The 72089-nt window shown below is 33.4% G+C and overlaps 3 protein-coding genes across 3 annotated transcripts; all 3 read right to left on the bottom strand.

Moving 5' to 3' along the window:
* Positions 1-23860: 23860 nt before the first annotated feature.
* Positions 23861-28300, bottom strand: LOC113711378 (cytochrome P450 81Q32). Its single transcript, XM_027234564.2, has 2 exons — positions 27143-28300; positions 23861-24670 (listed from the first exon to the last, which is right to left on the bottom strand). The coding sequence occupies exons 1-2, from the start codon at positions 28013-28015 to the stop codon at positions 24047-24049; spliced, it is 1497 nt and encodes a 498-aa protein (XP_027090365.1). The 5' UTR covers positions 28016-28300; the 3' UTR covers positions 23861-24046.
* A 7639-nt stretch (positions 28301-35939) lies between these two features.
* LOC113711312 (cytochrome P450 81Q32-like) lies at positions 35940-42096 on the bottom strand. Its single transcript, XM_027234503.2, has 2 exons — positions 41090-42096; positions 35940-36659 (listed from the first exon to the last, which is right to left on the bottom strand). The coding sequence occupies exons 1-2, from the start codon at positions 41960-41962 to the stop codon at positions 36036-36038; spliced, it is 1497 nt and encodes a 498-aa protein (XP_027090304.1). The 5' UTR covers positions 41963-42096; the 3' UTR covers positions 35940-36035.
* A 19629-nt stretch (positions 42097-61725) lies between these two features.
* LOC113711234 (cytochrome P450 81Q32-like) lies at positions 61726-65437 on the bottom strand. The gene is made up of 2 exons (XM_027234428.2): positions 64300-65437; positions 61726-62459 (listed from the first exon to the last, which is right to left on the bottom strand). Exons 1-2 carry the CDS (start codon positions 65167-65169, stop codon positions 61845-61847), a joined length of 1485 nt encoding a protein of 494 aa, XP_027090229.1. The 5' UTR covers positions 65170-65437; the 3' UTR covers positions 61726-61844.
* Between the last annotated feature and the right edge of the window lie 6652 nt (positions 65438-72089).

Here is a 72089-nt window from a genome sequence, read left to right as displayed (position 1 = left end):
TGGCGGGAAATGAAATGAATGAATGGAAATGTTAAAATTATAAGGGAAGAAATGAATGATTGAGTGAAGGAGAATGACTGGCTGAATGAATGATTGATTGAACGAATGGCTCCACGTGAGCATGTATCATTTTAATGAGTGTGTTCTCATTGTTTTTATATTGTGAATGTTATCTCGAATGATTGTTGTTAGCTGAGTAATGTCCTTGTTTCAATTGCTTGATTATGTGCATGGGAACCTCACTGAGTTTTACCTCATTCCTTTAGTTTTTATTTTCCTTACAGGATTCTTGAGCGTGAACGGGTGATTAGAGAAAGACTAAACTTTTGACTATAACTTTTGTTGTGTAATAGTGATAGTATTAGTAGTTGGTTGGATCTTGAGCTTTTGTACTTAACCTTGAGGATTGTATATCTGTGTTAATGATTGTATATATGTTAAGTTTGATTGGCACATCTTTACTTGCTCTTGAAGCGATAAGTGAGTGAACGAGTCCTGGCGAGAGTTAGGCAGGCGGTCTGCTGAACCCCTTAATTTGCCTTAGAGGGAGGTGGGGTTGTCACAGTTGGTATCAGAGTTTAGGTTTTAGATCTCTGTAATGTATTCTAGATTTAAAATTTAGGATGCCGAACTGTGGGTATTGTGAAGTTTAAGTGCAATATTAAGCAGCTATGTTTCTGATGGATAGTAAGATTTGATGTTTGAGGGTTTTTATATTGGATTAGCGAGAAGAAAAGAGAATTGTGTGAGATTGATTTGAAGAGTAATGAGTCAATTTCTTGAACAATGATACTAGTTGAACAACTATGGGACTGACTTTGACTTTGGAAGATCATTAAGGTATCCTTTAGAGTTTTGACATTCATTTGCATTTGTAAGAAACTAGATATAATTCTTGGAGTGATTGCTTAAGTAGGGATTTTTTGAACTTTTTTTGACGGATGAACTTGGGGTTTAGAATCTACCCTTGGAGAAATTGAAAAATCGTTGTCTCTTGTTTTGTTCTGCATGTATGTATGTATATGTTTGCCGTATTGCGGACTGATATGTATAGTGTATTAGACATGTTTTGTGAACTTGATTTTGCTAGGATGATATGTACAATATTTTTGTGATTTATCTTGTGAATTTGTTGTGTTATATATTCTAAGAGTGTTTCTCATTTTTGGCCTATGTTGTTTTCTTCTTATTCTATATATATAGCCGATCTATTTTTGCTCATACACATATATAATTTATAAAAAAAAGGTATGGAGGGACGAAGAAGCCGAGGACGAGGGATTAATCGTGGACGTGGAGTTAGACAAACTCAAGAACCAAGAGACGAAAGAGAAGCGGCAGCTAAACAACAACATAAACCACAGGTCGAAGTAGGGGATCAGGTAACGACAGCCATACAACGAATGACCGATATTTTGGCATGTTTAGTAGAACAACAAGAGCAAGCACGTGTTAACCAAACAGGGAGCCTGAGGGAGGAGAGGATAGGGCCCTAGAGTGTTTTCAGAAGTTTTCTCCTCCTAAATTCTCGGAGGATCTAATCCGGAGGCAGCCAAGCGGTGGTTAGAACAAATGATTAATATTTTTGCAGCGTTAAATTATTCAGAGGAGAGACAGGTGACTTTTGCAGTATTTCAATTTGAAGGGTCGGCTCGTTCTTGATGGAACGTGATTAGAGATCAGTGGGAGAAGGAACAGATAGCGCGGACTTGAGTAAATTTCTTACGAAAATTTAATGAGAAATACCTTCCGCCCTCAGTCCAAGAGAAAAGGAGAGTGATTTCATTAGATTACATCAAGGAGCCTTGAGTATGTCAGAATATGAAAATCAATTCACTAAATTATCTAAATTTGCCCCTAAATTAGTAACTACGGAACAAAGAAGAGTAAGGCGGTTTGTATAGGGATTAAATGTGAAAATCCAGAAAACTCTTGTGGTGGCTCAAATCACTACATTAACAGAAGTTCTTGAGAAAGTCCAAAGGGTTGAAATTGTAAGGGTGCAAGTAAAAGCATTCCAAGTATGAAAAAGAAATGCGCCAAGTAATAAGTCTGAAGAACTTAAGGACACTGTACTGTCTTCCAAAACTAGAAGAGTAAACCTTCCACCTTACCCACCATGGATGCAAGAACAATATGAGGGAAGTTCGACAAGAAAAAGTCAAGCAGGAAGAGGACGGCAAGAGGAAGTCTCTCTAAAGAATCCAATAGAAACTCCTCGATTAGCTTGTGGTTACTGTGGAAAAACAAATCATACTTATGATGCATGCTGGGTAAAGGGAAAGAAATGCTTGATATGTGGAAGTATTGATCATCAACTTCACAATTATCCGAAAAAGCAACAAAGAGGGTTGAATATGCAACAAAGGGATCCGATTACTTCTAGACCGAACCAAGAAAAAGGAAACAGATCCAGGGCATTAGCTAGGGTATACTCTTTGGATCAACAACCCATTCCAAAATCTTATGAAGGTTAGAATTTCGAGGACGAAATTCTTTTAAGGGGAGAGATTGTGAAATTTTGAAAAAAAAAATTTAACGAAATTCTTTTAAGGGGAGAGATTGTGAAATTTTGAAAAAAAAAATTTAAATTATTTTCTCGTTTTGCATGCATTCAATAATATTTTGACCTACTCTAGTTTAAATCCTTTAATTTATAAGATATTTTTATAGTCGAGTTAAATTTTAATTGTTTGCTTTATATTGTGGTGCGTGTTTAGTTATATTACATTTTGGTAGTGTGACTCACTAGTAAGTGTATATTAAATTTAGTGGACATGAACGGATGTTATATGCCAAGGAATATATGCCTAGAAGTGTTAAGAGTGAGTTAGAGGAACACTACATAGATGAGTGATTTAAAACTAAGAAGAAAGATCACGAGATAAGTAATAGTCAAAGTAGTGCCACGTGTCGCATTTTTATTTAGTCTTGCAACACTTAAGTCTTCATCTTTATCACTTCATTTGGAGCACAAAAACTTTTCATTCTTTCTTCTCCAAGTTGGCCGAACCTCAAGAGGAGTAAAACCAAGTAAGTTAAGTCCATTTTTCCTTTGATTTCCTTCACCAAATCTTGAGAGATTTCTTCCAATTGTCAAAATCTATTCCAATTGACTTTGCATCTAAGGTGATAGCAAGCTAAGGGTGAAGTGTTTTGAGAAGCAAAGGGTTTGTTTTGCTTGTTTTCAAGGTGTTGGAAGGTATAATCATTAAAAACTCCTTTTGTTCTTTAATCTTGTGATTAAGTTGTTGGACAACTTGATTTTGATTGATTTTTTAGAGATTCTTGCGATTTTACGGTTAGGATGATAAATTTCAGTTTTATTGATATTTTACAGATTTTATATAAGTTATTTCATCTTTGATTTGGCATGTATATGATTAGTAGAAACAGGTTTAGTGTTAATGTGGAATTTCTAGTTTTTAATCGCAATTAGTGATGATTATATGCAAAGTTTACCTTAAGAAGTGAAATTTCAGCTTTTGTTAAGTTTGTAATTTTGATATAGGTTATTCAATCATATTAGAAGGTAGTTGAGTTTTGATATGCATGTTTACAACTTCAATAAGTGATTTTCTTACTTGAATTGGGAAATTTCAGCTTTGATGGCTTTCGGTTAATCTCCATTTGTGTGAATTTTGATGGGTTTTGATAGACTAGAATAAGGCTTGTAATATCCTATGACTTGTGGCTTTGATGGTATTGGAATTGCTGTGGTTTACACCTTGATTTTCAAGGAGAAAAGGACCGAAAATAGGAGAGGTGCTGCAGAAACTTTTGTATCTAGGGTTAAGTTAGCAAGAGGTACCGTAATGATGTACTCTTGATTGGATTTGAGTTGGGAGTTGAAACTTGGAAGAAAACTAGATAATTTGGTGAATGTCAGTTCTGCCTTATTTTTTGAATCAATTTGGGTTGCGAATTTCTCCATGTTTTATATTGAATCAGCTTTTGGACAAAACATGAAAATTATAGGAATTTGAGTTAACTTTTTACCTGCAAAATTTCAGATCAATTGGATTATTTTAGCTTATGATTTGGCCATAGTACTCCTGACTGCGCAAAAACTCTAATTTTCCTGACCTGTTTTTCATATGCTTCTGACCGTCCATTTTTTACCCTGAAAATGAGAGAACTGAGTGTCGATATCTTCATAGAAAGTGTAGGTCTAGGTCTTAGTTTCGAAACATCATAAAATTTGCTTCGATCCGATAAGTGTAGCTTCAGTTGTGATAAAAAAAATCAAAGGATGGCAAAGCTGTCATCTTCATTGTTTCTCGTTGCCTTTCTCTTGCATTTCGTTTTCTTGGTCCGTCTTAACATGTACTTCTCAAGTGTTCTAAACCTGATTTCTAACATTCTAAACAAGTATTCAAAATATGGCTTTTAGTTGCACATATTGGTTTTGAATTTAACCGTTTTTTATCATTTTCTTTTACAAATTATGCGTGCACCTTACCTATATGACTCATTATACTTTTCACGCCTTTTTCTTTTGATATAGAAATATAAGTTATGCAGTTTGCACTGGTGTATGATTTGCTCTTTGTGGACAATATTTGACTGTAAATTTCTAGAGTGGCCAAAGTGCTGGCCCTGAACTGAATTTTGATAAAACGCGACTTGTTTAGGGTGAGTGTTTCTTGCATGTTTGTGTGTTAAATGACCATGTACTTGTTGCGAATCTTCGATTGAGTGTTAAATACCTTCCAATGACTATTAAATGGATTTTTAATGGTCGAATGTGTACTTTATCGCACTTGACCTAAGCGAAAGTGAATTTTCAAATGATTAACTGATTGAACATTACTTGTGCATGAATGTAAGTTATGCGGGTTGTATGGTACCGCATTGGCAAAATTGGACCCTTGCCCTTCATTGCCAGTGACTCGAGCCAGAAATGGATTCGGTCGGGTGAGTGGTGACCCTGGGATAATGTTTGGTATACTCGAGTATGACCACGAAATTTGATGGAGAACTGGCCAGTGAATTGGCTAGTGGCGGGAAATGAAATGGATGAATGGAAATGTTGATGTTATAAGAGAAGAAATGAACGATTGAATGAAAGAGAATGACTGGCTGAATGAATGAATGATTGAACGAATGGCTCCTCGTGAGCATGTATCCTTTTAATGAGTGTGTTCTCATTGTTTTTATATTGTAAATATTTTCTCGATTGATTGTTATTAACTGAATAATGTCCTTGTTTTCATATGTGCATGGGAACCGAACTTTAGCTCATTCCTTTAGTTTTTGTTTTCCTTACAGGGTTCTTGAGCAAGGACGGGTGATTAGAGAAAGACTACACTTTTGACTAAAACTTTTGTTGTGTAATAGTGATAGTATTAGTAGTTAGTTGGATCCTGAGCTTTTGTACTTAACCTTGATCATTGTATATCTATGTTAATTGTTGTATATATGTTAAGTTTGATTGGCACATCTTTACTTGCTCTTGAAGCGAAAAGTGAGTGAACGAGTTATGGCGAGAGTTGGGCAGGCATTCCGCTGAACCCCTTGGTTCGCCTTAGGGGGAGATGAGGTCGTCACAGTTGGTATCAGAGTTTAGATTTTAGATCTCTGTAGTGTATCATAAGGTTAAAGTTTAAAATGCTGGACTGTGGGGTATTGTAAAGTTTAAGTGCAATATTAAGCAGTTATGTTCCTGATGGATAACAAGATTTTATATTTGAGGGTTTTTATATTGGATTAGCGAGAAGAGAAGAGAATTGTGTGAGATTGATTTGAAGAGTAATGGATCAGTTTCTTGAACAACGATACTATTTGAACAACTATGGGACTGACTTTGACTTTAAAGATCATTAAGGTATCCTTTAGAGTTTTGACATTCATTTGCATTTATAAGAAATTAGATATAATTTTTGGGGCGATTGCTTTAGTAGAGATCTTTTGAACTTTCTTTGACGGATGAACTTGGGGTTTAGAATTTACCCTTGGAGAAATTGAAAAATCGTTGTCTCTTGTTTTGTTCTGCATGTATGTATGTATGTGTTTGCCGTATTGCGGACTGCTATGTATAGTGTGCTAGACATGTTTTGTGAACTTGATTTTGGTAGGATGATATGTACAATATTTTTGTGATTTAGCTTGTGAATTTGTTGTGTTATATATTCTAAGGGTATTTCTCATTTTTACCTATGTTATTTTATTCTTATTCTATATACATAGCTGATCTATTTTTGCTCATACACGTATATAGTTTATAAAAAAAAAAAAGGTATGGATGGACGAAAAAACCGGGGACGAGGGGTTAATCGTGGACGTAGGGTTAGGCAAGCTCAAGAACCAAGAGAAGAAAGAGAAACGGCAGCTAAACAACAACATGAACCACAGGCCGAAACAGGGGATCAGGTAACAACAGCCATACAACGAATGACCGATATTTCGGCTCGTTTAATGGAACAACAAGGGCAAGCACCTGTTAACCAACCCAGGGAACCTGAGTGGGGAGGGGATAGGGCCTTAGAGTATTTTCAGAAGTTTTCTCCTCCTAAATTTCTTGGAGGATCTAATCCGGAGACAGCCGAGAGTTGGTTAGAACAAATGATTAATATTTTTGCCGCGATAAATTATTCAGAGGAGTGACAGACAACTTTTGCGGTATTTCAATTTGAAGTGTCAACTCGTGCTTTGTGGAACGTGATTAGAGATAAGTGAGAGAGGGAACAAATAGCGTGGACTTGGGTAAATTTCGTATGGAAATTTAATGAGAAATACCTTCTGCCCTTAGTCCAAGAAAAAAGGGAGGACGATTTCATTAGATTACGTCAAGGAGCCTTGAGTGTGTCAGAATATGAAACTCAATTCACTAAATTATCTAAATTTACCACTGAATTAGTAACTACGGGGCAAAGAAGAGTAAGGCTTGTACAGGGATTAAATGTGAAAATCCCGAAAACTCTTGCGGCAGCTCAAATCACTACATTCATAGAAGTTCTTGAGAAAGCTCAAAGGGTTGAAATTGCAAGGACGCAAGTAAAAGCATTTCAAACACGAAAAAGAAGTGCGCCGAGTAGTGAGTCTGAGGAACTTAAGGACATCCTACCATCTTCCAAAGCTAGAAGAGTAATCCGTCCATCTTACCCACCATGGATGCAAGGACAATATGAGAGAAGTTCAACAAGGGAAAGTGAGGTAGGAAGAGGACGACAAGAGGAAGTCTCTCTAAAGAATCCAATAGAAGCTCCTCGATTATCTTGTGTTTACTGTGAAAAAATAAATCATACTTAAGATGCATGTTGGGTAAAGTGAAAAAAATGTTTGATATGTGGAAGTGCTGATAAGTAATAGTCAAAATACTGCCACGTGGCGCATTTTTATTTAGTTTTAGAACACTTAAGTCTTCATCTTTATCACTTCATTTGGAGCACAAAAACTCTTCAATCTTTTTTCTCCAAGCTGGCAGAACCTCAAGTGGAGTAAAACTAAGCAAGTTAAGTTCATTTTTCCTTTGATTTCCTTCACCAAATCTTGAGAGATTTCTTCCAATTGTCAAAATCTACTCCGATTAACTTTGCATCTAAGGTGATAGCAAACTAAAGGTGGAGTGTTTTGAGAGGAAAAGGGTTTGTTTTGCTTGTTTTCAAGGTGTTGGAAGGTATAATCATTAGAAGCTCCTTTTGTTCTTTAATCTTGTGATTAAGTTGTTGGATAACTTGATTTTGATTGATTTTTTAGAGATTCTTCCGATTTTAGGGTTGGGATGATAAATTTCAGTTTTATTGATATTTTTCAGATTTTATATAAGTTATTTCATCTTTGATTTGGCATGTATATGATTGAAAAAATGCCTATTTTTATCCTCAAACTTTAGGGTAAGGACACATTTCGTCCCTCAATATTTGGGCACGACACATTTGATGTCTAAATTAAGAATTTTTTACCAATGTCATTCTCAAAAGGCAATTTAGCCAATTTTTAACGAAATTGGTCACGTGAAAATCACATGACCGTTAAGTAAACTTAAATCACATTTTTAACAAAACCTGCCAGTTTCCTGCATGCAATCAGTCAACTTTTGGCAATTTTAACTAAGCATCCATCAATAAACACTTGCGTCCCGTACGTAAGGGGGGAAAAAGTTAAAAATAAGGATAAAATGAAAAATTGGCAAGAAAAGAAATAATTAGTATGAAAAATGAAAAGGGATAATTTCACAAACATCCCTTGAGATTTTAATAGTTACAAAAAGCTCCTCTCAAAATTTAAAAATTACATATACTTTGCATACTTTTACTATTTATATAAGAGCAAATTATTTGAACAGCCATTGAACTATTTGAATAGTAAAAATTTGGCCCTTCAATTATTCATAACATATTTTTACCCATTGAACTATTAAAAGTATAAACTTTGAGTGATTCATAACATATTTTTACCCATTGAACTAGTATGTTTTGTATTTAATATAAATTAAATATGTGAAAGTTAGAAAGAATAATAAATTGCCCATAACATACCAGTTCTTTATGGAAAACTGGCAAATTTTGTAGTATATTTTGTACCAGTTCTTTATGAGAAACATACTAACTCTTTATAGGAAAAATTGATTAAATAGCGTCCAAAAGAAAACTAGTATGTTTTGTATTTAACATAAATTAAATATGTGAAAATTTAAAAAAATTAATTGCCATAACATACCAGCTCTTTATGGGAAACTGGCAGGTTTTGTAGTATGTTTTGTACCAAATCTTTATGAGAAACATACCAGATCATTATAGGAAAAATTGGTTAAATAGCGCTCAAAGGAAAACTAGTATGTTTTGTATTTAACATAAATTAAATATGTGAAAGTTAAAAAAATAATAATAAATTGCTCATAACATACCAGTTCTTTATGGGAAACTGGCAGGTTTTGTAGTATGTTTTGTACCAGCTCTTTATGGAAAACATACCAACTTTTTATAGGAAAAATTGGTTAAATAGCGCTCAAAAGAAAACTAGTATGTTTTGTATTTAACATAAATTAAATATGTGAAATTTAAAAAAAATAATAAATTGCCCATAACATACTAGCTCTTTATGAAAAACTGGTAGGTTTTGTTAAAAATGTGATTTAAGTTTACTTAACGGTCATGTGATTTTCACGTGACCAGTTCCGTTAAAAATTGGCTAAATTGCCGTTTGAGGATGACATTGGTAAAAAATTATTAATTCAGACATCAAATGTGTCGTGTCCAAAAGTTGAGGGACGAAATGTGTACTTACCCCAAAGTTTGGGGATGAAAACCAGCACTTTCCCGTATATGATTAGTAGAAGTTAGTTTAGTGTTAAGGTGGAATTTCAAGCTTTTAATCACAATTAGTGATGGTTATATGCAAAATTTACCTTAAGAAGTGAAATTTCAATTTTTTTCAAGTTTGTAATTTTGATATAGGTTGTCCAATCGTATTAGAAGGTGATTGAACTTTGATATGCATGTTTACAACTTCAATAAGTGATTTTTTTACTTGAATTGGGAAATTTCAGCTTTGATGTCTTTCGATTAATCTCTATTTGTGTGAATTTTGAAGGGTTTTGATAGACTAGAATAAGGCTTGTAACATCTTGTGGCTTTGATTGTGTTGGGATTGCTGTGGTTTACATCTTGATTTTCAAGGGGAAAAGGATCGAAAATAGGAGAGGTGCTGCCGAAACTTTTGTATCCAGGGTTAAGTTAACAAGAGGTAGCGTAGTGATGTAATCTTGATTGGGTTTGAGTTGGGAGTTGAAACTTGGAAGAAAACTAAACAATTTGGTGAATTTCAGTTCTACCCTGTTTTTGGAATCAATTTGGGCTACGAATTTCTCCATGTTTTAGATTGGATCAACTTTTGGACAAAACATGAAAATTATAGGGATTTGAGTTAAATTTTTACCTGCAAAATTTCAGATCAATTGGATTATTTTAGCTTATAATTTGGCCATAGCACTCCTGACTGCGCACAAACTCTAATTTTTCTGACCTATTTTTCATGTACTTCTGACTGTCCATTTTTTACCCTAAAAATGTGAGAATTGAGTGTCGATATCTTCATAGAAAATGTAGGTCTAGGTCTTAGTTTCGAAACGTCATAAAATTTGTCTCGATCCGATAAGTGTAGCTTCAGTGGTGTTCAAAAAACCAAAGGATGGCAAAGCTGTCATCTTCATTGTTTCTCGTTGCCTTTCTCTTGTTTTCCGTTTCCTTCGTCCGTCTTAACATGTACTTCTCAAGTGTTCTAAACCTGATTTCTAACATTCTAAACAAGTATTCAAAATATTGCTTTTAGTTGCTCATATTGGTTTTGAAATTAACCGTTTTTTTTTATTTTCTTTTACAAATTATGCGTGCACCTTGCCTATATGACTCATTATACTTTTCATGCCTTTTTCTTTTGATATAGAAATATAAGTTATGCAGTTTGCACTGGTGTATGATTTGCTCTTTGTGGACAATATTTGACTGTAAATTTCTAGAGTGGCCAAAGTGCTGGCCCTGAACTGAATTTTGATAAAACGCGACTTGTTTAGGGTGAGTGTTTCTTGCATGTTTGTGTGTTAAATGACCATGTACTTGTTGCGAATCTTCGATTGAGTGTTAAATACCTTCCAATGACTATTAAATGGATTTTTAATGGTCGAATGTGTACTTTATCGCACTTGACCTAAGCGAAAGTGAATTTTCAAATGATTAACTGATTGAACATTACTTGTGCATGAATGTAAGTTATGCGGGTTGTATGGTACCGCATTGGCAAAATTGGACCCTTGCCCTTCATTGCCAGTGACTCGAGCCAGAAATGGATTCGGTCGGGTGAGTGGTGACCCTGGGATAATGTTTGGTATACTCGAGTATGACCACGAAATTTGATGGAGAACTGGCCAGTGAATTGGCTAGTGGCGGGAAATGAAATGGATGAATGGAAATGTTGATGTTATAAGAGAAGAAATGAACGATTGAATGAAAGAGAATGACTGGCTGAATGAATGAATGATTGAACGAATGGCTCCTCGTGAGCATGTATCCTTTTAATGAGTGTGTTCTCATTGTTTTTATATTGTAAATATTTTCTCGATTGATTGTTATTAACTGAATAATGTCCTTGTTTTCATATGTGCATGGGAACCGAACTTTAGCTCATTCCTTTAGTTTTTGTTTTCCTTACAGGGTTCTTGAGCAAGGACGGGTGATTAGAGAAAGACTACACTTTTGACTAAAACTTTTGTTGTGTAATAGTGATAGTAATAGTAGTTAGTTGGATCCTGAGCTTTTGTACTTAACCTTGATCATTGTATATCTATGTTAATTGTTGTATATATGTTAAGTTTGATTGGCACATCTTTACTTGCTCTTGAAGCGAAAAGTGAGTGAACGAGTTATGGCGAGAGTTGGGCAGGTGTGAGAACCTTGAATTTTGCAGAAATACCAATGCATACTTCAATTTCACTTTTATTTAGCATTCGTATTCTTTATTCTAGTATTACTTTCACTCGCTTTTATATACTAGTGCATATTTCATTCGTAGTTCTTATTCCAATCTACCACACTATTTCATTTGTTTTAAACAAGTAAATAAAAATAATTTTCGTGAGCAAAATAATATAACGGTGCTAACTATTAAAGCACTTAGCTTTGCTACACTAAGTTAATAATTCTTGAGTTATATTAAGTTTACTCCTTGAAAATAATTCCTTAATTTTGTTATATAGCTAATTCTAATTTCGAATAAGGTTAAGTGTAGCTAGATATCTCTATATGTTTATGCAACCGGTAAATTCTAGATAAAATCAATACAAGTACTCTAACCATATTTAGGACATAAAATTTCGATAACCAAAGCTTTGCAAGATTAGCGAATCATTAGGCGTTCAAATCACACTTGGGGATAATTTTTGGAGCTAAGTTAGAACTAAGGACTTAAGTGAATAATAGGAGGAGAAGTGAAAAGACTAAACTACCCTCCACTACACCACAACCATTCCATGCACAGCCAAACAACTCCTCGGACAGCATGATCAGCCACCACCCCAGCCGGCCAACCCCATCCTTCACCACTTCAACATACCACCACCTTAGCTGACCAACCGGCATCTTCACCACTACAGTACACAATCTTTGCTAACACTCAACCTCTTCTCCTAAACCGGCACCATACACCTTTCTCTCCCTTTCATATCTCAAGCCACAATCTCATTTCCTCTCCACAAACACATTCCCTCTCCGTCTCGCTATCATCGACAAAGAAGAACGCGAACTGCAATCTTCTTTCTGTTTGGTTCTGGCCGTAAGCTGGAGTGAAGGCAGAGAGAAACCGTGAGCAAGCTCCACACATTCTGCACCTCCATTGCACCCAACTTCACGGCTGCGACACCACCAGCTCCACCGACAACCACAACCACAATCACTGCCGCGTGCGTGAGAGCCGAGAGGAAGAAAAATTTTCCAGATTTTCGTGTGAAAGATTAGCTTGCGGTGAGGTAAAATTCTGGATCATTTTAGGACTAATCAGAGGTAGTTTGAGCTATCTTGAAGCATGCATGTATTGTGGTACAATCGGTTGATGAAATCAAGTTATTAGAAAAATTTCTGTTTTGGTTAAATGTCCCTGCCGAATAGCTGAGTTGGAATTGCAGCTCTAATGTGTTTTCCGGAAATGATTTGAGCATGCTTTGGTGATTAACTAATCAAATCTTGGATGATTATTATGATTAGGGTCATGCATGAATTTAATTAGCCTGGATTACCTTGGAAATAAAAATGAAACAGGACTTTTCACATGCAAACTCATCCGAGTGTAGTCTCACCAAATTCTGGAATTATGAATGTGTTTTGCTGCTGCCGAGCTGATTTTCTGGTCTGGATGTTAGCTAATTAACTCAGCAATTGTGCATGTGAGAATTAAGGGCAAAATAAAAGGCTTTAACTGAAGAAAATATTGGATGATGAACTAAGGAGCTTAGAAAATTCTGTTTTGTTGAGAATGATTCTGCCGAGAGAATGGTTTGGAAGTGCAACTGAAATTATGTTTTCTTGTGATAACCTGAGCACTCAAGTGTAATTAGCCGAGTGGAACTTAATGTTTATGATGTCTAGGACCCTGCATGTTAATTCTATGAAGTTGATTGATGAATTAAGGAACCTAAGAAATTATGGTTTGATGAATTGGAAATTCTTATGAGCTGAAAATTTCCGAGACCTTAAATTTGATATTTAATTATCAATCTGTCTTATGGTGATGATATGAGTTGATTTATACGATTAACTAGTTAACAACATGTTAATTAAAGCTTGCATAGGGTCAAGTAGTTCGGCTAATCAAGAAAATAAAATGAAAGCAGAAAAATTGGTTCATGAATGATCATTCGAGACTAGCTGATATAATTTCTGGATTTGTGTTAGATGTGTGTAATTGTAGTTTGAATTTGGAAACCTTTACTAGCTAACTACGTGTTTGCATGTCCTAATAGAGTACCCAAAAAAAAATTCTGTTTTAACCAAAGAAAATTCTGTTTAGAACCATTGTTATTGCTGGAATTTCTTTGTGAAACGCAGTGAACTTGAACTTGGAATTTTTTTAAGTGGTTCCTGGAATTTTTTTCCTTGGGATGTTAGGATCTCGAAATGCATGACAAAATGTACATGTAATCTGTGAAAGCTATTTGGCAATGAGTCATTTGATATTTTGAAAGATTTAACCAAAAACATGGATATACAACTGTTGGAAATTTTCCTTGTGATCGCCAAAGTTTGAGTTAAAAATTCCAGCTTGATTGTGAAACTTTCTTTGAATTTATAATGGTTGAAATTGTCTAGAAAATGTGGTGCTAAAATTCTACTAGAGTCGTATGGATGGTTAGACTAAAAGCCTTGTGGTTTTAAAAAGAGAAAAAGGAGCTTTTCCACATGTGATCAAGAGCTTCCAGATTTTCGGAACTTCTGACCAGTCTAGGCAAAATGCATATATCTTGGTGTAGGAAAATCCGATTGAGGTGCCGTCAGTGGCATATGAAAATAGACTCATGGGCCTTTGTTCTGTAAAAATTTTATATTTTTCCGCCATGTATACTGCTATTCGTGACTCCTCAAAGTAGATTGCCTGGTATGAATGTCTGATTTCCTTGTGAAACTAAAGTTGGATTTGGACTGAGATTTTAGCTTACTTGTGGTTTAAATTCTTGGCTAAATTGTGGTTGGGAGTGATTGATGTTGTCCAGGGCTAATGATTGATGAAGCCCTTGGCCATTGGAATGAATTTATAAAGTACTACTGAATGATGGAAGTTAATTGCTGGAATGTCTTGGGGCTTTACTTTTATTTTTACTTGCTTATGATGGGTTTGCTGAAACCAAGTGCTAATGATTGATGAAGCCTTGGTTGATCATTTTATTTTATTCAGAATTTCAATTGCCTAAAGCTAGGGCTAATGATTGACGAAGCCCTAGTAATTTGCTATGTGATTTTTGCCATATTTTGGTCCATAATATGTCTTCGAAAAGGAATCGGAGCTGTGGAAGTTATATCGACCTTGCGAACTCGAGTAGTTGTGATCAAAATTAATCAAAAATATTTTCCAGCTAGCATTATACTATAAAACTCCATATTTAGTGTTTTGCCTAAAACTTTCCAACTCGATAAATTCCTTTAGCTCAAATTAGCCTTGATCGCTATAGTAAATAAGTTAAATAGTTTTTGGAAACTCTAAGTCTTATTTTAATTCTTTTTCTTTCTTTAAGCTTTGCACTTGGAATAGTTAACTATAGGAAAAGTTCCAAAATACGAGCTTTACCAATTTTAGTGAAAAGCTTGGGAGACTTGCTCAGCAAGAAACCCTATTTTAAGAAAAATAGTTTTTAAGGATAATTTTTACAAAAGCCGTAACTTTAGGGAATGTTCAAAGTAACTTTCTAACATTATTGTTTAAAGATTTGTCAACTTATTTTAAGAAAAGGATACTAGTTACCCACCTCTAAGGATAAAAATAAGGAACACTTTTACTACTTTTGTCAAGTTTCAATCTAAATAGATTTTTGAAAATCTCTTGAGGAAGTAAACTAATATTATATTAAATAAATTCTTATACGAATAAGTTTAAAAACTGAATAGAAACTTATAGTTTCAAAATCTGGTTTTTAGGATATCGCGAGGACGCGGAATTCGATTCCCAACCTGATATCTGAACTCCACTCTTGGTGAGTGTCCCTACCTGTTCTTTTCCTACCTGAATTAAGTGCTTTCTTGACTCGATATATGATAAATTGCAAAACGAGTTTTTGATCCATCGAAGTGAGCAGTGGGTACTTTATCGCACTAGCCGTTCGAGTGGTGACTTGAGTGAATCATTTTTCTCGTGAATCCCTGAATCTAAAAGTAGTTACGTCGTTGGGTGAATCCCTCGGCACTTGAATCGAACTACAAAAAAAAAAAAAAAAGTCGTTGGGTGAATCCCTCGACCAATTATCTACGGGTATATCTCGAGTATACTGCGTCCTTAGTCGACGTTCGGGCCCAAGACCGGGGTATGAATGGTGACGGGTTAGGATTAAAATGAGTGGATCTACATGGACTATAAGTAGTGAGAGTTGACGGAGGGTCAACTACGATGAATGGCGATCAAGCGAGGAAAATGGCTCCTGAGAGCCCTTGTATCCTACCTTGTGTTGTTATACGCTTTCCTAACTGTTCAATTTGTTTAAGTTATTTCTCGCTGTTTGATTTATGTGAATGCATGTTTTGGGGCACCACTGAGCTTTAGCTCACCCCACGATTATTTGTTTTCCTTACAGGTCTGGAAGTTGAAAGAATTTGAGCTGCTTATATTTCCTATGAATGTATTTGAATAGCTTGAATTTAGATTTCGGTTTGTAATGAATTCTACGTTAAGTACTGTACCTTTTATTTTGGTTGCCACTTGAAGCTGGAAAAATGTAATCCCAAATTCTAATATTCGGTTTGTATGTTTTTATTAGTATAGTATGTCTTTAACCTTGCGAGTAACGTGTGAAGTGGTTAAGAGCCGTCGTTTGGCTAAGTTGTATGCCGTTATCTCTGAAGCTAATGAGGTGATAGAAATTGATTTATTTCGGAAGAATTATTTTTGTAGTAGTTTAGGTTAATCCCTGGAGGATTTTAAGCTAGAATGCTTGCGTGAGTCCTGGCGAGAGCTGGGCAGACGGCCCGCCAACCCTTTGGTTCGCCTTAGGGGGAAGTGGGGTCTCCACAGCAGGCATTCCGCTGAACCCCTTGGTTCGCCTTAGGAGGAGATGAGGTCGTCACAGTTGGTATCAGAGTTTAGATTTTAGATCTCTGTAGTGTATCATAAGATTAAAGTTTAAAATGCTGGACTGTGGGGTATTGTAAAGTTTAAGTGCAATATTAAGCAGTTATGTTCCTGATGGATAACAAGATTTGATGTTTGAGGGTTTTTATATTGGATTAGCGAGAAGAGAAGAGAATTGTGTGAGATTGATTTGAAGAGTAATGGATCAGTTTCTTGAACAACGATACTATTTGAACAACTATGGGACTGACTTTGACTTTAAAGATCATTAAGGTATCCTTTAGAGTTTTGATATTCATTTGCATTTATAAGAAATTAGATATAATTTTTGGGGCGATTGCTTTAGTAGAGATCTTTTGAACTTTCTTTGACGGATGAACTTGGGGTTTAGAATTTACCCTTGGAGAAATTGAAAAATCGTTGTCTCTTGTTTTGTTCTGCATGTATGTATGTATGTGTTTGCCATATTGCGGACTGATATGTATAGTATACTAGACATGTTTTGTGAACTTGATTTTGGTAGGATGATATGTACAATATTTTTGTGATTTAGCTTGTGAATTTTTTGTGTTATGCATTCTAAGGGTATTTCTCATTTTTGGCCTATGTTATTTTATTCTTATTCTATATATATAGCTGATCTTTTTTTGCTCATACATGTATATAGTTTATAAAAAAAAAGGTATGGATGGACGAAGAAACCGAGGACGAGGGGTTAATCATGGACGTAGGGTTAGGCAAGCTCAAGAACCAAGAGAAGAAAGAAAAGTGGCAGCTAAACAACAACATGAACCACAGGCTGAAACAGGGGATCAGGTAGCAACAGCCATACAACGAATGACCGATATTTTGGCGCGTTTAGTGGAACAACAAGGGCAAGCACCTGTTAACCAACCCAGAGAATCTGAGGGGGGAGGGGATAGGGCCCTAGAGTCTTTTCAGAAGTTTTCTCCTCCTAAATTTCTTGGAGGATCTAATCCGGAGGCAACCAAGAATTGGTTAGAACAAATGATTAATATTTTTGCCGCGCTAAATTATTCAGAGGGGAGACAGGCGACTTTTGCGGTATTTCAATTTGAAGGGTCAACTCGTGCTTTGTGGAATGTGATTAGAGCTAAGTGGGAGAGGGAACAAATAGCGCGAACTTGGGTACATTTAATATGGGAATTTAATGAGAAATACCTTCCGCCCTTAGTCCAAGAAAAAAGGGAGGACGATTTCATTAGATTACGTCAAGGAGCCTTGAGTGTGTCAGAATATGAAACTCAATTCACTAAATTATCTAAATTTATCCCTGAATTAGTAACTCCGGAGCAAAGAAGAGTAAGGCAGTTTGTACAGGGATTAAATGTGAAAATCCAGAAAGCTGTTGCGGCGGCTCAAATCACTACGTTCACAAAAGTTCTTGAGAAAGTTCAAAGGGTTGAAATTGCAAGGGCGCAAGTAAAAGTATTTCAAACACGAAAAAGAAGTGCACCGAATAGTGAGTCTGAAGAACTTAAGGACACCCTACCACCTTCCAAAGCTAGAAGAGTAATCCTTCTATCTTACCCACCATGGATGCAAGGATAATATGAGAGAAGTTCAACAATGGAAAGTCAGGTAGGAAGAGGACGACAAGAGGAAGTCTCTTTAAAAAATCCAATAGAAGTTCCTCGATTAGCTTGTGGTTACTGTGAAAAAATAAATCATACTTAGGATGCATGCTGGATAAAGGGAAAGAAATGCTTGATATGTGAAAGTGTTGATCATCAAGTACTTCACAATTGTCCGAAAAAGCAACAAAGAAGGTTGAATGAACAATAAAGAGATCTGATTACTTCTAAGCCAAACCAAGAAAGAGGAAATAGATCCAGGGCATCAACTAGAGTATACTCTTTGGATCAACAACCCGTTCCAAAATCTTATGAAGGTTAGAATTTCGAGAACGAAATTTTTTTAAGGGGAGAGATTATGAAATTTTGAAAAAAAAAATTTTAAATTCTTTTCTCGTTTTGCATGCGTTCAATAATATTTTGACATACTCTAGTTTAAATCCTTTAATTTATAAGGTATTTTTATGGTTGTGTTAAATTTTAATTGTTTACTTTATATTGTGGTGCGTGTTTAGTTATATTACATTTTGGTAGTGTGACTCACTAGTAAGTGTATATTAAATTTAGTGGACATGAACGGATGTTATATACCAAGAAATATATGCCTAGAAGTGTTAAGAGTGAGTTAGAGGAGCACCACATAAATGATTGATAAAAAACTAAGAAAAAAGATCACGAGATAAGTAATAATCAAAATAGTGCCACGTGTCGCATTTTTATTTAGTCTTGGAACACTTAAGTCTTTATATTTATCACTTCATTTGGAACACAAAAACTCTTCATTCTTTCTTCTCCGAGCTGGCCGAACCTCAAGAGGAGTAAAACCAAGCAAGTTAAGTCCATTTTTCCTTTGATTTCCTTTACCAAATCTTGAGAGATTTCTTCCAATTGCCAAAAACTACTCCGATTAACTTTGCATCTAAGGTGATAGCAAACTAAGGGTGGAGTATTTTGAGAAGAAAAGGATTTGTTTTGCTTGTTTTCAGGGTGTTGGAAGGTGTAATCATTAGAAGCTCCTTTTGTTCTTTAATCTTGTGATTAAGTTGTTGGATAACTTGATTTTTATTGATTTTTTGGAGATTCTTGTGATTTTAGGGTTGGGATGATAAATTTCAGTTTTATTGATATTTTTCAGATTTTATATAAGTTATTTCATCTTTGATTTGGCATGTATATGATTAGTAGAAGCTAGTTTAGTGTTAAGGTGGAATTTCTAACTTTTAATCGCAATTAGTGATAGTTCTATGCAAAGTTTACCTTAAGAAGTGAAATTTTAATTTTTGTTAAGTTTGTAATTTTGATATAGGTTGTCCAATCGTATTAGAAGGTGATTGAGCTTTGATATGCATGTTTACAACTTCAATAAGTGATTTTTTTACTTGAATTGGGAAATTTCAGCTTTGATGTCTTTCGGTTAATTTCTATTTGTGTGAATTTTGAAGGGTTTTGATAGACTAGAATAAGCCTTGTAATATCTTGTGGCTTTGATTGTGTTGGGATTACTGTGGTTTACACCTTGATTTTCAAGGAGAAAAGGATTGAAAATAGGAGAGGTGCTGCCAAAACTTTTGTATCCAGGGTTAAGTTAACAGGAGGTAGCGTAGTGATGTAATCTTGATTGGGTTTGAGTTGGGAGTTGAAACTTTAAAGAAAACTAGACAATTTGGTGAATTTCAGCTCTGCCCTATTTTTGGAATCAATTTGTGCTGCGAATTTCTCCATGTTTTAGACTGAATCAGCTTTTAGACAAAACATGAAAGTTATTGGGATTTGAGTTAACTTTCTACCTGCAAAATTTTAGATCAATTGAATCATTTTAGCTTATAATTTGGCCAGAGCACTCCTGACTGCGCAAAAACTCTAATTTTTCTGACCTGTTTTTCATGTGCTTTTGACTGTCCATTTTTTACCCTGAAAATGTGAGAATTGGGTGTCGATGTCTTCATAGAAAATGTAAGTCTAGGTCTTATTTTGAAACATCATAAAATTTTTCTCGAGCCGATAAGTGTAGCTTCAGTTGTGATCAAAACACCAAAGGATGGTAAAGCTGCTATCTTCATTGTTTCTCGTTGCATTTCTCTTGTTTTTCGTTTCCTTGATCTGACTTAACATTTACTTCTCAAGTGTTCTAAACCTGATTTCCAACATTCTAAACAAGTATTCGAAACATGATTTTTAGTTGCACATATTGGTTTTGAACTTAACCGCTTTTGATCATTTTCTTTTACAAATTATGCGTGCACCTTGCCTATATGACTTACTATCCTTTTCTGGCCTTTTTACTTTCATATAGAAATATAAGTTATGTAGCTTGCACTCGTATATGATTGGCTCTTTGTAGATAATATTTGACTGCAGATTTCGGGAGTGGCCAAGATGCCGGCCCTGAACTAAATTTTGATAAAACGTGACTTGTTTAAGGTGAGTGTTTCTTGCATGTTTGTGTATTAAATGACTGTGTACTTGTTGTGAATCTTCGATTGAGTGTTAAATGGCTTCCAATGACTGTTAAATGGATTTTCAATGGTCGAGTGTGTACTTTATTGCACTTGATCTAAGCGAAAGTGAATTTCTAATGATTAACTGATTGGGCATTACCTGTGCATGAATGTAAACTATGTGGGTTGTATGGTACCGCATTGGCTGAATTGGACCCTTGCCCTTTGTTGCCAGTCGACTTGAGTCAGAAATGGACTCGATCGGGCGACTGGTGACCTTGAGATAATTTTTGGTATACTCGAGTATGACCACGAAATTTGGTGGAGAATTGGCCAGTGAATTGGCTAGTGGCGAGAAATGAAATGAATGAATGGAAATGTTGAATTTATAAGGGAAGAAATGAATGATTAAATGAAGGAGAATGACTAGCTGAATGAATGAATAATTGAACGAATAGCTCCACGCGAGCATGTATCCTTTTAATGAGTGTATTCTCATTGTTTTTATATTGTGAATGTTTTCTCGATTGATTGTTATTAACTGAATAATATCCTTGTTTCAATTGCTTGATTATGTGCATGGGAACCTCACTGAGTTTTAACTCATTCCTTTAGTTTTTGTTTTTCTTACAGGGTTCTTGAGCAAGGACGGGTGATTAGAGAAAGACTAAACTTTTGACTAGAACTTTTGTTGTGTAATAGTGATAGTATTAGTAGTTGGTTGGATCCTGAGCTTTTGTACTTAACCTTGAGGATTGTATATCTGTGTTAATGATTGTATATATGTTAAGTTTGATTGGCACATCTTACTTGCTCTTGAAGCTATAAGTGAGTGAACGAGTCCTGACGAGAGTTGGGTAGGCGGTCCGCCGAACCCCTTGGTTCGCCTTAGGAGGAGGTAGGGTCGTCAAAGGCCATAAGCAAAAGGCAGAAGAGGTATATGTTGTGCAGCCTGTTGGTTATGTTAGAAATGGTCAATAAAACAAAGTGTATAGATGGGAAAAGGCATTGTATGGGTTGAAACAAGCTCCTAGAGCTTAGGATACTTGCATTGATTCTTATTTTATTAAGCATGGTTTTCTGAGATGTCCATATGATCATACTCTGTACATCAAATTCAACCTTGGAAGAGATGTCCTTATTGTATGCTTGTATGTGGATGACTTGATATTTACAGGCAATAATCCCAAACTAATTTCTAAATTCAGGGAGGCCATGATTAGTCAATTTGAGATGACAGATTTGGGATTGATGTCTTATTTTCTTGGTATTGTGGTTCATTAGTTGGATGGTGGAATTTTTATCTCACAAAGGAAGTATGCAAGTGATATTCTAAAGAAGTTTAAGATGGATGTGGCTAAACCAATGATGACCCTGGTTGAAGAAATATTGAAATTAACCAAAGATGGTACTGGTGATTTTGTTGATGCTACTTACTTTAGGACGTTGGTAGGAAGTCTCAAGTATTTAACTTTCACGAGACCTGAATCACTTATGGAGTTGGTTTGATTAGCAGATTCATGGAATCTCTGCGCCAGTCTCACTTGCAAGCTTTGATTGGACTGGTGACATAATACAAAGGAGGAGCACTTCTGGTTATGCATTTTACTTGGGATCTGGTGTATTTTCTTGGTCCTCAAAGAAACAATAGGTGGTTGCTTTGTCCACAGCAGAAGAGGAGTACATGGCGGCCACAAGTAGTGCTACTCAAGCACTTTGGTTGCGGAGAATGCTTGGATTCTTACAACACAAGCAAGATGGTCCTACCAAAATATTTTGTGATAGTTTGTCTGCGATTGAGTTGACAAAAAATTCAATTTTTCATGGGCGCAGCAAACATATTGACATCAAGTATCATTTTATTTGTGAGTTCGTTCAACAGCAAGAAATTGTCATTGATTATTGCAGAAGTGAAGATCAAGTAGCTGATATTTTGACAAAACTACTCAAATTGGAGAGGTTCATGAAATTGAAGAAAATGCTCAGCATGGTGAAATTTGAAGAGCTTAGTTTAAGGGAGGCAATGTAGGAAAATAAACCAAGTTATTTTAGTTTCCTAATTCGTTTTGGTATCTTATTTGTTTAGTTTTCATATTAGATTAGGAAATCTCAAATTAGTTTTCAAATAAGTTTTGGTTTACAACCGTATTTGTTTTAGGAAATTTTGGAGTCTATAAATACTAATAGTCTAGTAGGTTATTGTGTGGAGAGTTGAGTTGAGTCTAGAGATTAGACCTGAGAGAAAATTTCATAGTTGAGATTTGTAAGTTGTTGTGACCGAAAGGCTACGACTTAGTATTTATTTTGAGTTAAATAAATTATTGAGTGTTTGTTCTCTTCCTCTTCACATATATTTTTTATGTGTTAGAATTGCTTCCGCTGTGTGCACGGGGATTCTTCATCCCAACATTTACCAAAAATATGTGGGCCTGCCCCGACATTGTAGTGGCATCAACAAAGGCTGTCAATTGTCACAATGAGCTCAATTCAATTTGCATACGAAAAGGCATCTTTTATTTCTTTGTTTTGTTGCCCTGTCATAGCATGTTTTTGTCAAATTGGAATGTCTGAATGCTAGGAATATTCAATATGTGACCACTGATAAGAGATGCCATGAAACTGCCAATATGGGAAGGGATTCCATGACCTTGTTGTATCTACTGATTGAAAAGCCTGAACTGCAGAGCATAGGATGTTCGCTTTCAAGCATTTAATTCTTCATGCCATATTCCTCTTTGTTCCTAGACATTCTTACCCCACTTGCAGTTTTATGTTCTGGAACGAAATATTTCAATCTTTTTATTTCAGTGAAGAGAAGAACAGATTATACTACATCGATCTCTAACTTAACTAAAGCTGAGAGATCAAGTTGATCATACACTCGCATGGCTTGTATAATGACTCCAAAGGCTGGCCTCGGCCCCCATTTGAGCCTATATTTTCTTCCAAATCCTTCATTGCAGGCCCTATTCATTCCCATTCAAAGCATTGAATCAAAGTGCCCAATGACAATGCAACTAACTTCATAGCCAAAGCGGCTCCTGGACAAGCTCTCTTCTCATTTCCAAATGGAAGAAAATTGAACCCTTCATCATAAATCCCTTCAAATCTTTCCGGCTTAAACTTGTTTGCTTCTTCCCAAACATTAGGGTCTCCATGGATGCCAGTTTTCTCCAGTCATTGTCACTTTCAACTCTTATTCTTTGAATTCTTCAATGAGGGCAAACTAAGATACTCAATTTGAAAGTAGTGCAATTACCATTGTATTGGTATAATGATTGTTTCCTTTTGGTTCTTCACACCGTTTTGTTTGCTTCTTCCCAAACATTAGGGTCTCCATGGATGCCAGTTTTCTCCAGTCATTGTCACTTTCAACTCTTATTCTTTGAATTCTTCAATGAGGGCAAACTAAGATACTCAATTTGAAAGTAGTGCAATTACCATTGTATTGGTATAATGATTGTTTCCTTTTGGTTCTTCACACCGTTTTCATTATTTTGGCTTGTGGGATTGTGCTTTGCATCTCCTTCTCCGCAACGTAGAATTGGAATCATTTAATGTTCCACATTTCCATGTAAAATACTTAAGTTTGTATAATTGTAGCGTCAACTTGTACTGAAAGAAAGTTACAACTACAAATCTGAAATTGTAAGAGGAGCTCAAAACCAAAAATCAGACACTCATATCTTGATATTTAAATTCAAAAAAAAAAAAAGAAATCCCAATTTATCTCAATAGAACAACATATCTAACTTAAAGCTGAGAAATTGTTTTGATCATCGGTGGGCGTGGCCTGTAAGATGCCTCCAAAGGCTTGGCCTTGCCCAAAGTTGCTCCTTGATTTTCTTCCAAATCCACCATTTCAGGCCCTGCTCTTTCCCACTCAAAGCATTGAATCAGGGTGCCCAATGTCAACCCAACCAACCTTATGGCCATGGCAGCTCCTGGACAAATTCTCCTGCCTTTTCCAAATGGAAGAAATTTGAACCCTTCATTCCACCCTCCCTCATCCATTCCTTCAAATCTTTCTGGCTTATACTTGTTGGGCTCTTCCCAAACATTGGGGTCCCTGTGAATTGCCCAAGCATTCACTAACAAAGTTGTACCTTTTGGAACCTTGTAGCCTCCTATGGTGCAATCCTCAGATGAAAAATGAGGCACAAGAGTTGGTGCCGCAGGAAATAACCTTAGTGTCTCGTTGATTATGCAGCGTAAATAAGGCAATTTGGAGAGATCGGAATCATTTAGCAGATGGCCAGGCTGCATTTTTTCTAGCTCATCTCTTGCCTTTTGCAGTACATTAGGGTGATTTAATAGGCTGGACAATGCCCACTCCATTGTCTGAGATGTAGTATGTGTTCCGGCTGATAACATTATCTACACAAGAAGTAATGTACAGTCAAATTCAATGCAACTTTTTGAATGAATAAGAAAAGAATAGGAATTAGTTTTTAGAATCAAGTTGTTGACAAATAATGTCATTTCTCTTGCTATAGATCATGAATCAATAATTTACACTTTTGACATTGATCGCAAATAAATGTCCACCAGTCAACATAAGAAGGGAACTATATATTATGGCATGTGATATCTATAGACCTCAATTATATGTAAAGGCATGAAGGAACTACCTTTTTTTGGGTGTTATTGCCAATATTCACATCTAAATTATCACCAATTTGCTTGTTACTCTCTAAATTGCTAATTTTAGAACTTCAGTATCTTGTTCTTTTGTTGGCCCATTGGTCAAATCCAAATAACTTTTTCTATAGTTAGTTTAGAAGGCTTCAAGTATCCTTAATCTGTTGTTTGTCCAAATTCTCTAATTCGTTTAGGGGTATTAAAGTATTTTATTCTAAAGTTGCTAAAAGAATTAATTGATTTTATCTTATTTGGACGATGTGCCCCAAAATTGATAGTATATTATACTTAAGTATCACAATTCATAGTTCAGAGTATAAACTGAAAAGCCAAAATTAAATAGGGGGTTAAATGTAGAAAACCCCCATGAACTATTACACTAGTTGCATTTTGTACCCTAAACTATTTTAATAGGCACTTTTCACCCTTAGTCAACTTTAAAATAATAAGAAAATTAACTCCATCTAAATAATTGATGAGATGACCAATTTTTCCTCCATTAAAAGCTTTTAAGTGACAAAAATACCCTTTTGGTAGAAAAAATTTGTCACTTTAAATGGATTAATTTTCACTTCATAATAAAATTCTAATTTGAAACATATAACAATAAAATATATGATCACTTTGAATGACAATTAAAACAAAAGAAGCAGGAAAAAACAAGAAAATGAATAAATTCAATTCAAGAATCTCATCAACCTTATTTTACTATGTATTTCAAGTTAGCCTAGGTAAGAAAAGATTGTAGTCAAGGAAAAGTAAATAATTTTGGTGTTTTATTAAAATTTTGTAGCCCAATATTTTGTTTCCTAATATATGGCTTCTAATTTTGGTTCGGTATTGAAATTTTATTGCAATTATTGTGCTAAATTCATATGCAAATTTTTGGGTTCTACTCCAATTTTATGCTTGTGAATATTTCAAATGAAATTTTGCTACATTATGATGCGTTGAAGTAAATTATGAGATTATAAAAATTGCAAGAGTAATCACTCAATATTTCTATATTTTGCCCCCATTTTGACCCCAATAGTCTTAATCCTCATTCAAATCGATTTTTTATGTGTTAACAATTAGACTTTTTGATATAAAGTGAAAATTAGTCTATTTAAATTAGTAATCTTCCCCACCAAAATATTATTTTTATCACTTAAGTTTTAATGGAGGATAAATTAATAATTTCATCAATTATTTGGATGAAATTAATTTTCATGTTTTTTTTTAGTTAACTATAGGTGTAAAGTGCCTATTAAAATACTTTAGAGTGTAAAGTCCAACCAGTGAACTAGTTCATGGGAGTTTTATGCATTTAAGCCTTAAATACCTTTTTAAAATGTCTTTAGTAATTGATAGAGTTCTTTTTTAAAAAAAAAAAAGTCCAAAAATTTCCGACTTGACGTGGCTTGAGTTGTACATGATTAAATTTTGGATTTGTGCACATTTTTCTGTATATTTTTCAAAAAGAGCCTTCAGAACGACCAATTCTAAAACTATCTCACAGCCTCCACCGTTGACTTAAACCCAGCCACAAGTATCACGGTTAACGTCTCATCACTTAATCTGATTTGCTTCTATTGTCCGCTGTCAAATATCATCACAGTTAATGTTTAAATTTTTTGATGTACGAATATATCATAATATTGTATTAAATATATATCAAATATTGTATTCATGTATATCACTTTTATTTTAAATAAAATAATATCATATAATTACACACCAAATAATATAAAAAATATAACAATTGGGCCAAACTACGCCAAATCTCTCCCCTCTCCCGTCAAGAAGACTTATCCAATTTGCAAGTTGACGAACATGTGGACCAAATTTTTGAAAAGACTTTCACCAAATTTCTTATCTAGACACCAACAGAAGTTAGTGGCATATACCATTTCCCCACTCACCGCCACTAGATCCGGTGCCTATCTACAGTCGGACGTGTTTTCTACAGTTCAGATCAGACCACAACATCAAGATACGGTTTAATTTGATCATTTCAATATTCAGATCAAATCGAGCTAATATGATCCAATTTCAACCATGAAAAGCATGCGGTTGTGGATCACTGCATCCCTCACCACTAGTCTTGGCGCTACCACTAAATATGGCTAAGACAATTTGTGCTACTGCTGCTACATGGGTGAGATGACCTTGTCCTAATGAATTATAGACCAATTTGAGAAAGAGATTCAAGTAGAAGAGACTTACTTGTATAATTCCTTTAACAATTTCGTCAGTGTAGTATTCGGGTTCTTCTTCTTGTAGAGATAACAATTTTTGAATAATTGTTTTCCTTCTCTCTGTCGAACAAGAACCGTCTTCTGCTTCCTCTTTACGTGTTTGATCAATCAGGCCCTGAAGAAACTCGTCCCTCTTCTGGTGCAAACTGATTACACCTTTCTCCAACCCTCCATAGCCAACCCACCTCAAGATTGGAATATAATCACAAAGATCAGTGAGTGCTTGCGGTGAAAATATATCACCTGGCTGATCAGATGGCCATCTTTTTCCAGCAACTATTTTCATTATCACGTTGAATAATAACTCCCGGAACAAAGAACTCATGTCCTTAACTTTCCAGGTTTTCTCATCAGAGTTACTGGAAAACAAATTTTTGATGATGAAATGGATTTCTTCAGTCCAGATGGAGGAGAAACGCTGGAGTCGAATCGAAGAAAACATATGGATGGTTGTGACTCGGCGGAGATTTCGCCAGTGATCTCCATAAGGGGAGAGTATGAGAATAGTTGAGTTGTAGCCAAGGTATTTACTGGAAACTGACTCAGGCCGGTTCGCGAAAATAATATCATTGGTCTTGGTTAAGCATTCCTCTGCAAGAGATGGCGAGGAAACAACAAGGAAAGGACGAATCCCAAAATGAAGGAAAATCAGGGGACCATATTTGATGGAGAGCTTTTGCAGGGCAAGGTGAGGGGCAGTCTTCACAAGGTGAAGATGGCCCAAAATTGGAAGAGCTGGAGGACTTGGAGGCTGCAGTTTTCGGTTCTTTTTTCGGAGATACTGATACTTTACAGCAATCAAGAATATGAAGAGACCTAGAATGGTGTAGAGTAACTCCATGATCAAGGCTCAAGATGCAAGAAGCAAGGAGAAAGATGTTTGTCGTTGACTTTATGTGCAGTGCAGTAATTTTGCATTTGGGCACTCTCTGATCACCAGTATCACTTGTTTCATACATGAGCATCAATATTGATTCAATAAATAGGGAGTGGGATGGGTCAGGTTGAATTGAATAGCAGAATGGAAGGGATCATGAGTAAGAGATTTTGATTCAAAATCTCTCACTTACTAAAAGTTACAATATTAATTCAAAAAATATGGACAATAAATCAACAAATCCAAGCACTAAGATGATATCATTAAAACACATAATTAAGGAACTTGATTTTTGACCAACCAACAAATAAATGTTTCCATAATTACCTCTTAACTTGAATTTAAATTTTGTTTGTTGCTTTAGAATTTGGGAATTTTATAATAGTTTGTTAAAGCGTTTAATGCTAAAACATGACATTAATACCGTCTGACTCTTTTTTTATGAAGCGTAAAAAAGGGCAAATTGGTCTCTTTTCATTTTTCTCTTTTAGGCTATGCCAAATAATTTGGGACAAACTAAAATAGAAAGCAAACCTAATAAAATAAGACGGAGGAAGTAATTTTTTCCCTCATTAATACTTGTCTTACTATAAATATCATTTATTTAATTTGAAGTTCACCCCATAATTAATTATTGCATAGTGGAGTTGCTTTGACAAGTGACCATTGAAGAGAGTCCTTGCAGCTATCATGTTTCACTTCATTTTTCATGTGTGGGTAAAAGTAGATCTAAGGCAATAGCTGGGCAATTTTGAAATGAATAAGATTGAAACGTGGGCCTATGAGTTTTAGTTCCTTCTATCATGTTTCTACATTTTGGTGCTTCCCAAATTTGGGATCATGCATGTAATAATCTAAATTTTGTGCATCTTTCCAGAGATATTTGCTGGCAGTACCCAAAATTTATATATTATATATGACCAGCCCCAATACTTCAGTGGCATCAAACAAAGGTTGTGAGTTGTCTTAATTTTATTTGCTTTCGAAAAAGTTAAGTGTGTTTTATTTTAAAGCCTGATAATAGAGCTATGGTTTGATGAACCCTGCCAAAGACAACAAACTCTTACCTTCAGAAATCCAAAAGACAAAAAGTATACGTCTTTCTTGCTCAAAATGCAAAAGATCAAACATCATGACTATATTTCATAAAGCCTGATTCCAGGTAATGTTAACCAAAAAAAAAGAAGAAATAAAAATTTTTTTTATGGTAATCACCATTCACAAATTTCCATCAGTGGATAGATAAACTTTTTTTTGCCTTTATATTCTCAACTCTGTTAATACAAACCTTGGCAGTATGACATTACCAAAGAAAGTGTGTCAAACATCAAATTTCAAGAAAAGGAAAAGAAATAAAAAAGAAGAAGAAGAAGAACTTACCTCCACAATAAGTTACTGGAAGTGCCAGTGGCAGTGGACTTAATTGGGCGAAATAATCTCTTTTTTTTCCCTAAATTTGTTGGAGGAAATAGAGCAAATGAACTTTTTTACTAAACCATTTTAGTGCTTCAACTCCTAACTTTAGCTAACTAAGTCCTCGAAGTATTTTGTGGTAGCCAATTTTGTCCTTGTGTGATTGAGCTACCCAAATGTTACATTTTCTGCATAGACTAGCTAGCCAACCGTCAAATATGCATGCTCTATAGTGGTGGAATGAATTGTTCATGCTGTAAATTGTACCCTTATAAGTAGATAGATTTAGCAAGAATTGGAAGATTAGTACCAGTTGAGACTTAGATCGGAAATTTTTTGCTCGAGTCATTTGCTAGTGGTGTACTGTTGTAGTTGACTAATTAGATTGTATTTTATTTAGAGTGTGCTGAATAGTGTATAACTATGTTGGGAAAGAGGTACCAGTACAGGCTCACAATATCAGAGTTAGCCCAGAATAAATTTCTCTTTTCCCAAGTACCAATTAAAATAGAAATAAATCAAATCACCAAGTAATAATGTCAGCAGTGATAATAAAATGCAAGAAAAATAGAAGGTACAGGACACCAAAATTTTTACGTGGAAAATCCAATTGGAAAAAATCACGGGACCTAATCCAATCAAAATTTTCACTATCACAATAATGTGAATACACAGGTCTATCCGAAATATTCGAACAATAATAATATCACCACCACCAATCAAGTGAAATTGCTACAAAATCACCCCAAAAAATTACAACTGTCAAAGAAGTGAGTTTGGAAAAGTGTTACCAAACGAAGAGAAAATCTGAAATCTGAACCGGTAGATGAGTAGAGCTTGACAAGAGGATCGCGTGTGTAAAATTTCATCTCAATCGGGTTTCAAATCACTCTCCAATTAAGATCTTAAAGTTTCTCTCTCTCTTCGTTTTTCTCTCAACCAGCAAAAAATGGCGGCTGTCCTTTTTTTTTTCTCTCGCACGAGGACCGAAGAATTGAAATTACCTCATGCGGCTGCCGCTTGTAGTTAAACTTGAGAAGCCCTCAAGTGTTGTTTACTTGCACAAATGGGTTGGCCCACAAATGGGCTGGCCCACACCCAACAATCTCCCCCTCCAGTTCATTTGAGGGGTTCCACTAACCTTGTTTCTTGTCTGTAAAATAAAAGTTTTTCCTTAGACAGTGCTTTGGTAAATATATCAGCACCATTATCATTTGTATGCACCTTCTCAAGTGTCAATAACTTAGAATCCAATACTTCCCGAATCCAATGATATCTCACATCAATATGTTTGGATCAAGAGTGAAATTTAGAGTTCTTACACAAATGAACAGCACTCTGACTGTCACAATAAATACTATACTTCTCTTGTAGATAGATTTAGCAAGAATTGGAAGATTAGTACGAGTTGAGACTTAGATCGGAAATTTTTTGCTCAAGTCATTTGCCAGTGGTTTACTGTTGTAGTTGACTAGTTAGATTGTATTTTATTTAGAGTGTGCTGAGTAGTGTATAACTATTCTTTTTTTTTTTCGGTATTGGCCATTGGAACGTGTGGGATAATTTTTCCCTGATTTCAACTTAATAAAAATATGATATTTTCGGGGTAGAGGGAGAGGCCAAGCCATCTACTTCGGGAGCTTACGAGGAAGCCATCTTCGGGAATCACCAAGGCTCCGATTAAAAAGCAAATTTTCCATGGCAAATCGAGTTGCTTATTGCCGTTGTTCTAAGATAACACATATAAAAACTTCTTGGAAAAATGCCAACCTCACAAGAAGATTTCATCGATGCTGCAAATCTATGAGTTTGGATAGTAGATTATTTAGGATAATTTTTTGAAAAAATAATATAATACTTTTTTGATGTGATGTATGCGAGATAAAATAGTGATGTACCAATTTTTTTTATTGTAATGTATATGAAATAAAAAAATTGTTAAAAAATGTGTTGTGATACAAGCAAATAAATTTTTTTAAAAATAATTCAGTACCCAAATAAAGTAACTAGTTACTGAGTGTTAAACAGCTGTTGACTTAATCAGCTAATGAACTAAAGTTGAAGTACTATTTTGATCATTTGGGTGGGGACTATTAATGCAAAACTCAGGGTCGGAAGGTAGAGCTTGGGAAATTGATTCAACTTTCCTCAGCTTCCTCCCCCCACGAGAATACCATCCTACTGACCATAGTGTAGAAAAACTCGTATTACATCGAATAGTATACGTTCACAGCAACAGTTCTCAAGAAAATCAATGAATATGCAAAGGGAAAAATGTTTTATTTTACATTATTTATTTAATTTTTTTGGTTCAAGAAAAGACTCAAAGTGTTACACGAGAAAGGCTTGAAAGCCGAATTAAAAACCTCTCCGCCAGCATTCATTCTGAGTCAGAATCAAATTCTTCATGAAATTCTCAGTTGGATTACTTATAACTTCCTCGTTTGTAGATAAAGCGGATTCGAAATTTTCTTTCATTTCAAGGCATAACTTGTATCACCTCAAAAAATGTCCCTACCAACTAAATTAAGTTTTAAGAATAATTTTTTCAATTTAACAATATGTGAAGGCTCCAGCAACAACCCAAAAGAAATGAAAGTGACACTTTAAATAACAAAGAATTCAGTTACAAAAAGCAACTCAAATTAGGCAATCTAAGGAATCGAAGGTAGACCATCTTTTATTCTATTTCTATATCATAAAGTTGTGTTAGTATGGAATATTATTTCCAAAAATAAAAACTCCACGCGGCTTACAAAGAAATCCAATGTCTTCGCTACTTCTTGTTTATAAATCCTATGGGATGCGATCCTATGTGACCACCCTTATTACCAACAATACAAAAGTGACTGAAAACGCAAGGCCTTGAATAATATTTTCCCACAAAAATTAATCATACTTTTCAAAAAAACCACCTAATAAACTTTTATGATATCATACTTCAGAAAAATACATCAATTCATGACAAAATTTTAAAATTTCCATTCAAACAATATGTATTTTATGAGCTATAATAAAATAACAGGCTCATATGATACTTTCTTTCACATACTTGCATCTATAACTATTCGATAAAATTATAATCAATGTCACGTCTCACATACAAAAATACAATTTAAAACTACTGTTAATAGAGCATAAGATTTAAATCTATGGTAAATAAGTGTGTAATTTTAAGTGTAAATATAATAAACTCGCAGTTGCAATTGAACTTCTAATCATACTTTTGAGAAAAAACTTGTACAATGCGGGTACGCATAGCACTTCACATTATTCTCACTCAGTATTTTATTAACTATTCTCTTAATATTATTTGTAATTTAATTCAAATTCTTCTTTGTCAAAACTAATATGGAGATTAGTTTAAATCTCTATCAGTCCTCGCAAGAAACCAGTCATAGCAAACCGTGGGGAAATACAATTGGGGCAGTAGAAGTTTTGGAGAGGTTTGAGGATCAGGATTAACCCAAAATATATATAAGGCTCAGATCACGTGGTGTAAATAGTTTTCACGACATATTTATCTAATTCACAAAAATTTATTTTAAATTTACGTTGCATTCAAAATGATTCACATGACTGAATGAAAGGCTTAGATCTTGTTAAAATAGACAAAATCATTCCGAAACAGTTCACATGGCAATCATTTGTGCCCTTAACCTGGCGAAATATGCAATTTATTGGAAACTCATTATTTAAGGCAAGTGATATATGGTCCTGCTGCAGCACTCTCTTTCCGAGCTTTGATAAGCATCTAAAATTCACAATTCACGTTACTATTAGACATGGGATGTATGTCTCTTGCAGTTTTAACTGGCTTCTTCTAGATCAATAAGGATGTATAGTGCATTCGTCTAATTCGACGATGGTTCATTTCCGCTTGATTCCTTTATAAGTTCAGTTGACCTTTCTCTAAAATATGTTAGAGTTAGAATAGGAATAGATATAAAAAAGATGAGTGACGACTATCAAAAAAAAAATTAGACGTCGGGTGTGAAAGCACAAGATAGAAACATAAAAAGTTGAAATATTTCTAACTTCAGCTAAGTTAATCCATCATTGCATTTGCTTAAACAACTCCTCCAAGCCATTTGCACTTCTCTTGGCAAGTGCATATATCTGGTAATATACCAGACAAAATATCAAATATGTGGGAAGTTTCCTGTTTTGCTGTGGGATGTGGTACTGAAACTTCACAGCAATCCAGAAAACGAAAAAAAAAATGAGACTTAGGATGCTGTAGAGTAACTCCATAATCAAGATTCAGATGCAACTGGCAAGAAGAAAGAGAGAAGTTTGGTGTTGACTTTATACTGACAAAGTTAAGGTTTAACACTTCATTTTTCATGTGTGGATTTTCTTTTGATGCAAGTATTGGACGATTGTTAACTGAAAATTGACAAGAGTAGATAAGACTCTGACAAGGGACGGTTTTAGACTTTTAGTCCTTTCTATCAGCCATTAGAAAATAATGCTATTTTTGATTATAGACGTTCAAACTTTTTAAAAGTCTCATTCAACTATTTTTTCTATCAAACTGCATGCTAAACATTTTAAAAGTTTTATTTTGCCCGGTCAACTACTTTTTGTACAAAATAGACTATTTTGTTAAAATTCTACCATTAAGATAGACGAATGTTTGTCATGTGAGCCCGATTTAAATGGATAATTTCGTCATTGCGCGCCTAAAATCCATCTGCCCCAATGGATTAAACTATTCAGTCACTTTTAAAATACCTAAATCCCAAAATAAAATCTCGATCCCCACAAAAACTATTTTTGGCCCATCCAAAATAGAATTTGTGGTTTTTTCTGAAGCTATAAAAATTTTTAATTGATTTGGACATATAGATTTTGGGTGTGAAATGAAAAATTTATCCATTTAAAATGTGACTACTTTGGCAAACTTGTTATCTATCTTAATGGTAGAATCTAACAAAACGATCCAGATAAATCACTTTAAAAGTTTAGTAGGTTTTTTGGTAAAAAAAAAAAAAGAAGTTGAGTGGGTAAAATGAAATTTTTTAACAAAAATTAGTGAGCCATTTCTTATTAAAAAAAATTGTTCAATGAATAAAATGAGACTTTTAAAAAATTTAGTGGACTATTTATTACAAAAAATAGTTACGAGAGTAAAATGAAACTATTGAAAAGTTTGATAACCTTCGACATACTTTACCCTTAAAAAACAAAAGAAGATCGACTATAATGCAGCAAACTTCTTGGTCTACTAATGTAAAATAAAATCTTGCCAAACGTGCAAGAGTACAAAACTTAAACAATCAGAAATGGAATAGTCAACAAAGATTTACACACTAATCAAATTTTTGTACATTTTACCAAAGATATTTTCTGAAAAAACTTTACATATTCATGTTATGACCTACCCCGACATTGTAGTGGCATCAACGAAGGCTGTCACTTGTCACAATGAGCTCAATTCAATTTGCATACGAAAAGGCATCTTTTATTTCTTTGTCTTGTTGCCCTGTCATAGCATGTTTTTGTCAAATTGAAATGTTTGAATGCGACATTAAATACTAGGAATATTCAATATGTGACCACTGATAAAAAAAAGCCAAGAAACTGTCGATGTGGGAAGGGATTCCCATATTTTAAGCAGTTTTAGAACAAGCCCTTAGTGTATAGGAATATTTTAATCAGCCAAGTCGTAATCAGAACGGAGGAAACAGGCACGATACTGATCGCTGAATTGTGGATAACAATATATCTGTGGCGACTCGATTTGACTCGACCAATTCAAATCCGTGATGTATGGTATCGACCAATATATTCGAATCCATTGGGAATCAACTCGAATATTTTTTTCAAATTGTGCCTTTTTTGGCTTTATCTAATTTTAATAATTTTTTCAGATTTTTTGAAAATTTTCATGTGCTATAATATACATATTACCCAATATTCAACCAATATACTGTGACAGACGTGGAACACCAGCAACAGCAACTCGTGACGGCGAACATGAATGACAATGCAACTAACTTCATAGCCAAAGCAGCTCCTAGACAAGCTCTCTTCCCATTAACAAATGGAAGAAAATTGAACCCTTCATTGCATCCCCCTTCCATTATTCCCAAACATTAGGGTCACCATGGATCCCAGTTTTCTCCGGTCATTGTTACGTTCAACTCTTATTATTTGAATTCTGCAATTTGGGCAAACTATGATATTCAATTTAAAAGCAGTGCAATTACCACTGTACTGATATAATGATTGTTTCGTTTTGGTTCTTCATACCGTTTTCAGGCTCCCTGGTGTTCAAATGGATTGGTGAATAAATAAGACGCCTAATTAGGCTTGTGGGGTTGTGCTTTCCATCTCCTCCTTCACAATGTAGAATTGGAATCATTTAATGTTCCACATTTTCACGTAAAATATTTAAGTTTGTATAATTTTAGCATTAACTTGTATTGAAAGATAGTTACAACAACAAATCTGAAATTGTAAGAGGAGCTCAAAACCAAAAAAAACAGACACTTATTTCTTGATATTTAAGTTTAAAAAAAAAAAAAGAAATCCCAATTTATCTTAATACAACAACATATCTAACTTAAAGCTGAGAAATTGTTTTGATCATAGATGGGCGTGGCTTGTAAGATGCCTCCAAAGGCTTGGCCTTGCCCAAAGTTGCTCCTTGATTTTCTTCCAAATCCACCATTTCAGGCCCAACTCTTTCCCATTCAAAACATTGAATCAGGGTGCCCAATGTCAACCCAACCAACCTTATGGCCATGGCAGCTCCTGGACAAATTCTCCTGCCTTTTCCAAATGGAAGAAACTTGAACCCTTCATTCCACCCTCCCTCACCCATTCCTTCAAATCTTTCTGGCTTATACTTGTTGGGCTCTTCCCAAACGTTGGGGTCCCTGTGAATGGCCCAAGCGTTCACTAACAAAGTTGTACCTTTAGGAACCTTGTAGCCTCCTATGGTGCAAACCTCAGATGAAAAATGAGGCACAAGAGTCGGGGCCGCAGGAAATAACCTTAGTGTCTCGTTGATTATGCAGCGTAAATAAGGCAATTTGGAGAGATCGGAATCAGTTAGCAGATGGCCAGGCTGCATTTTTTCTAGCTCATCTCTTGCCTTTTGCAGTACATTAGGGTGATTTAATAGGCTGGACAATGCCCACTCCATTGTCTGAGATGTAGTATGGGTTCCGGCTGAGAACATTATCTACACAAGAAGTAATGTACAGTCAAATTCAATGGAACTTTTTGAATGAATAAGAAAAGAATATGAATTAGTTTTTAGAATTAGGTTGTTGACAAATAATGTCATTTCTCTTGATGTAGATCATGAATCAATACTTTACACTTTTGACATTGATCGCAAATGAATGTCCAATGGTCAACATAAGAAGGGAACCATATATTGTGGCATGTGATATTTATAGACCTCAATTATATGTAGAGGCATGAAGGAACTACTTTTTTTGGGTTAATTCCAATATGCACTCCTAAATTATCACCAATTTGCTTGTTACTCTCTAAATTGCTAATTTTAGAACTTTAGTATCTTATACTATTCTTTTGTTGGCCCATTGGTCAAATCAACTCAAATCCAAATAACTTTTTCTATAGTTAGCTTAGAAGGCTTCACATATCCTTAATTTGTTGTTTGTCCAAATTCTCTAATTCATTTAGTGGTATTAAAATGTTTCATTCTAAAGTTGTTAAAAGAATTAATTGGTTTTATCTTATTTGGACGATGTGCCCCAAAATTGATAATATATTATATTTAAGTGTCACAATTCATAGTTCACAGTATAAACTGAAAAGCCAAAATTAAATAAGGGGTTAAATGTAAACCCCCCTCCCCCACCAGCTATTGCACTAGTTGCATTTTGCACCATAAACTATTTTAATAGACACTTTACACTAGGAATGACAATTGGGCGAGTCCCGCGGGCACCCCACCCCGTGGAGGATAGGGGTGGGGGATAAAATGCTCCCCCGTTAAAAATGGGGTGGGGTATAAGGGACTATACCCGCGCCCCATCCCCTGCTCTATCCCCCACTTAAACAAAATAATATATGTATATATATACATATACATTAATTATATACATAACATATTTAATATTATTAGTTATACTAATAATTATATATTTATATTAATACAAATTATTGATTAGTTATACTAATATATTTATACTAAATTATTATTATATTTTTTACTATTTATGCATTTATTTTATTATATAATTTTTACTAACTATATATTTATATTAAATTACTAATTAAATTTTTTACTAAATATATATTTTTACTAATTATAAACTTTTTCCCCGCCGGTAGGGGGGGGCGAGGCGGGAGCGGGGGAGAGGCCCCATTGCCATTCCTACTTTACACCCTTGGTCAACTATAAAATAATAAGAAAATTAACCCCATCTAAATAATTGATGAAATGACCAATTTATCGTCCATTAAAAGCTTTTAAGTGACAAAAATACCCTTTTGGTAGAAAAAAATGTCACTTTAAATGGATTAATTTTCACTTCATAATAAATTTCTAATTGAAAACATATAACAATAAAATATATGATCACTTTAAATGACAATTAAAACAAAAGAAGTAGGAAAAAAAATAAGAAAAGGAATAAATTCAATTCAAGAATCTCATCAACCCTATTTTCCTACGTACTTCAAGTTAGCCTATGTAAGAAAAGATTGTTGTCAAGGAAAAGTAAATGATTTAGGTGTTTTATTAAAATTTTTGAGCTCAATATTTTGTTTCCTAATATACAGCGTCTAATTTTGGTTCAGTATTGAATTTTATTGCAAATATTGTGCTAAATTCATATGAAAATTTTGGGGTTCTACTCCAATTTTATGCTTGTGAAGATTCCGAGTGAAATTTTGCTGATTATATGAAGTTATAGCATTATGATGCATTGAAGAAAATTATGAGATTTTAAAAATTGCAATAGTGAGCACTCAATATTTCTATATTTTGCCCCTATTTTGACCCCAATAGTCCTAATCATCACTCAAAATAATTTTTTATGTGTTACCAATTAGACTTTTTGATATAAAGTGAAACTTAGTCTATTTAAAGTAGTAATCTTCCCCACCAAAATAGTATTTTTATCACTTAAGATTTTAATTTTTTTAAAAACGATAAGTGATTTTATAGATTAACAAAAACTTTACCGTTTCGAGTTAGGGTTCGATGGAACTATACAATCAGTGTATTTTAACACGGAGGAATCAAAGTTTCTCATCTTAAATGATGCTAAAGCATATGAGATAATCCTATTACTAATATGATTATGATCCTTGCTAACTTAACAAAAGGAGCATATATAAAACAACAACTTTAAATGATGAATGTCTTCCAATAGGGTAGCCAATCTCATATCACTTAAAGTTTTTAATGGAGGATAAATTAATCATTTCATCAATTATTTGGATGAAATTAATTTTCGTGTAATATTTTAGTTGACTAAGGGTGTAAAGTGCTTAGTAAAATACTTTAGAGTGTAAAGTGCAACTAGTGTTCTAGTTCGCGGGAGTTTTATGCATTTAACCCTTAAACACGGGTATAAATTGAAAGCAACCCTTTTTGTTGAGTTAATTTATCCCCGATTCTTGGCTGTCAATTGGCCTCCGTAGAAGTGGCACCAAACAAATATCGAGTTCCCTGATTCTAAATTAGGAGCCTCACTAGATGAGTTCGTAATCGAGATTTCTGTTTTTTATTTTTAAGAGAGATTCAAAGCCTTATAAAGAGAAAAAGGGAGATTTGAGAATTCAACAAAGATTTCACGATCATCTGCCTAATAGTCTTACTAACTGAGCTAATTCTGCGGGAGTTCGGTTCAGACATTTGTCAACAACGCACATCAAACCAAACTTGCTAGGGCAATTATGTGGTGCAAACATTTGCAACCACTTACATTCTAAAAATCTGAAAATAAAGTATTCGTTATGGAACATCAATGAGGCACATAATATATATATATATATATAGTTATGTAAACGAAAGTATTACTAATAAAATATATACATTTTATTTTTTTATAACAAGAGAGAGGTAAGATTTAAAGATGTGGAATGTTTCAATGAAAATAAAAATATTTTGTTAGAGACAACCAGTTAAAATATTGTGCCATAAGTATTACTTAATATCTATGCTCAAATGAACACTTTTTAAAATGTCTCACAGCCTCCACCGTTGACTTAGCCCCAACCACGAGTAACTTGGTTAAGGTCTCATTATCTTATCTCATCTTTTTTTATATATTTTTATAATCTACTCTATTTTAATTTAGGGGAGAAAGTCATTAAAAGTGTCAGGCGCAATAATTAAATGGCAAGTATATGGTGGAAAGTAAGGGTTGAACTTGATCTATCACTCTCACCAAGACTTTACTTTAAAGTTTTTGTGGTGACCAATTGTTCAAGTGGCTGTTATCTTATCTCATCCGATTTGCTTCTGTTGTCCGTTATTGAATATTATCACGTGTATCAATTGTTAGTATATCACCTCCATCAGGGGTAGGGATACCTTCCCCAAATTTTAAAGGCCTTAATTTGGCCAACAAAACAAAATTTAAAAAATGTACAACCAATAGTAGGATACAATTACATGTATTTTTTGTTAAGAGGAGACTGATTTTTAACATTCTTGTAATAAAGTTGTGCAGATTATTTTGTGATGAATTTTACTTTATTACAAGTGTTGTACATTTTTTAGATAGTTATATTGACAACTCTTTCTAAACTTTTAAAGGTAATTTGTAAAATGATCTTTTTCGTTCGTTTAAGTTATCCTCATGTGTCCATAAATTTTGTGAACTAGATTCCTAAATTATATTAGCGGAAAAGATTGTTAAAACCTTATATATTGTCACATACCATTAAAAATTCTTTGATTATTTTATGGTTTAAAATGATAGATACAGCCATAAATTGATATGTTACTTTGGGACAAGAATTCGGTACAATTATATTTTGTATAATTTCGTCCAATTCTTGTACAAGTTTAAATTTTTTAGTGTACAAATACATCGTAATATTGTACTGAATATGTGTCAAATATTTTATTAATGTACACTACTTTTACTTCAAATATAATAATATAATGTAATTATACACCAAACAATGTAAAAAATGTAATACCAAACTCCAACCTCACTAGCCCCTCTCCCGTTACGTTAGAGAACCACGACAAGATTTTACCCAATTTACATGTTGATGGATGCCCCAACTTACCAGTCACCACTAGATATTGGCACATTTAATGTTGAAATCATGTGTACACCCAAACAAAACCAAATTTTTGGAAAGACTTTGACTAAATTTCTTCCCTAGACACCAACACTGAAGTTAGTGGCATATACCATTTCCCCACTCACCACTAGATCCGGTGCCTTTGTGCTGTCGGAGGTGTTTTCTACAGTTCAGATCTGACCACAACATCAAGCTACAATTTGATTTGATCATTTCAAAATTCAGAAGCATTGCATCCCTCGTCACTAGTCTTAGCCCTACCACTAAATATGGCTAGACAATTTGTGCTGCTGCTACATGGGTGAGATGACCTTGTCCTAATGAATTATAGACCAATTTGTAAAAGAGATTCAGGTAGAAGAGACTTACTTGTATAATTCCTTTAACAATTTCGTCAGTGTAGTATTCGGGTTCTGCTTCTTGTAGAGATAACAATTTTTGAATAATTGTTTTCCTTCTCTCCGTCGAACAAGAACCGTCTTCTGCTTCCTCTTTCCGCATTTGATCAATCAGGCCCTGAAGAAACTCGTCCCTTTTCTGGTGCAAACTGATTACACCTTTCTCCAACCCTCCATAGCCAACCCACCTCAAGATTGGAATATAATCACAAAGATCAGTGAGTGCTCGCGGTGAAAATATATCACCTGGCTGATCAGATGGCCATCTTTTTCCAGCAACTATTTTCATTATCACGTTGAATAATAACTCCCGGAACAAAGAACTCATGTCCTTAACTTTCGAGGTTTTCTCATCAGAGTTACTGGAAAACAATTTTTTGATGATGAAATGGATTTCTTCAGTCCAGATGGAGGAGAAACGCTGGAGTTGAATCGAAGAAAACATATGGATGGTTGTGACTCGGCGGAGATTTCGCCAGTGATCTCCATAAGGGGAGATTATGAGAGCAGTTGAGTTGTAGCCAAGGTATTTACTGGAAACTGACTCAGGCCGGTTCGCAAAAATAATATCATTAGTCTTGGTTAAGCATTCCTCTGCAAGAGATGGTGAGGAAACGACAAGGAAAGGGCGAATCCCAAAATGAAGTGAAATCAGGGGACCATATTTGATGGAGAGCTTTTGCAGGGCAAGGTGAGGGGCAGTTTTCACAAGGTGAAGATGGCCCAAAATTGGAAGAGCTGGAGGGCTTGGAGGCTGCAGTTTTCGGTTCTTTTTTCGGAGATACTGATACTTTACAGCCATCAAGAATATGAAGAGACCAAGAATGGTGTAGAGTAACTCCATGATCAAGGCTCAAGATGCAAGAAGCAAGGAGAAAGATGTTTGTCGTTGACTTTATGTGCAGTGTAGTAATTTTGCATTTGGGCACTCTCTGATCACCAGTATCAGTTGTTTCATACATGAGCATCAATATTGATTCAATAAATAGGGGGTGGGATGGGTCGGGTCGGGTTAGATAATAAAATGGAAGGATCATGAGTAAGAGATTCTGATTCAAAATCTCTAACTTACTTACTGAAAGTTACAACATTAATTCAAAAAATATGGACAATAAACCAACAAATCTAGGCACTAAGATGACATCATTAAAACACATAATACTCTATCCGTCTCATTTGACTTGTCATGTATAATTTTGCACATACGTTAAGGAATTTGATTTTTGACCAACCAACAAATAAATGTTTCCATAATTACCTCTTAACTTGAATTTAAATTTTGTTTGTTGCTTTTGATTTTGGGAATTTTATAATAGTTTGTTAAAGCGTTTAATGCTAAAACATGACATTAATACTCTTTTTTATGAAGCGTAAAAAAGGGCAAATTGGTCTCTTTTCATTTTTCTCTTTTAGGCTATGACAAATAATTTGGGACAAACTAAAATAGAAAGCAAACCTAATAAAATAAGGCGGAGGAAGTAATTCTTTCCCTCATTAATACTTGTCTTACTATAAATATCATTTATTTAATTTGAAGTTCACCCCATAATTAATTATTGCATAGTGGAGTTGCTTTGACAAGAGACCATTGAAGAGAGTCCTTGCAGCTATCATGTTTCACTTCATTTTTCATGTGTGGGTAAAAGTAGATCTAAGGCAATAGCTGCGCAATTTTGAAATGAATACAGAGAGTGGATAAGATTGAAACGTGGGCCTATGAGTTTTAGTTCCTTCTATCATGTTTCTACATTTTGGTGCTTTCCAAATTCTTTATGCTGCTGATTGTTGAATAAAGACATTTTGGGAAGCATGATGTAATTTAACATTTTTAATTCAGAAATCAGTGGGTTTTTAATTTAAGTTAATAGCATTTGATTGAACATAATCAAAGTCAGAGCGCAAAAGTGTAATAGTGGTACAAACCTGAAATAATCAAAATTGAAATAGTTTAAACCATGTGCATGTAATAATCTAAATTTTGTGCATCTTTCCAGAGATATTTGCTGGCAGTACCCAAAATTTATATAGTATATATGACCAGCCCCAATACTTCAGTGGCATCAAACAAAGGTTGTGAGTTGTCTTAATTTTATTTGCTTTCGAAATTTATTTTAAAGTCTGATAATAGAGCTATGGTTTGATGAACCCTGCCAAAGACAACAAACTCTACCGTCAGAAATCCAAAAAAGTATACGTCTTTCTTGCTCAAAATGCAAAAGATCAAACATCATGACTATATTTCAAAAAGCCTGAATTCCAGGTAATGTTAACCAAAAAAATAAATAAATAAAAAAATTTTGTATGGTAATCACCATTCACAAATTTCCATCTGTGGATAGATAAACTTTTTTTTGCCTTTATATTCTCAACTCTGTTAATACAAACCTTGGCAGTATGACATTACCAAAGAAAGTGTGTCAAACATCAAATTTCAAGAAAAGGAAAAGAAATAAAAAAGAAGAAGAAAAAGAACTTACCAACACAATAAGTTACTGGAAGTGCCAGTGGCAGTGGACTTAATTGGGCGAAATAATCTCTTTTTTTTTCCCTAAATTTGTTGGAGGAAATAGAGCAAATGAGCAAAATAGTGCCTCAACTTTTTTACTAAACCATTTTAGTGCTTCAACTCCTAACTTTAGCTAACTAAGTCCTCGAAGTATTTTGTGGTAGCCAATTTTGTCCTTGTGTGATTGAGCTACCCAAATGTTACATTTTCTGCATAGACTAGCTAGCCAACCGTCAAATATGCATGCTCTATAGTGGTGGAATGAATTGTTCATGCTGTAAATTGTACCCTTATAAGTAGATAGATTTAGCAAGAATTGGAAGATTAGTACCAGTTGAGACTTAGATCGGAAATTTTTTGCTCGAGTCATTTGCTAGTGGTGTACTGTTGTAGTTGACTAATTAGATTGTATTTTATTTAGAGTGTGCTGAATAGTGTATAACTATGTTGGGAAAGAGGTACCAGTACAGGCTCACAATATCAGAGTTAGCCCAGAATAAATTTCTCTTTTCCCAAGTACCAATTAAAATAGAAATAAATCAAATCACCAAGTAATAATGTCAGCAGTGATAATAAAATGCAAGAAAAATAGAAGGTACAGGACACCAAAATTTTTACGTGGAAAATCCAATTGGAAAAAATCACGGGACCTAATCCAATCAAAATTTTCACTATCACAATAATGTGAATACACAGGTCTATCCGAAATATTCGAACAATAATAATATCACCACCACCAATCAAGTGAAATTGCTACAAAATCACCCCAAAAAATTACAACTGTCAAAGAAGTGAGTTTGGAAAAGTATTACCAAACGAAGAGAAAATCTGAAATCTGAACCGGTAGATGAGTAGAGCTTGACAAGAGGATCGCGTGTGTAAAATTTCATCTCAATCGGGTTTCAAATCACTCTCCAATTAAGACCTTAAAGTTTCTCTCTCTCTTCGTTTTTCTCTCAACCAGCAAAAAATGGCGGCTGTCCTTTTTTTTTTCTCTCGCACGAGGACCGAAGAATTGAAATTACCTCATGCGGCTGCCGCTTGTAGTTAAACTTGAGAAGCCCTCAAGTGTTGTTTACTTGCACAAATGGGTTGGCCCACAAATGGGCTGGCCCACACCCAACAATCTCCCCCTCCAGTTCATTTGAGGGGTTCCACTAACCTTGTTTCTTGTCTGTAAAATAAAAGTTTTTCCTTAGACAGTGCTTTGGTAAATATATCAGCACCATTATCATTTGTATGCACCTTCTCAAGTGTCAATAACTTAGAATCCAATACTTCCCGAATCCAATGATATCTCACATCAATATGTTTGGATCAAGAGTGAAATTTAGAGTTCTTACACAAATGAATAGCACTCTGACTGTCACAATAAATACTATACTTCTCTTGTTTCATACCCAACTCCTGAAGAAATTTCTGCAACCAAAGAGTCTCCTTGCATGTTTCAGTGGTTGCAATGTACTCAGCCTCCATACTAGAAAGGGCGATACACTTCTGTAACTTACTTTGCCATGACACTGCTCCCCTGCAAAGATCATCAAGTACCCAGATGTGGACTTCCTATTATCAAGATCACCTGCCATATCTGCATCAGTGTATCCATCTAGCATAGTTTTACCATTTCCAAAACATAGACATAATCTAGAAGTTCCCTTGAGATACCTGAGAATCTATTTGACAGCATTCCAATGCTCCTTACCAGGATTAGAGAGATACCGATTGACTACTCCAACTGCACGAGCAATATCTGGTCTGGTGCAAACCATAGCATACATCAAACTACCAACAACCGAAACATAATGAACCTTCTTCATGTCTTCTTTATCTTTCTCACTTGTAGGATACTGTTTGATATTCAATTTAAAGTGACCTGCAAGTGGAGTTGAAACTTCGTTAGCATTGCTCATGTTAAAGCTATTGAGCACTTTCTCAATGTATTTTTCTTGAGACAACCAGAGCTTCTCATTCTGCCTGTCACGTGAGATTTTCATCCCCAGTATCTGTCTAACCGGACCTAAATCCTTCATTGCAAAGGATTTACTTAACTCCTTTTTCAACCTGTCAATTTTTATAGTATCACGGCCAACAATCAACATGTCATCAACATATAGCAAGAGAATAATAAAATCACCATTTGAAAAATTTTTCACATAAACACAGTGATCAGATGTAGTCTTGTGGTACTCATGGTCTGTCATGAAGGAGTCAAACTTCTTATACCACTGTTTTGGTGCTTGTTTCAATCCATACAAACTCTTCTTGAGACGGCATACAAAATTTTCCTTACCACTTTCTTTGAGCCCCTCCGGTTGCTCCACGTAGATCTTCTTTTTCAAATCACCATGCAGGAAGGCTGTCTTCACATCAAGTTGTTTGATCTCTAAATTCAAATTGGCTGCAATACCAAGAACAACTCGAATTGATGACATTTTTACCACAGGAGAACAGATTTCTTCAAAATCTACACCATTCTTTTGACTAAATCCCTTCACAACCAATCTTGCTTTGTACTTTGGTTGTGAACTGTGCTCCTGAGCCTTCAACCTGTAGACCCATTTATTCTTCAGAACTCTCTTACCCTTAGGCAGTTTCACTAAGTCATAAGTATGATTCTCATGCAAGGACACCATCTCCTCTTGCATGGCTTGCAACCAATCTTCTTTGTTCTCATGCTCTAAAGCCTCACTGTAGGACTCTGACTCTCTTCCATCTGTTAACAACAAATATTCATGAGAATTATATCTGCTAGAAGGTTTCCTCTCTCTGGTAGATTTCCTAATCTCATCTTGTGGTGGTGGTGGTGGAGTAGATGGTGTTTCATGCTCAAATTCATCAGTAGTAGGACTATCACCATCATTAACATCCTCTCTCTGCTCTATCTCAATTCCCCCTTGATTAAAATCAATAGGTACTGGAATTAGATCTGGATCTGAATTTGAACTAGCAGGAATGTCATTTGAGAATTTTGACTTATCACTTTTATCAATGTATTCAATGGTTTGATCTTCAAAGAAGATAATATCTCTACTCCTGATCACCTTCTTCTCGATAGGATCATACAACCTATAACCAAAATCTTCATGTCCATAACCCAAGAAAATGCATTGTTTTGATTTTACATCAAGTTTTGATATTTCATCCTTGGGAATATGAACAAATGTCCGACAATAAAAAACTCTCAAATGTTTAAAGGACACATCTTTTTCCGTCCATACCCTTTCTGGGATATCACCATCTAGAGGAACTGATGAAAAAAGATTTATCAAATCAACTGCAGTCCTCATTGCCTCACCCCAAAAGGGTTTTGACAGTTTAGCATTAGAGAGCATACATCTAACCCGCTCAATGATGGATCTGTTCATCCTCTCTGCTACTCCATTCTCTTGAGAAATTTTTGGTACAGTTTTCTCCAATCTGATTCCATGGGACTTGCAATAGATTTCAAATGATCCTCTGTACTCACCACCATTATCAGCACAAATACACTTTAACTGCTTGTTAGTCTCTTTTAACTTTGTTGTGAAAATCTTTAAACACATCCAAAACTTGATCTTTGGATTTCAAAACAAAACACCAAACCTTTCTAGCAAAGTCATCAATAAAAGTTACAAAATAAATAGCACCACCAAGAGACTTATCTTTCATATAGCAAACATCAGTGTACACCAATTCTAACGGATTTAATTTTCTAGATGGAAGAAAAGTTTTGAATGCAACTCTGTGTTGTTTCTCATAAATGCAGTCAATACAAGATTTAAGTGCATTACCTCTAAGTTCAGGTAAGAGTTATTTGCGAACAAGTATCTGAATTCCTTTTTCACCCATGTGCCCAAGTCGCTTATGCCACAGGTCAATTAATGAATTACGAACTGCATTGACTTCTCTCTTCCCAAACTTGGCTTGCATCAAGTAGAGAGTACTCTGTTTCTTTTCTCTAACAACAATTATATTTTCTTTGCTGAGTTTTCATTTGGCTCCACCTTGCAAGCTATGGTAACCCATATCGTCAAGTTTTCCTGTAGAGATAAGATTAAGGCGAATATCAAGGACATGTCGAGCATTTTTTAATATCAGCTGGCACCCGGTATCTGTATTCAAATATATGTATCCCATGCCAACAACTTTGCATGAGACCTCATTTTCCATTCTAACATATCCAAAATTTCCTTCGGTGTAGGTTGAGAAGAAATGCCTGTGAGGAGTAACATGGCAAGATGCACCCGAATCAACTACCCAATCACTGTCATAATGAATAATATTCACCTGACCATCATCACAGAACACAAACATATCATCATGAGCTGCCACAACTGCTGTAGTCTCTTCATCACCTTTTTCTTTCGCCTTACCCTTTTTCTCAGCTTGTTCCCGTTTTAGGATTCTGTACTCCTTCATATAATGTCCATTCTTTTTACAATAATAGCATGCAACATTTTTTTGTGACTCATACCTATCTTTGGATTTGTCATTCCTGTTGTGGGGTCCTCTACTTTTGCTTCTCCTTCTTCTTTTTTTCTTTTCTGTCACCAGGGTTTGGGACTCATAGACAATTCCTTGTTCCTTCCTCCTGAACTCTTCATTCATCACGGCCTCTTTTGTAATAGCCATAGTCAACACACTATTTGGAGCTAAATTGCTGACAAAGACCACTATAATTTCCCAACTATCCGGTAGTGAATTGAATAATAATAAAGCTTGCACTTCATCATCCAATTTCAAATTTAACGTAGTTGTCTGGTTTATCAATCCCTGAAAATTAATCAGGTGTTCATTCATATCTTTCCCACCCTTATATCTCATCTGAATAATCTGTTTCAGATGACTAGTTTTGTTCAAACCGATCTTCCTTTCATACATACTCTCAAACTTTTTCCATAATACATCAGGTCTGGTGTCATTAGCAAAATGTTGAAAAATAGTTTGACCAATCTATTTTCTAATATTACCAACAGTTTTTCTGTGCATAATAGCCCATTTTTCATCACTCATATCACTTGGTCTGCCTTTATCCCTTAGAATAGGTTCAAACAAATCTCTACAATACAAGTAGTCTTCCATTCTGGGTTTCCAAATTGAATAATTAGTGGCATTCAATTTTATCATGCAACCACTATCTGAATCATTCATTTTTAACCAGTACAAATGAGCAGCCTAACCTGACTGCTCTGATACCACTTGTTGGGAAAGGGGTACCAGTACAGACTCACAATATCAGAGTTAGCCCAAAACAAATTTCTCTTTTCTCAAGTACCAGTTAAAACAGAAACAAATCAAATCACCAAGTAATAATGCCAGCAGTGATAATAAAATGCAAGAAAAATAGAAGGCACAGGACACCAAAATTTTTACGTGAAAAATCCAATTAGAAAAAATCACGGGATCTAGTCCAGCCAAAATCTCCACTATGACAATAGTGGAAATACACAGGTCTATCCGAAATATTCGGACGATAATAATATCACCACCACCAATCAAGTGAAATTGTTACAAAATCACCCCAAAAAACTACAACTGTCAAAGAAGTGAGTTTGAAAAAGTGTTACCAAACAAAGAAGAAATCTGAAAGTTGAACCGGTAGATGAGTAGAGCTTGACAAGAGGATCGCGTGTGTAAAATTTCGTCTCAATCGGGTTTTAAATCACCCTCCAATTAAGATCTTGAAGTTTCTCTCTCTCTAGCTCTTTCTCTCTCTTCGTTTTTCTCTCAACCAGCAAAAGATGGCGACTGTCCTTTTTTTTTCTGTCGCATAAGGACCGAAGAATTGAAATTACCTCATGCGGGCCACTTTGTAGTTAAACTTGAGAAGCCCTCAAGTGTTGTTTACTTGCACAAATGGGTTGGCCCACAAATGGGCTAGCCCACACCCAACAAACTATTTTTTTTTTCGGTATTGGCCATTGGAACATCCATGCGTGTGGGATAATTTTTCCCTGATTTCAACTTAATAAAAATATGATATTTTCGGGGGTAGAGGGAGAGGCCAAGCCATCTACTTCGGGAGCTTACGAGGAAGCCATCTTCGAAAGGCATGTTCGGGGAACACCGAGGCTCCGATTAAAAAGCAAATTTGCCATCCTCCTTAATTGGACGAAGCACATATTTGTTAATGTTAAAAAAAAATGATCGAAGGCAAAGAAAATAGGAATATTTGGTAGAAACCCTTTTTTCGAGAATCAGATGCTACCGTCATCTATAAATCAACTTGTACAATGACCAATAATTGGAGTTTGGAATTTCATGGTTGGGGCACCAGATCATGGCAAATCGAGTTGCTTATTGCCATTGTTCTAAGATAACACATATAAAAACTTCTTGGAAAAATGCCAACCTTGCAAGGAGATTTCATTGATGCTCCAAAGCTATGTGTTTGGATAGTAGATTATTTAGGATAATTTTTTGAACAAATATTGTAATACTTTTTTATGTGATGTATGTGAGATAGAATAATGGTGTATCACTTTTTTGATGTGATATATATAAAATAAAAAAATAATTAAAAAATGTATTGATACAAGCAAATAAATTTTTAAATAATTCACTATCCAAACAAAGTAACTGAGTGTTAAATAGCTGGTGACTTAATCAGCTAATGAACTAAAGTTGGGGCACACAAACTTTTGAACAAAAAAAGTTGAGGGACTATTTTAATCATTTGGGTAGGGACTATTAAAGCAAAACTGAGGGTCGAAGGTAGAGGTTAGGAATTTGAATCAACTTTCCTTGGCTTTCTCCCCCACCGAGAGTACGATCCTACCGATCATAGTGTAGAAAAACTCGTATTATATCGAATAGTACGCGTTCATAGCAAGAGTTCTCAAGAAAATCCATAAGATGCAAAGGGAAAAATGTTTTATGTTATATTATTTAATTATTTATTTGGTTCAAGAAAAGACTCAAAATCTTACACGAGAAATGTTTGAAAGTCAAATTAAAAATCTTGCCGTCAACGTTCATCCTAAATCAGGATTAAACTCTCCATGAGATTCATAGTTACATTACTTATAACTTCCTTGTTAGTAGACAAAGCGGATTTGGAATTTTCTTTCATTTCAAAGTATAACTTGTATCACCTCAAAAAATGTGCCTACCAACTAAATTAAGTTTTAAGAATAATTTTTTCAATTTAACAATAAGTGAAGGCTCCAGCAACAACCCAAAAGAAATGTGAAAGTGACACTTTAAATAACAAAGAATTCAGTTACAAAAAGCAACTCAAATTAGGCAATCTAAGAAATCGAAGGTGGATCATCTTTTATTCTATTTTTATATCATAAAGTTGTGTTAGTATGGAATATTATTTTCCAACAATAAAAACTCCATGCGGCTTACAAAGAAAACCAATGTCTTCGCTACTTCTAGTTTATAAATCCAATGGGATGTGATCCTATGTGACCACCCTTATTACCCAACAATACAAAAGTGACTGAAAACGCAAGGGCTTGAATACTATTTTCCAACAAAAATTACTCATACTTTTCAACAAAAGCACCTAATAAACTTTTATGATATCATACTTCAGAAAAAACATCAATTCATGACAAAATTTTAAAATTTCCATTCAAACAATATGTATTTTATGAGCTATAAAAAAAATAACAGACTCACATGGTACTTTCATATACTTGCATCTATAACTATTCGATAAAATTATAATCAATTCACGTACAAAAATACAATTGAAAACTAGTGTTAATAGAGCATAAGATCTAAAATTTATGGTAAATAAGTGTGTAATTTTAAGTGTAAATATAATAAGCTCGCATTTGCAATTGAACTTCTATTTATACTTTTGAGGAAAAACTTGTGAAATGCGGGTACGCATAACACTTCGTATTATTCTCACTCCGTATTTTATTAACTATTCTCTTAATATTATTTTGTAATTTAATTCAAATTCTTCTTTGTCAAAACTAATATGGAGATTAGCATAAATCTCTATCAGTCCTCGTAAGAAACTAGTCATAGCAAACCATGGAAAAATACAACTGGGGCAGTAGAAGTTTTGGAGTGGTTTGAGAATCAGGATTAACCCAAAATATAGATAAGGCTGAGATCATGTGGTGTAAATCGTTTTCACACCATATTTATCGAATTCACAAAAATTTATTTTAAATTTACATTGCGTTCAAAATGATTTACATGACTGAATGAAAGGCTTAGATCTTTCATTGGGTTCAAAATGATTTACATTGCGTTCAAAACAGACAAAATCATTCCGAAACAGTCCACATGGCAACCATTTGTGCCCTTAACCTGGCGAAATATGCAATTTATTGGAAACTCATTATTTAAGGCAAACGATATGGTCCGGCTGCAGCACCCTCTTTCCGAGCTTTGATAAGCATCTAAAATTCACAATTCACGTTACTATTAGACATGGGGTGCACGTCTCTTGCCGCTTTAAGTGGCTTCTTCTAGATCTATAATGGTGCATAGTGAACACGTCTAGTTCAACGATGGTTTAATTCCCGTCGATTCCCTTGTGGGTTTAGTTGGCCTTTCTTTAAAATATATTAGAGTAAGAATAGGAGTAGATATAAAAATCATAAGTGACGACTGTAAAAAAAAAAAAAAAAGAGAGAGACATGGGGTCAAGTTGCTCTGTGTAGAAAGAAAAATTATAACACATGGAAATTCTTGATGTGAAAGCACAAGACAGAAACATAAAAAGTTGAAATATTTCCAACTTCTGCTAAGTTAATCCATCATTGCATTTGCTTAAACAACTCCTTCAAGCCATTTGCACTTCTCTTGCCAAGTGCATGTATCTGGTAATATACCAGACAAAATATCAAATTTGTGGGAAATTTCCTGTTTTTCTGTGAGAAGTAGTACTGAAACTTCACAGCAATCCAGAAAACGGAAAAAAATGAGGCTTAGGATGCTGTAGAGTAACTACATAATCAAGATTCAGAATGCAACTGGCAAGAAGAAAGAGAGAAGTTTGGTGTTGACTTTATACTGAATAAGTTAAGGTTTAACACTTCATTTTTCATGTGTGGATTTTCTTTTAGGGATAATTTCAGAAACCTCCCCTGAGGTTTCTAATAATTTCACTAAGCTCCTTTGAGATTTAAAAAGTTACACATACCTCCCTTAATTTGATAGTTTTAGTAACAAAATATTAAAATAATATTGACTTGGTCAAATTTTTAAATGAATACCTAAAAATGCCCTGATGTAATGAGTTTTAATTTACTTCTCTATAGAATTATAAGATTATCTAATGTAATTATAAGGAAAATGTACCTAATTTTTTATTTCCATACCTATATTTGATAAACAACTCTAATAATAATTTTATCACTATGATACGATACTTTGATAGTATTTTATTATGGATTTAGATTTATAAGATAGAAAATAAAACGTTGAAATAATTGATTCAGAATTTATGAATTTTTCGAGTAGTAAGATTATCATAATTTAGTAGTGGTTTTGGGCAATTTTTTTGCTTTATTGTTAATTTTAATACCAAAAAATAGAAAATAAAGATTAGCAAAAAATATTGAATTACGTATAAAGTTAATTCATTAAAAAAATCACTAGTTTGACATTTGGTTACAATAGAAATTAGAGACAATAGTGGTAATTTTACAATTTTATTAGCAAAAAATTAAAATAAAAAGGAAAAAGAATGAAAAATTAATTTAAAAGTCATTCTAAGTATAAGCATACCAAACAAGGGAATTTCATTAAAATATTTCAGGATAGTATTGTCATTTTAAATGACAAGGGAGATATGTATAATTTTTCAAACTTCAGAGGAACTCAGTGAAATTGTCAGAACCCTCAGGGGAGGTTTCTGAAATTATCCCTTTCTTTTAATGCAACTATTAGACGATTGTTAACTGAAAATAGACAAGAGTAGATAAGACTATGACAAGGGACAGTTTTAGACTTTAAGTCCTTTCTATGAACCATTAGAAAACAATATAAGGTTGCTAATTGTTGATTAAAGACGTTCAAACTTTTTAAAAGTCTCATTGAACTATTTTTTCTATCAAACTGCATAGTAAACATTTTAAATGTTTTATTTTGCCCAGACAACTACTTTTTGTACCAACTAACCTATTAAACTCTTGAAAGTGATTCATCTTGACTATTTTGTTAAATTCTACCATTAAGATAGACGAAAGTTTGTCATGTGAGCCCGATTTAAATGGACAATTTCATCATTGCGCGTCTAAAATCCATCTGCCCCAATGGATTAAACTATTCAATCACTTTTTAAAATACCTAAATCCCAAAATAAAATCTCGATCCTCATAGAAACTATTTTTGGCCCTATCCAAATTAGAATTTGTGGTTTTTTTGAAGCTATAAAATTTTTAAATTGATTTGGATATATAGATTCTGGGTGTGAAATGACAAAATAATTCATTTAAAATAGGACTACTTGGCAAACTTTTATCTGTCTTAATGGTAGAATCTAACAGAACGATCCAGATAACCACTTTAAAAGTTTAGTAGGTTATTTGGTACAAAAAGTAGTTGAATGGGTAAAATAAAATTTTTAACAAAAATTAGTGAGCAATTTCTTATAAAAAAAAATAGTTCAATGAATAAAATGAGACTTTTAAAAAATTTAGTGGACTATTTAGTACAAAAATAGTTACGAGAGTAAAATGAAGCTGTTGAAAAGTTTGATAACCTTTGACGTACTTTACTCTTAAAAAGCAAAATAAGATCGACTATAATAGTGCAAACTTCTTGGTCTGCTAATGGAAAATAAGATGTTGCCACACTAATAAAAAACAATCAGAAATGGAATAGTCAGCAAAGATTTACACACTAATCAAATTTTTGTACATTTTACCAAAGATATTTTCTGAAAAAATTACATATTCATGTTATGACCTGCCCCGATATTGTAGTGGCATCAACAAAGGCTGTCAGTTGTCACAATGAGCTTAATTCAATTTGCTTACGAAAAGGCATATTTTATTTCTCTGTCTTGTTGCGCTGTCATAGCATGTTTTTGTCAAATAAGATGGCTTAGCTTATATTATCCCAAGAGTAAAAGATTATATCAAAAGAAAAAAATAAAAATAAAAAAATGGAAGAATGTGTTTTAAATTGCAGCCTAATAGCAACCATTTTCACCCATTTATCGTTTCAAAAACTGTGATGCAGACATCAAACTTATTTGCAGGTCTTTCTTGCTCATTCAAAAGATCAAACATTATCATTTCATTTTATAATCCTCAACTCCATGTGATGTATTTCCTTGCAAAGCAAAAAAAAAAAAAAAAAGATGGTGGTAATCAATCATGCGTTTACAATAATCTTCACGAATGGATTGATAAACTCATTTAAGTATTTTAAAAACCAGACCTGATTAAGTGGTTCGACCTGTTGGACTGCGAACTAGTAATGGCATTGGTCCAATTACTTGCTAAGCTTAGAAAATGAAAAAAAAAAACTCTATTAACCTCAGTCAAAAACTGATTAAATTGATCAAAATCCAGACCATTGACCCAGTTACCACTGAATTTTTTTAATATATATTTCAGTATCATCCAAATTATTTGATATTAAAGAAAATAAAAAAAGTTAAACATTTGACCAAACTATTAAATCAGGATCAAAAGTTCATCCAATTCACTCACCAATACGAATTTAAAAACATTGATTTTCTTGCCTATGTATATTCCACTTTGTTAATACCAAGGTTGCTAGCGTGGTACCATTATGAAAGAAAATAGATGGAACATAAAGCTAAAGAAAAGTAAAATGAAACGTGCAATATAAAAATTCATTTGAAGTGCAAGTGGACTTGGGGAAACGATTTTTAGATTTTCTAAATTTCTTGAAGTAAGTACATCGGAGTTCGGAGTAATTGAGAATATGGGTAAATTCAGGACCAAACAGCTTTCGAGGATCTCCATGGTGGAGAATATGGATAATTTGTCCGTAAAGTGATAGAATTTGGCATCTTCATTCACATAGTGAATTAGTACAATAATACTATTCCACAAATGAATTTGTAATTTGTCACCGATTGAATTGTAAACTATTTAATATCTAAATCGGTTAGAAAAATTAAAAATCATCGGCGTAAAACCTTGTTGCTAATTTACAAAAATGAATGATGGTAAGAGTTAGGAGTAAATCAAATTAAAAAAAAAAAAAGAAATATCTTATGTACATTTTGTTCCATATATAGTATCAAAACTTTTATGTTTCCTTTTTCTAGTCTTTTCTCTCATTTTGTTTATTTCTTTCCACGTAATTAACTTGTTTCTTTCATTAAAGACATCAACTGTTTTTGTCAATTGTCAATGCATTCCTAAATTGTTGCTCTCAATCCAATATGGTAGCTTGATTTTATATATGCCTATATCAACTTGTTTTCTCAATTGTTGTTTTCTCTTAACTTCTTTCTTATAATACATTGGGTTTCAATTGATTTTACTTAGGGGGCGTTTGGTAAGAGGGTATCGGATTCGGGGAATGGAATGAACCCCATAAATGGTGTTTGGTTCACTGGAATGGGAATTGAAATCTTGGAATGATTTCTAAAAATTTGGTGTTTCTCCATTCCCAAGTATTTTGGTGGGTTTTGTCCGATTCCCAAGTTTGATTCCAAGAAACAAATCCAATTACATATTATAATTATACAATGATATAATTAATATTTATATATATTATATATTATAATATATACATATATATAATATATTATAATTATAATATTAGTACATTATATAAATATATATTATAATTATTTAGTTAAATATAATTATATTCATATAATATATATTATAAATTTATTAATATTATATAATAATATATTTATAATATATATGTATATTTATAAATGCTTATTATATGTGCATATGATTATAATATACACATGTATATAATATTAATAAATTATATAATTATATAATTATAATTATTATTATTATTTTAAATACAATAATATATAATAATTACTATATCTAATATTAATATGCATTATACTTATATAAAATATGAGTACAATTAATATTTATATATTATATAATTATAATTATGTATTTATTTTATAGCGTTTGTATAATTATAATTAATTATATATATAATAATTAATTTAATTAGTTACAAACTTATAATAATGATGTTATTGTATTATATAATTATATATTATAATTATTTAGTTAAATATAATTATACTTATATAATATATATTATAAATTTATTAATATTATATAATATTATATTTATAATATATATGTATATTTATAAATGTATATTATATGTGCATATAATTATAATATATACATGTATGTAATATTAATAAGTTATATAATTATAATAATAATTATTTTAAATATAATAATATATAATAATAACTATATTTAATATGTAATATATATTATATTTATATAAAATATTATTATAATTAATATTTGTATATATTATATAATTATATAATTATATATTTATATTATAACATTTGTATATTTATATTTAATTATATATATAATATTTAATTTAATTAGTTACAAACTTATAATAATAATATTATTATTTATATGTATTATATAATGTATATTAATTTATGTAATATAATTAATATTATCCATTATACTAATAATTATACATGTTTACTAATAGAAATTATTAATTAGTTAGACTAAATTTACTAATACATTTATACTAATATATTTAATTAGTGAAGATTTCTTATATCCCATTTACAAAGAGCCAATAACTATCATTTACGATGGGGTTTTATAATATATTTATTATATTCCATTCCGAAAGAGTCGACGACCAAACATCAACTATAGTAATGATACACATTCCAGGTACTTGAACCAAACAAATGTATTGGAATGAATGACCTCATTCCAAACCCAAGATATCCAATTCCGAATCCGAATCCAATACCGATGTGCGAACCAAACGCCACCTTAGTGATTTGCCCTTCAATTTTTGTTTGAAGGGGTGCCAAGTACTTTTTTTTTTTTTTGTGATTTTAAGGGGTGCAAACAACAAAATCATAACTAATTTAAAGCATGACTAAAAATGTTTGTTGGGTAACAAAGCAATTTTAAAATATTCGAGTGGTAGCAATTGCCCACCCTCATGGACATTTACCTCTGCCCCTAGTTATGAGTAATTTACCTCTTTTCTAACCTTTATCTGCAAAATACTGAACTCTTAACAATTTTCTTTCTTTCGATTCGATATTTTTCTTATCGAACCTAATATGAGACCATTAATCTCTAATTCTAAAGCCGAAGACATAATTAACTAATTATGACAAACGCTGGGAAACAGGGTAGAATACGATACAATTATGAGCCTTTAAGATAAAGAAGATTATAGTTGTTTCAATATTCTTGTTCCATTAAAGGAATAATTCTATCATAATCAAGATACACTCTATGCCAGACACTTTTTTTTTTTTGTTGCTGATTTTTACCTTTTGGTGTTTTTTTTTTATATGATTTTAGGTTGTTCATTATTGAATAAAGATGTCTTAGGATGCATGTACTTCCCACGTATGCTATACTTTACATTTTGAATTTTGACCCCAATACTTTAAACGCACTTACTAAATCGAAGTTTAAGACTTAAGGCCTGATCTTAAAAGGAATCCAGGGGGCTCCATAAAATTTGGTCAAGCCTGTAGAACTGTTAAGACTTGAGACTAATCTTGGCTGAGCAGTTAATTAAATACTTAATTCCTACAATATGCGTAAGTATTGCTAATAATTTTACTGACCATGTGATGAGAAACAAAACGATAAAAAAAAAGTTAAAATATTTCTACCTGTCAGTTTGCAAAATTCATCATTGACATTGCTTAAAATTTCTTTTTGTGCCATTTGTGATTTTCTAATTTATTCTTTAGCTCTTTCTTTTTTTTTATCAAGTGCATTGATCTCAAATTCCAATGGAGCTATCCGTGTCCAAAAGAATTTTGGACGGAATGGGCTTAAGTGATGGAGGTTGGGTTTTAAATGAGGTCAATCCCAACAATACCCAACTATAAATGGGAATGCTTGGATATTATTTGAGATTCCAAAGTGACAATTTACAAGATTTTCATTTTTTTAGTTGTTTATTAATCATTTTAGCATGGTCATCTATATTTATAGCGTTGATCTACTTTAATAGAAAAAAAAAAGAATTCATTTTTTAATAGAATTAATCTTTCCTACACTGACAGTGTATACACTTTCAGTGTTGAATGAGTGATAACTGTGTAAAAATTTGAATTTGAAATTCAACTTTTGCACAAATATCATAAATTTAACGGTGATAGTGTATATAAGATTTACTTTTTTTTTTAATATACTCTAGTACTAGGAGGAAGGGGAGGAGGATTCGATGTGAGTAAAGACTCCATCGAAAAAAGTCAATTAAGACTGCCACCTAAAGTGGTGGTGGCCACTGAGCTAGAGCTCTGTGGTTACGAGTACCATCTTCATGTCTCAAGTTTTTATTGATGAGAAACTTGAAATACTATAGTAGTACTGGTGCAGTGTTGGGAGGTGTGGCCCACTTCCGATTTAACAACTTCCACTTTTATGTACCAACTAGTTTTGTACTCGTTCGTTGAACGGGAATCTTCAAAAAATAATAAACTATTTAATCAATTTTATAAAAATATCGATATGAAATACAAACTTAATGTCTATTTTATTATGACCTTTCTTAAGTATATTACTATATGTGCATTGTAATATAAAGTATTCTTATAATATAAATTTGAACATCTAATAATTTATTTCGGTAATTAGTTACTTTTCTACTTCTTGTAGTGATAACAATTCTTATTTACTTCGGTTCCCTATGCAGTACACAAATTATTGGCATGAATTTGGAGATATATCTAATAGAGATATTTATGTCTCTTTTATTTATATCGCATTACTTTTCAGTTCCTTTTTTGGGTAGGAAATAAGAATCATATAATATTAAGAATTCTTATAGGAAATAAAAATTGATATATATCTAAACAAAAAGGAGCAAGCCACGTAGAAAACTACTTACCGTCTCGTTAAGCCACGTAGGAAAGAAAAAACATGAAGGGATAAGAATAAGGGTACGACTTATATATATATATATATGATTGATCTTTTCTATTTTTCAGTTTACTCCAAAAACAAAGAATATAATACTCTTTTCCAGTGTTAAAACTAAAGTTTTGACTTTACACAATAGAAAGTAGTAGTAGTAGTACAGATTTGTCTTTTTATAATTTAGTTGTTTGCTTTTTTATTGTTCAGCATGTTTTTTTTTTTACATTAATTTATCAAATCAACATCTATGTTAACTTTTTGGGTTCAATGAGACAAGGAAAAGAATGAATGATATTCAATATAAATGTTTACTTTAAAAATCATTGTGTGATGAATAAAAAGAAGTATGGAGCTTTCACGAATAAAAAAATAAATAATATTAAAAACAAAGTAAATAGAAAATTTCAAGGACAACCAATTTTTGAGAATAGAAGTTTCCTAAAAAAAAAAAAGTAACAGCAATTTGTTAGGTGTGTGGTCCATTATCAAAATGGGACTAGCCCATATTAATGCCGTGAGTAATATGAGACTGCTTTGATATATACCATATGTTTCGATCCCATTTGAATCCTGTCCAAAGTTTGTCCGTCCAGCCCATTTGCCATCTATACTAGTAATTATACCTGATAAAGTATTAAATTCGTCTCTGTTTTACCTTAAAAACAAATTATTATATAAACTCAAAGCTGAGAAATTAAGTTGATCATGGAAAGGCGTGGCTTGAGCAATGCCTCCAATGGCTTGGTCTTGCCCAAAATGACGTCAGATTTTTCATCAAACTCCACCATGTGAAGGTTGATTTCAATAGTCAACTGTACTACAAAGCATGTCCAAAATGTCAGAGAAAAGTGACATTAGAAAGATCTAATTTTGTGTGCAATGCTTGCAATCAAAATGTGGAGTATCCTAAATGAGGTATGTCGTAGGTGTTAACCTTTTTATCATTTAATTGGTAAAATATCTACATAAACATAACTTTTAGAATATGTGTATTTATATAGGTGTATGTTAAAAGTCTTGGCAAGTGATGCAACAGGTAGTGCTTGGTTTGTTATATTTGATCAAGAGGCTGAAAGAATAATAGAACACAAACTTTCTTTTGTTCTTGAAGAATTTAACAAAGTAAACTTATATCTAATTTTTAAAAATATTTTTAATAATAGTAGACAATCCGAGACTTATCTTAACCGTTGAATATTCTAACAAAAAAAATCTATTATGCATTTCATTTTCAGAAAAGATTTAGTAGTGAAATTGTGTCATCAATTATAAATAAAATCAAATGGAAACCTTTTGTGTTCCAAGTCAAGTTGAACAATTACAATCCGGAACAAGGTAGTAATAGATTTACACTGACTAGATGGTTTCACTGTGATTTCGGGAGAGAAATGCATTTCATGCTTTCACAGGTAATGTGCAATAAATTTCTCTTATATTTCACATATTATATCTCACATAATATTTTTGTCTTTAATTTTGATAAATCATTGTCAGATTGATGGAATCGACGACCAATACTAACCTGAAGCATCTTCTTCCCAGATCCCAATTAGTATAACAGATGATTCTAATCAACAACATTTCAATACACTTCATGTGAATCATTCATCAGAGGGTTCAACAAAAACCACAGTGGAAGGGAATCATCATAAAAAGATTTGCATGAGAATGTAGATTTAATATACTATTTTACTTTCTTAAATTATAATCTTTACGTATTGTTATACACAATCTTGAATGTTATAAATCATTTTTTTTCCAATACTTAGTTGTCCTGCTTTGCTATCATGTAGCGATAATGGAAAATCAATAAATGCTTATTTGCACGGACAGATTGAGGAGAATGTTCAAATAGAAGAAAAACAAAAATAAGTTTCTGAAGAATAGAATATTATTTGATACTATTTACTGCACTTTTTATTTATTTTCAAAATTTTTAATGTTATGGTATTGTTCAATGATATTTTTTCTATTTTTGAATTATTATTCACTGAATTAGATGTTCAAATTTATATTATAAGAATACTTTGTATTACAATACGCACATAGTAATATATTTAAGATAAGTTATAATAGATTATAAATTAAATTTTTATTTTATATCGACATTTTTATAAAATTAACTAAATAGTTTATTATTTTTCGATGATTCCCGTTCAACGAACGGGTACAAAACTAGTTATTATATAAACTCAAAGCTGAGAAATTAAGTTGATCACGGAAAGGCGTGGCTTGTACAATGCCTCCAATGGCTTGGTCTTGCCCAAAATGACGCCAGATTTTTCATCAAACTCCACCATTTGAGATTCTGCACTTTCCCACTCAAAGCATTGAACCAAAGTGCCCACCGCCAATCCAACCAATCTCATAGCCATTGCAGCCCCTGGACAAGCCCTCCTCCCTTTTCCAAATGGAAGAAATTTAAATCCTTCATCCAAACCCTCGAACCTTTCTGGCTTGAACTCGCTTGGCTCTTCCCATAAGTTGGCGTCTCTGTGAATGGCCCAAGCATTAACAAACAGATTTGTACCTTTAGCAATTTTGTAGCCTCCAATGATGCAATCTTCAGATGAATAATGTGGTACAAGAGTTGGTGCAGGAGGAAAAATTCTAAGTGTTTCGTTAATTATACAACGTAAATATGGCAATTTGGAGAGATCTGAATCCTCCAGCAAACGCCCGGAGTATGTGACTTGGTCGTCGATTTCATTCTTTGCTTTCTGTAAGATGTCTGGATGATTTAACAGGCATGACATTGCGCGCTCCATGGTAAAAGCTGAAGTGTGTGTTCCTGCTGTAAACATAATCTAGACAAACAAACTGAAGTTTAGTCAAAATCAAAGCAAAATCGAAATAAATGCTCAGAAATAATAGTAATTGTTAGTTCCACTTCCAAGGAAAAAATTCTGATTTTAGAAACAGAATTGATTGCGGTATGATGTCAATTTCTTTTATTAATCATCAGTGAAGATAAACTTTGTACATTGAGACTTTTCGAATCATATAAGAAGTACCACGGGATGTTTCTACATTACAAGATTAATTACAAAATGACCTTCATTTTCGTCTATTATGGAAAATTACATTATAATACCAAAAAACTATCAATATTGTTTATCAAAATCTAGATTGTTAGACATACACAAAAAAAAAAAAAACATAGTAGTTTTACATGTTAACCACACAAAAAGAAATGTTTTTGACATGCCAAGTTAGGCAGCTCCTTGTGCATCAAAACTCAGTCCTGGAAACCTTCAAGGGGCCAGGTTTTTAGAGCTAACGCCAAGGTATATATATATGAATTACCTCAGCAGTTGAAGTCCTGGCCTTTACAATAGTTGGTTGCCAAGAGTATACATCATAGACAGTTTAAAAATGATTATTTGACTAAACAGAGAATTACTCGTTTCATAACTGTCCCTCAATTTGAATTGAAAGTGTTGCAGTTTTAAATTTTGCAGTGGTTTGTTAAAGTACTTAATGTAGTAATATGAATTAAGTGTTCTTGATTGGAAAGTATTTAATCATGCAAAAATAGTTATTATGATTAACAAAATGGCACGCAGGGAGAAAGTCAATTGTGTAGTCGAGTAATATTTTGACCGTTCACAACACTAGACAACAATCATATATCCACAAATGTACATGAAATACTTTAGAGTAAATATTATATACACTGACAGTGTATACACTATCACTGTTAGATCTATAACATATGTGCAAAAATTGAATTTTAAATTCAAATTTCACATATTTGTTATTCATTCAACACTGACAGTATTTTGCCTCGAATCATTTTATTGCGTGGCCGCATCTTCAAATATGTGAATATACACTATCACTGTTGAATCTATGACATATGTGCAAAAATTGAATTTTAAATTCAAATTTTGCATATTTATCATTTATTCAACGCTGACAATATTTTGTCTCGAATCATTTTATTGCGTGGCCGCATCTTCAAATATGTGAATATGAGGTCTATTGGGTTGACGGATCAGGGGATTCTGTAATTGCAGTTGTGATGGTAGAGTTGAGTTGAACATTCTCTTTATTACAGTAGGATCTTTGGTTTTTAACTCATTTATTTGTACAGGGAAAATTGTGACATGTTGCTAGGGTTAAGTTTAATGAATCTTGTTGTAGGTATTTCAAAAACTCACAAACTACGAGAAATAAATTGTATGCTTTTGTACTATAAAGAGTTAAGTTTAACATTCAATTAAACCATAAGGGAGTCTTTTGTATTTAACCAAGAAAAATTTGATCTCAGCCGCCCTGTTAAGGCAACATCAGCCGGGACCCTGTATAGGCCATTATAAAATAGAAGGCTATTCAGTGATTCCACTAAATTTCCTTTTAGCCCTCCAAGGACCTACGAGTCGACAGCAAAGTCCAAAGTTGTTAAATTTCATATCAAGTACTCAATTTTCGCCTCTAGTGCACATTGAACCTGTGCCCCAAATAGTATGGGGCAACCTAGAACTACATATCTTGGATGATGCTACATGTACGAATACCATATTGAACAATTTTGTTTTCCCTATATATATATATATATATATATATATATATATATAAAATAATAAAAAGGCGCTGGTAGAGGGATATATCCTTTGAAAAGAAAAGACTCAAAAAGAGACTTACTTGCATTATTCCTTTGATTGTTTCATTTGTGTAGTATTCAGGATCAGCATCTTGTAGAGACAACAACGCTTGAATAATTTCTTTTGTTTTAGTTGAACATGAAACATCTTCACCATTCCTTTTCCGAGTTTCTTCAATCAGATCCTGCAAAACTTTGTCTCTTTTTCTCTGCAAGTTAATCGAACTCTTCTCCTGCCCTCTAAAACCAATCCACCTTAAAATTGGAATATAATCACAAATATCCGCGAATGCACTCGGCGTAAATGCATCACCTGACTGATCGGATGGCCATCTTTTGCCAGCAATCATTTTCATTACCACATTGAAAACCAGTTCCAAGAACAAAGAATTCAGGTCCACAGCTTTCCAACTTTTCTCATCAGAGCAACTTGAGAACAGTTTTTTGACAATAAAACGCATCTCATTTGTCCAAATTGAGGAGGACTGGAGGAGACTGATTGAAGAAAAGATATGGATGGCGGTCAGTCGGCGTAAGTTACGCCAGTGATCTCTGTACGGGGAGAAAACAAGAGTAGTGTGGTTATAGCCAAGGTGCTTACTGGAAATGGACTCAGGCCGGTTTGCAAAGACGATATCATTAGTCTTGGAAAAGCATTCCTCTGCAAGTGATGGAGAAGACACAACAAGGATGCGGCGAATCCCAAAACGAAGGGAAACCAGGGGACCGTACTTGATGGAGAGCTTATGAAATGCCAAGTGAGGAGCAGTATTTCTCAAGAGGTGGAGATGGCCTACAATTGGAAGGGCTGGTGGACTTGGAGGCTGTTTGTTCTCCTTTCGCTGGAGGTATAGTATTAGAGCAATCAAGATGGAGAAGATCAGAATCAGAACACTCAATAGAATCTCCATGATCAAGAAGCAAGAGGGAGAGGAATTTGGTGTTTCACTCCAATTTTCCTGTATGAATGATTGAATGGATATCCGGGGCCAGTAGTTTCATTTCTTTACTATTTTTCTTTTGGCTGTTTTGACTATTTTAAGATTATTGCAGAATCTTTTGCAGGAGAAATCAAGCTTCTTAGCTGAAGGCTCATAGGTAGAAGACAATAAACACTTCAGACCAACTTTATGAATTCAACAAGGAAATGTAATAATTGACAATTTTTTTTTTTGGGAATTCTTTATAAATGATTCATGAGATCCGTCCAGTTTCTTCCTACGAGCTGCCCCAATTATTATATTCAGTTTTACTGTATTTTTTTAATTATCCGAAGCCCTGAATAGTCATTTCAATTATTGATGAACCGTGTTTTGCCTTTCCTTGTCACTGATGATGTGACAACCGTAATGTTTGTAGTGTCTTCTATCTTGACTAATCTAAGAGGGAATTTTCAATTGGGATTGGTTTAGTCCTCTTATTTCTCTTCTGATTGGATGACAAGATTATGGACTTTTATGGTATTTGGTGGCATGAATGGTTGTATGTGGCCAGCTCGCTGGTAAGTGTGAGGTTGATTTTGCGTGATGACAAAAATATTGCTCATGTAATTCTTTTATAGCCCTCAATTATGATTGTAACTTGGTTTAATGAGGTGTGGTATGGTTGTCTTTTCATGGAAAGCTTGAATCGGCCTAAGTTCTTCAGCTTACTCATGGAATATTAGGTAGGATGACCAAATTTTTCTAGAAGTCTTCTAATCGGCCTAATTTCTTCAGCTTTTAATTTTTGGATTGTAGTTGATTTAAATTTTAAAGTTGTTAATGGATATATATATATATATATATATATATATATATATATATATATATATATTTGTATTTTAGTTTGTTGGTAACTGCTATAACAAGTTAAGTACCATCAGATTTAGACAAGTAGAACTTAAGCCAGGTTTTTTTCTTCTCTGATATGGTTTTTGCCATTCAGTAGAAATAGTAGCAGCTCCAATTGAGTATGAGAATGATTTTCAAATTCTTAAATTGGCAATCAATTCAACATAATACTTCCACTGTGTAGTTTGAAAGTTTGTTTAAATGGATTTGTTAAAGAAAGCTTTGCTAGGAGAAGTAGAAACTTTTTTTTTTTTTTTACCCCTTTAAAGTATTGAAATGCTTCATTCACAGCTTATGCACGAAGTTAATGTGTTCAGTCAATTGTTGAAAGTTGAGTTTATCATTTATTGCACATATGTTCTTTGGTAAAATGCCAGCAACTTGCTACCGGAAATTGCAGTTGTTCTTTGTCTATGGTCCCTATTTGTTGCTAAACTCTTATTTGACTAGCATTTATTTGTATTAGCATTTCATATTATGATCAATTTTGGCAAAAAGTAGTAAAGAAATTGCAAGTTCCGGAAGGGCCTTGTTTGGATTTTTAGGCCTTGTTTGGATTGCAGTTTCTAGGATTTTTTGAAGAAAAATTATTGTAGCGATTTGATGTATGTGAGAAAAAAAGGTAATAGGAAAATGTGATCACGGAAAACAACGCAAGCAGAAAATGGTTGTCCAAACTGGATTCTTCCGGACTTTGGTCCTTGTTAATTTCTAACTAGACATTTAATTGATTTCCTTTTTTCCCAACAAATCATGCTAGCATTGTTTACTTTCCTCTGATTGATTAGAGAGTGCATGACTTGAGTTATAGGAACATCCCTGGGAATGAACCAGCGGGAGATGTAGATCCTTGAATAGTGATGAAAAATGCAATAAAAATATATAGATAAAAGCTTGTTTAAGTGAGCATTTCTCAAATGCACTAAAATTATGTTGTTTTGTCAAATTAAACTTATAAAAATCTATTAGACTTAAAGTCATATGCAACCACGGTCAGAGTGTTGTGCAAATTTGATCCATAGGACATAGATTCTAGACTGATCACATACGAGTTTCGTCCATTGACGGGATCATATCAGTTTTAGATGATGGATTTGCAATAACAAAAATGCACTTTATTACTGCATGGCTGCACCAACGGACGTTAAAAGTGATGAGTACCCTCTTGGTAGTAAACACAGCCCTTCGCCATTTTGCATTCTTTAGTGAAAACAATGGATTTTTGGTTTTTTTTTTCTAATCTGTTGACACGTGGAAATTTTGTTTTGGATTAATGACTAAATGTTTTTGAGAAATATTAATCATATTTTACTTTTTTTATTAATCGTATTGATATAATTTTGATTTATTAAATTATATGATAAAACAAAATGGATATTACGTTAGGACACAAAAAACCAAGCTTTACCGGGAGGCTACATTGCAGCTTACTAAACAACACACGGTCATGGTTAGAACACACAGTCGGGAATTATTAACTTGCACTTAGAAATAAAACAACACACAGTCAAGGTCAGAACTTGCTAATTTTTTGGCCAAATCTGAAAATTTTAAACTCAATCATTTAAAACTGTGTTTGCTAGACTGTTCATTATGCAAGTCAAAATACTACACCAATTATGTTAACAACCAAGGCATCCATCATTTGTGCTCTTATCGATAGAAATAACAACCAAAAAAAAAAACACTGAAATCCTGGGTAACCTCATGCTGCGCGTGATGCCCAATTCAACTAGTTTCATTTTAAAAGCATCAACTACACTCGAAAATGATCTAAACTAAAACAATCCTCTTCAACTGGGAAATACAATTTCTCCCATGATCATCAGTGCATCCGACGAGCACACACGCAGGCACAAACTATGGTTGAATTCAGGGAATTCGTGTACAAACTAGATTTTGGATCTGTTGAAAAGTAATTTATTGAGAATTTTTTAAATTTAGCATGTTTGATAATGGAAATGTCTTACCATTTAATACATCCCGCACTATATAGTTTTTGTTCAAAATTTTAAGTGAAAAATTTTCACTAAATTTTCTGAATTGGCTACATATATTATCCTTCTCATATACACAATACACTCTTATATATGATCTCATATAAAGTACATTTTTTCTCTTTTTCTCTTTAAATATACACATTCTCACACTCAAATAACCATACTTAAAGACCACCTCTCAATTATTTCAATGTTTTCTCTCTCCCACATATACTTTTCGTTTTCACCAATACACAAATAAAGACAATTTTTTTAACAATAAAGTTCCCGTACTTGTGTGATATTTCAATTCAATGCTTAAATACACTTAGCTATCAAACAGATATAACTTCATCAATTCAGCAATGTAATGTTTTCAGTAATTAATTTTTAGGTTTTAGAATTCAGATTTTAGATTTTAATATTATCAAACGATGCCTTGTTGACCGTTATCTTGTTAGCTTTTCAAAATAGGAGAAAGCACAATTCAAAGGTGGTTTTGAGGGTAGAGGTCGGGAAATTGAACTACGTTAAAAAAATGTCACACTCTTAACATTAATTTGTTCATATAGTTCCAAATCTCCTTTGTCAAAATACTATCATGGAGACGAGCATGAATGTCTAATTGCAAAGCCAAAGAAATAGTGGTCGTAATTAACTAATGGGATAATTTCAAAAACCTCCCCTGAGGTTTATGACAATATCATTTTGTACTCTTAAATTTTAAGAAATCTCATCTACCACCCTTATTTTTAACTTTTTCTAACTTTATCAACCCATTTCAAAAGATGTGATTTGAAAACTCATTTTGAGAGAGATAAAACATTTCTATTTCAAAATTGTCCTTTTCTTGTAGACCTTAATTTTTCATAACAAACCAAATTAAATGCTTAAGAATTACAACATATTAATTAGGTTGAAAGATCATTTGCAATTTTTGAAGTCATCAGTTTAGACAAGAAATGCAAAAGAAAAATTTTTGTTATAATTTGTAAAAAATAACATTTTGCATAGTGAAAATACATAAAATAAGTTTCTAAATGTATTGTTAATAATTTATCATTCTCTTGTTGTCAAGTTATCAATTTGGGCAAAAAGTTAGAGCATTAAAAAAATTCTAAATAATTTATAATATTCTAAATTCATTCAAAAATATTTTGTAATAAAGAAAGTTATTTTTACGTTTTTGAAAATACCTCAAATGACTTTGTAAATATAATTTTAGATATTGTGCCTGTTTCTAATATTCAACTCATCGGTTTATACAAAAAAAATTTAGAAAGTTCAAAATTCTTAAAATTTTAAAACTCCTCAAATTAACGAAAGCACCTAATAGTGAATGAAATAATTTTTTTAACTCGAAGCATCTTAAACATACTTTTAAATAATAATCTTTTGTACCTTAAAAACACCTACTGATATAATTTCTATTAGAACTATGCTTTCACACTATTTGTCTTTATTTTCATGCTTTCAATAATATATGTTCACTTTTGGAAAAATATTAGTATAATACAAGGGCAATTTTGGCATGAAAATATTTGCTATCTCCAAATATGAGTTTCTTGATAATGTTTCGAATTGGGTTGATAATGATACAGAATGTTAAAATTAAGGGAAGTAGGTGAGATTTCTCAAAATTCATAGGTACCAAGTAATATTGCTACAAACCTTACAGGAGGTTTCTGAAATTATCCCTTAACTAATCATAGACGTGGGGAGATATGCAATTTGTTGATATATTTTAAATCAAACGTATTTAGAATTTTAATAGTTTTAGAAATTGATTTGTTATTTGGTAATTATATTAGATTTGGTGTCATAGTTGGTTTAGGAAATAGAGTTGAGTCATGTTTTGGTATTATAATTAGAATAGGATTTGTGGTTATATTTCTCTATTTAAAGACTTGGAATCCTAAGTTTGTAGTTGAATTGAAGCAAAATATTTTGTTTCCTCCTGTGCCTTTCTTATTCTTTGTTATTTGTGAAGATTTCACGTTTCTTCCGCTGCATGATTTTTTATCCTAACAAGTGGTATCAGAACTCTATGTTCAAGAGTTTGATCTTAGGGTATCTGTGGTGTCTGAAGGATGTGCAGAGTTTGTGATAGAGATGCCTATACCATAGAAGGGTGTAGAGATTATGCTAAAGTACTCGTGTATTGAAAAATTGGGCCACGGAAGTTGGTCTTGGAGTACTCGTTCATTAGTTGGAATTAGGGAGAAGTGATCCTAATTAGATAGAAGTCTAAAAAGAGGGATTCTGTTGAGATTGTTGGTGTTGTGCACTGATTAGGGAAAAAAGTCTTGCCAAATTGTTGATTGTCATAGTGGTGTTTGATCAAGCTCGACGCTAAGCAGGCCAAGAAATTCAAGCAGGGAAGAAAAAATTTTGTGAAGGTGTTAGATGGTTAATTGTACACTTAATTTGTATATATTTTTCCTTTTTATTTTGCCAAAATATGGTATTAATTGCTTGATTTTACTCATATTTGATTTTTGGTGTTATTTCTAGGAATTTATTGTGAAAAGGGAGTAAAAAGGGTATTAAAAGCTGAATTTCCAAAATGCCGCGATCACGTCTTAACTTGTTGTGAAGTGTGGACATCTCGAGATTGGAAGTGGGCCCTGCTCAAATTTTTTCTACTAATCAAGAGATTTATTTCCTTTTCGAAGTTTCATATTGATTAATTTTTAGGAATAATATCTTTTATTTTTATTTAGTATTATTGGTAGTATTATATATAAAAGGATTCTCATCCTTTTGAGAACAAGGAGGCAAGTATTAGTAGAGGATGATGGTGACTTTTAAAAACGATTAGGAGAGCACAAGTCGGAGCAAAATACTGACTTTTTTGGCTTTAGCTTATCCTTCATTAGAATAAAGTAGAAGATACTTTCTTTTCTTTCTTTCCTTTACAATAACAAACCCTAATCATGTCTTTGCCTGTAATTCAACCATTAGGCATGGTTAAATCCCTGTTCTAGTCAAAGGATAATCAAAATTTTGGTTTGACAAATACTGTGAGATTTAATTTGTTCTTATGGTTACATTTATTTATGAAGATTTGTATATTCTATGTTTGTTATTGATACGATTATTTTCTACGGTTAAATACCTTATCACTATTTAATTGTTAGAATAATCTACTGTCATCTAAAAAAATCAAATCTGTAATTGTTTGATAGTTTTAGTATCTGTGGCGAGTGATATAATTTAATTGTAGTAGAAACTTTCGGATTATTAGCACGGGAATATACAATCTAGTTTAAATGAACTGATCTTATGTGTTTGTTGGTTGAGGTTGGTAGTCTTTCTAATAACTAATACTGTTAATAAATTAAATCCTAAGAGCTTGATTAGGATTGTTTAATTGGTAAAGGAAATAATCATAGAGTTTGTTGTGGTTATCGAAGAAGTACGGAGAGGCTGGTTGTTAGAGTTTGTTTACAACCATAACCGGTTTGTTTATAAATAAATGATTTATTTCTTTTCATAGATGATCAGTAAATGAACCAAAGTGGCGATTAACCTTTGACTAGAGACTTTTTTCATATTGGATTATTTTTATTTAATTTTGCATCATTATTTTTCGTCGATTAAATTACTTAGATTAATTTTTCCAATATCCCCCATCTTATTTTATTGTCATTGTTTTTTTAATAAAATAAATCACCCAATCCCTGAGGATACTACCCTTCTTACCACTATTGAATTTATATTTTTGGTGTAGAATTTTTATATTTGTTGATTTGACAGTCAACAAATTTTGGCGCCATCGTGGGGGATTGGTACCTTTGTTGATTTATTTTCTTTGGATTTTCATTTTTATTTTGTTGCTAGATTATGTTTCGATCTTCTCATATAGGTGAATTGCAATACAATCTTGAGATAGAGTAGACAGCGTGTAGATTGGAAAGGGAAACTAAGCAACGGCAAAGCTATCATCTTCATTCCCTGGGCTAAAACTGGCATCTGGCTTAGTTGAATCTTCCAGTGAATCTAAAGAGAAGATTAAAA

This window comes from Coffea arabica, chromosome 1e, assembly GCF_036785885.1.
Source record: "Coffea arabica cultivar ET-39 chromosome 1e, Coffea Arabica ET-39 HiFi, whole genome shotgun sequence".
In the NCBI taxonomy this organism is placed as follows: Eukaryota; Viridiplantae; Streptophyta; class Magnoliopsida; order Gentianales; family Rubiaceae; genus Coffea; species Coffea arabica.
This window is presented reverse-complemented; position numbering and strand designations above follow the sequence as displayed.

Bases quoted from the DNA above. Each gene is read 5' to 3' on its own strand.
- LOC113711378 (XM_027234564.2), bottom strand. From the start codon at position 28,015: ATGGAGTTACTCTACACCATTCTAGGTCTCTTCATATTCTTGATTGCT. The intron at 24,671-27,142 runs GTAAGTCTCTTC...CTTCTTGTGTAG, and splicing joins TTGTTAAAGGAATTATACAA to ATAATGTTATCAGCCGGAAC.
- LOC113711312 (XM_027234503.2), bottom strand. From the start codon at position 41,962: ATGGAGTTACTCTACACCATTCTTGGTCTCTTCATATTCTTGATGGCT. The intron at 36,660-41,089 runs GTAAGTCTCTTC...CTTCTTGTGTAG, and splicing joins TTGTTAAAGGAATTATACAA to ATAATGTTCTCAGCCGGAAC.
- LOC113711234 (XM_027234428.2), bottom strand. From the start codon at position 65,169: ATGGAGATTCTATTGAGTGTTCTGATTCTGATCTTCTCCATCTTGATT. The intron at 62,460-64,299 runs GTAAGTCTCTTT...TTGTTTGTCTAG, and splicing joins CAATCAAAGGAATAATGCAA to ATTATGTTTACAGCAGGAAC.